The following is a 57746-nucleotide window of genomic DNA, read 5'->3' on the forward strand; positions in this document are numbered from 1 at the left end:
AGCTGATCCGTGTGCTTTTCCTTTTCATCTAATCAAGTGCCTCAGTACTGAAAGTGTTCCAGAGTTATTGCTGCACCTGCCGACTCCTGGAAACAAGTCAGTTTCAAAAATACCCACAGAATGTGCTCGATGAAGCGGCTAAAACTCCTTGCCTAAGATAATCTATGCTAATCTATGGTAATTATTACACCCAGGTGATATCAACAGTGGCTCAGGCGTAGTTTTTACGGTTAATGCGAGATGAAATTTGCTTTGCATGTGAATAATAGATAAAGTTGTTAATTTAAAGCCAGTGTGAGATATGGGAGGAGAGGACATCTTGCTGCTCCTCTACTTTCTCCTGTCTCTGAGTCTGTGATACTTCAGCGAGAAGCTCCTGCTGGGAGTGACAGCTTGATGATAAGTGTTGGGCCTGCTCATATATGCAAAGCTGATTGGACATATCTTGTCCTGCTATCTCTTCAGAGACACACAAGAACTTATAGTAGTCTCCTGTTATACTGATTGCTAGCCTGATCAAAGGCTGTACATCACCATCTTTATAATGCTTCACATTAACATGCCTGGAGCGGCAAAGCCAGACAATATAATAGAGGCAGTCTGTAACAGTGTGTAGGCTTGTCTTTGATTAAAATGTGTAAAGGATGATCATAACGCTGGATTTCTCAGAGTCTTCAGCAGCCTCACACGTGGCTTCAGTTCATTCATCAAGACAAATGGAAGCAGAAATTAAAACACAAACACAGCCAGTGTCATGGTAGAATAATTGAGCGTCCTGATTTGACATTAATGCCACTCTGATGGGCCTATGATTAAACCCATCCATCCATCTTCCAACCGCTTATCCGGGTCGCGGGGGGCAGCAGCCCAAGCAGGGAAGCCCAGACTTCCCTCTCCCCGGCCATTAAACCTCATTTTGGTATTATCACTGGGCTGCCTAATGAGAGGAGTGCAATCTCATCATCATGACTCCATAACTCTAAGCATGACTTCATAATGATTCTATGCCCACATCAAAGTGTGATTAGATGATGCTTGTTGGCTGATACCAACAATGTATATATGCAACAATTACATTATATATGACGTGTTATATTTTGTCAAACAACTACTTGTTTTTGGCCTCTTAACAAATGTAGACAGATGCTGATGGGATAAAAAAATGTTTTTAATAACTAAAGCAATTCAGCTCTGAATGTCTTCTATAATTACTTTATCTCTGTTGAAAACAGTTGTTGTTGTTGTTGTTGTAACCCTAATTGTTAGCCGTGCACTTGCAATTCTATTATACTTTGTTGTCTGCCAACCAACCAGAGACTGCTGTAATTATGAGCCTTCATTAGGCAATGCAATATTGCCCACCACTGGATTTGCAATGGACTTCATTAAACCAAATTTTTTGCCTTGTTGTTCTTGTTATTTTTAGTGGTCAAGGTGATACAAAAAGTACAGTTAGTAATCCATTACTCTACATAGATAACATATGATTTTCAAAAATATAATGCCCCTGACAGTCTGTGCTCACCAATCAGTATGATACACAATGAGCTGTAGCAATGGTGTGTTTTAAAATGTATCTGTTAGTATTGTCATTAGAAATATTTGTTTTGCTTTGAGGCCAAATATGAATCTGTTGACTGTGCTTTTACTTACCAGTAATTGAATGTGTTGTTGGGGGGAGTGAGACTGCCACAAGGCATTTTCTACATTTTGAGCAGGTGTTTAGTTAGCATTTCAGCCCTTGTCTGCACATCATGGTGTTGATATTTTTCCCCTACGGTGGGTTTTCCGGAGTCTGACATCAAGCACTGTCTCTGTGAACCATTTTAAAATGTCACTACAGTTTATATAAATGCCACATAAGGAGGAGGGGGTAAAAACAAAGCTTCCTCTGCAGACAATCACATGAATGCTACAACAAAATTTGGATTGCTTTGAAAGGTCAGACGTAGCTCAGGGCCTTTCATCAGGATTTGATCAGGGTCGCACAATACAGTTGTTCTTTAAAGTGTTGCTGGAGTTTTGTCCAATCCAAAGTAATTTATCTTTTCCCTGCAAGCTGTGTGCATGGCATCAATAGAGGGACGATAATCGAGATTGTGCTGGAGAGTTGATTGTTCAGTTTTCTGGTTTATAGAATTAGGTTGTTATCAGAATTAATAATGAGCTGTTCAATCACAGTGTTTCCTGCAACTAGAAGAAAAAGCTTGTTCTCATCAGATGAGGGATCCTGCTGGCCCACCACTGCCACAGGGAATTACGCTGCATGCATTGTCTGCAATCGGCTCTGACATTGTTTTTGATGCCAAGTGTTCAGCGCACAAGCAGAATAGAGTCTTATTCTCTAATTCAATGCATAAATGAGTGACTGTGAATTTCTGGGACGTGGTTTTTCCCATCACATGCAAACACACCTGCTAATGCTAATGATGCTGCTCATTATAGTTGCTTTTCTATCCAGTTTATGTCTTCGAAAGAGGAGCCCAAAGCAACGCCTACAGCTCAGACCAATTAGAACAATTAAAAAATAAACATTATCCACGTAAGAGGACTCCATCAGGATGAGTGTTAGCCGTGGGAAGAACTTAAATAACAATGTGGTACCTTATATAATGTTCCAATAATGAATTCCCTTTCAAAATTAACCATAATTGAAAGCTGATTACTTTCATAGAAACACCATTTGTTACGGCACAAGAAGAAGGCAGAAGTCGCATGTAATCCATTTCTGCATTAGCCCTTGCTTTCACCTAAGAGTCCCATTGTGGTGGTAAATAGAATGCCAATTGTGACAAGGAACACAGTGTCCTTAATGCAGTCCTGTGGGCTCCACCACCCCCTGGTGCTGCAGCAGTCTCAGAGTAAAATGCTTCATTACTGTTACTCCATGATGGGAGCTCAGCATCGCCTGTCATCCAAAAGGCAAGAGCCCTATTCTTTTGATTTAGTATTCCTGCAGAGTGGATGGCTGGGTCTGTCTTTCCCTTCTATTAGGCAGTAGGACAGACGAAGTATCTGTCTCTGCCTGTCATCTCGTGTAGAAAACATCCTCAGAAAGAGAGGGGGAATTTATGAGAGAGCTGCCCTTTGGACAAGACGGATGCCCACCTGTGCCCTGAGCGAAAGCGCCAACATATTGAGCTTGTTATTATTTTTCAGTTGAAACTACGGTAACTTTCTTATTATCGAGTGAGTTGTTGGAACAGATTTGCAGTAATTGAACTCTTCACATTGCAGTACTGGTCAAAACAAGAGTAGTCTATATGCTAGCAGCTCTGTTACATTATACTGAGGGGGGCGCCACTGTAATATAATTAAACCCAACAGCATCGTCAAGGTCTTTTCAAGAAACATCTCACTGATCATTGGTGGACTCCTGAGGATAAGACTCCCATCCTTCAACAGGACACAGCTCTGACACCAAGCCTGGATATTAGAATGCAGAACATACAGCTTGTCACCATGGAGACTGACATGCATCGCTCTGGTTGCCTGACGTGCCCATTCGCAGACAGAGCAGACATTTGCAGTGTCACTTACACAGTTGATGGCCGGAATTAAAGTGGGAACTGCTCCCGGGGGCTGATACGGGAACCGTGGAACTGGTAGCAAGAGCTGAGTAAAGAAACACAAAGACAGATTCACAGGCCAACAGAAGATGACAGGGTGATTAAAAAGACCGAAAACACAGGAGAATGTGGGGGAAGAGGTTCGGGATTAACAGTGTCCATTTCACTGTGTGGTGATGAATGTCTGGCAGGTGCTACTGATCTCTAGGTCAGTCTGAAACATGAACCAAAGGTGCGTTTCAATATGTCTTTCCTCGTTTTATCGTGTCTTATGACTGCAGTGCTATTTAGGATTCATGACAAGCCTTGAGATAATTTCTGTATGCTCATATTTACAGTCAAAGTTATGTACTTGAATAAGTTTCCACTCCACTTCTATGGCATTTCCAGGTTCTATATCTGGGACTGGAGCGTATCCTATGCTGGGTGAGAAGACAGGTCATCTGTTCTTTACAGTGCAGACACATACACTGACTATAGAGACAAACAACCATTGATTCACATTAAAACCTCCAGGCAGTATCCATTGCATGCCAATGTGATGTGTTTTATTATAAACGTAAATAAAGTAAAATAATAGCAAGATAAATCTAATAAATTAATTCTATAAATGCTCTTTCGAAAGAGAACTGTCTGTCCGTACTCCTTCTGCAGTTCAATTTATGAGGCTTAAGGCAGTTTACATTTAATGCACTAGAGGGCACTACAGCAAATGGATGATGGCAGTAACTTTATATGCGTAAGTATAGATTCAAATATAGATTCAGTCCTCCCTGTAGAAGTGGGCTGCAGAGGCTTTGTAGGCAGGACTGCTACTAGTCTCCTCAGGGGCATGGGAATCCGGGGCCAGGCCCAACGGCAAATCATCAAAGCCCTGTCCAGTGCTGCTGAACAAGCAAGCCAGTGGCTCTGGATCAGGAGAAGAGACAACAGCTGGGCTCCAAAATGACAGAGACAACATCAGGGGGTATAGAAGGGGGTAAGGCAGAGGGCGGCACACCCGGGACGCCAGGTGTTGCTGCTGAACCCTCTTGAGGTGTCGTGGGCCTATTCAGTGAAACACCTATGATGGAGGGTGCCCACCTGATGACCCCAATGAAACCCTTAGCCCCTTCTATCCTGCCCTGTGATGACTATAATCCCTACCCATTTATCAAGGTAAAAAAGGATTGTAACATCCAGTCCCATTCCGGTATGCAGTCAGACAAGTTTGGCTCAGGGATGAGGATGCCCCTGCCGTGCAGAGTCCAGTGCACTTTGGGTAATAACACCATATCCTGTGTTTGTAAAACAAACTCATCCTCATTGGAAAATAATATATACTTTATCGATCTGAGCCTTGAATTAAGGCTGAAAATGTTTGCACCTATATTATTGTTTCCTCTTGTTTTTTTTGAGACAGGATTTTTTTCTGAAGGGTTCCCTTTTTAGAAAGGAAAAAAGTTTTTTTTGGAAAGAGAGGAGATGAGTCAGTGATGTGATGCAGGAATCCCTTCTGCTTGTTTTACTGACTGCCTTTGACAGTGCGGTGATTCTTACAGTCGTTGCCCAAGTCCCCGAGGCCAACGTTTGCAATGTAGTCTGTCAGTCAGCATCAGAGTGAAAGAGACAAAATATTCAAGCATCTACAACAAGACACGAGTCTGTTTATCTTAGATTGCATCTAGTTTAGAATTTTTTCAAGAACATTTGCGGAGGTTGTGTGACGAAGCAGATACTTCTGTGGAAATAAAAGATTAATATTTGCCTGACCACATTAACCAATAGAACCAAATGATAAAGTGACATGTATTTTCCCCGAATAGTTTCCATCTCACTCAGTTCTTCTTTTGAAACTGCAGCCAGATATGTAAGAGTTCAGCTTAGTCATTGCACAGACACAGTCAGTTCACCATAAATGGCAGATTTCCTGTTTTTTGTTTTTTTTTCTGTTCAAATTGTGCAGAAAAACTAAATTAGTCTTTAAACATATTTGGACTGCGGCTGAACACCAGTGCGTGACTGACTGTATTTTATAGTCTTGTGATGACTGGCACAATCCCACAAAAAGGGGATGTGAAAATAAATCCTATTTTTATTACCTCCTGTTTGATTTGCTTAATATCAGTTGCCTTTTTTTTTGAGACGTCAGGCATAGAAACTAAAGAACAAAAACATAAAAGGGAAGATCCAGATTGCTGTCCAAAACCTTATACTCTGCTATGCAAACACAACTAATTTTGTGAGCTGCGCAGCATTAAGAGCAGTGGTTGAACATCTCTTCAGTTTCTGATGAAATGGGTGTTTTCCACTGCAGTGAGAAAGTCGCATTAGTGGTTTGAGACAAATGCTGGGACGTCTCCCGGCGTCAGAGCCTGGGGATGGTTTGATTTCGTCTGTCTGCCACTCACCTCTCAACCGCCCTGATTCTGCCAGACAACAGACAAAGCAAAGCGTAAACTACACGAGTGGAAATGTGTTGGCTCAAAGCTGTGGGGAGTTATGAGTGGGATCAGTAGTAGAGCTCAAAACCTGGAAAATCCTTAAGAGCGGAGTTGAAGGAGACAGGAAATGAGCTGAATATTTTGCATTAGGAGTTGGAGTCTTGTCGCCCACTTGTCTCGACATTTAAAAAAAAATATTTAGCTCTTCACACACTGAGACATAACAGCAGTGTTTTAGTCTGGGGTTTTTTAATTGCTCATTCCTTTTAGTTTGCTGTGATCAATCTACTTTATAGAATATCTATCAACTTGAAGGACGATCAGAGTGTCAAGGCTGTTAATACAATAAAAGCTTATTGGATCAGGCATATTGTTTTGAAGGATCATATTAGAACTTTTCTTTTACCTATCCCACAGCCATCAGATATTATTTGCTATGTTTTGAGAGTTCTTAAAGACTCTGGCATGAATGCCACCCCCCCCTTTTTTTTAAACGATTTCCATTCACAATTAGTAAGAACATTCTTCTTAAACCATATGGACAACCATCGGCATAAAGACAATACAGAAATAGACCTGAGAGACAATGATGAGAAAACCAGAGCTCACTGTCAAACCAGAAGACCAGAGCTGGAGGCTGGACCCAGAGAATGGTTCTTTTAAATGTTATGAAGACAGAAGAGAGAGCAACTGAAAGGCAGTCCAATGTGAAAATATTAAGAGTTGAAGCAGCCCAGATCCCAAACTAAGATAAATAGAATTTGATTGCAACATTTTTATACTTCAGTTGTTTGTGATATATTTCCCAGCTACTTTGTTGGCTTTGTTATTTTTTGGGTTTCCAGTTTCCCTTGTATTGTATTTGGTCCAAGGAAATATCTTGGGAAAGTGCTGCGGTACCGTGAATAAAATCATCAATCAAATAACAGTGATTTTGCCTCTTATCGCATCAGGAAACAAGGAAAGGGTGGATGAGGAAAGGAGGAAATCGCTCCATTACAGCATCAGGAAGTTTCATTAGGTTGCTGCTATTAGATTAACTACATGCTATCTGCTTCACCGTAGATACAGGGATCCCACCTGTTGGAGGTCACTTTGAGGTCAGTGCTCAGATTTCGCAGCTTTATGTAAAAACACCTCTGAGGCTTACATTTACAGAAAATCACGCAGTTCTTTATTTCACTGTTACACGACTTCAAGGAAGCTCACATTACGTTCACATACCCAAAGCGCCATATTTATACGAATATATTTGATTTAAAGCGCATTCTCATGAGGTTGCATCTCGCAAACACTCTTTCCTCAGATAAGACCTGATGTTCAGAGGCTTGAGCCAACTGAAATGGACACACAGGTCAACTTCAGCACAGTACACAAAATCGAATTACGACATTTGCCTATAAATCATAATTTGGCAGATGAGGAGCAGATTGGAGAGTCAGCGTCGACTGGGAACGATCTGAGTCACACAATGCAAGACTGCCAACAATCAGCTATTTCAGAATTCACCATTTCTTACGCATAAAATAAACCAAGAGAAGTACAAACACAAAGAATTCTTCTCTCACCAATGTCCACATGTGAAGAAGTCCTGTCTGGTGATTTTGGCACTGAAGAAGGAATAGGAACAATTGTGGAAGGTAGGCCATGTTTTCAATGCCTCTTGGTGGCTGACTGTATTACCTTGGATATCCTTTTGCTTTTAGGCTGTATATAGCAGCATTAACTTGCATAAATATTTTGCTTTAGTTTAACCGTGACAAAGTTGATCACTGTCCTTCTGATGCCTTAGTGCGACGTAACAGTAACAGTGAGCCTGAACAAAAGTTGCTTGTGTGATGCAACAGCTATCGTAGTGATCACCAGACAAATGGTAGAAACACACAAATGGCATTACAAAATCTGATCAGATGAGCAGAAAGAGTTCTGGATAACACGCTGAGAGTGTGTTTGTATCACACAGCCTGGTGTGATACAAACTGTGCTCTTTAGATGTTTAAATAAGATCTAGTTAGTCTAGTTGTATAGTTTAGTGTGCTTTTTTTTTAAATCATCTGAAGTTTCATCCTGCAAAGCAACCAATTGCTTTGCAGAAAATAGTTTCTTTAGTATTCAGGTTAATTCAGAAAATATTTAACATTTTCAATAAAAAAGAAAAAGTATCCAAAAGTCTCCAGCGAGCAAAATAATACCTCAGAATATTTTACATAACATTAAATGAAAAGCTGCATTTAAAACATACTTTTTCAAAACACAGACTTGAGTGACTGTATGCATGTGTAACACATCTACAATCCCAGAGTGGTCATTATCTGAATTAAAAAAATACTCAAAGACCTGCTCAGCAGGATTTTATTTCAAAGTGTGAAGAAGAGGAAAAAAGGGACAAACAGGAGAGAGAGAAAAAAGAAAAGCATGTCGACTGAAGAATGACGTTTTGGCTGTTTAATTGCAGTTTCCTTTAAGAGTGCGAGTCACAGACAGACTAGAGTAGAGTAAGGGAGGGAACAGGAGCAGTGCAACCAGACATCTGGACACATCACATCTGGACACAGTCACGAGAGATGACTCCTCAACCTACAAGGTATGGTATAAAACAGTTTCTTTATATATTTTTGTGTAGTACAAATTATCTGAGAAATAATCATATATGTACATAAGATGTGTGACCTTTTATAAATGCCAAGTATATATTATATATATAATATTTTACACATTCATTTTTCCCCTTATAATATAGATGGTATATTCTATCTGCAGTAGCATTAACAAACTTCTCTGACACGTTTCAGGTCACCATCTTAACTTCCATCTCTATTGATTGTTGTTGATTATAAATGCGTTAAACGTGTCCTCATATAAGCAGAGCTTAGAAATGCAGTTGACTTTAAGGTGATTGTTCAGCGCAAAACTGATTACTGGAAAGTTAAGATGGTATCAGACAACTCCAGGGAAATTAAGTTTAATAGAGCTCTGCTGCAATGGATGGCATCATGGCAAAACCTCCACCGCGTGCTTTCGAAACAGTTTTAAAGAAAATACTTTTATGATTGATGGGTGAAGATAAGGCTGTACATGAAAAAAAAGAAATTCAGGAAATAGTGATTGCAACAGCAATCTGATTTACAGGAAGGAGACGGGCACTTAAATACACCGCTGTGTTTTATGATTGGGTTTGGAGTTGGCCTGCAAAGCACTCAGCTATTGTAATGATCAGCTGATTGCAGGGGCTCAAATGCCACTGTAAATTGTTAGGTAATTTTGTTATAGTAGTACTATATGTTTTTTGCTGTTGTTCCCACTGCCTGAAAGGAATGGTGCAAGCAGAAAATATGTTCAACAAAAAAAGAAAAAAATAAGGCCATCTTGTAGCATGACCCTGTAATCAGCATTTCTGCAGTGGGCAAAGGCATGGCCAGTGTCGACAACAAATTACACAGCAGAACCACTTTTCCAAAAAATCACATCGAAATAGAAAGGAGTTACATCAATAAACAAAGGAAGGTCAATAGTTGAATATTGAAAAACTTAAATATCACTGGTTTTGTCGCCTGGAATATGGAAGCACACAGTGTATTTACTTCTTCACCATGCTGTTATTTAGCTTTTCTGCCAATTACGTGAACAAAAAAGTACTTGTTCAAATATTAAGAGGATCAGTATGATGCACCTGGCGTAACCTGTGGCAAAAATTGGGGACCTGGGTCCAGATCGAGATAGAGAGGAGACAAAAGAGTTAGATTGCATGAATTATAAATTATGATAAACCTCATTATGTGTTATGAGGTTCAATTAGCAGGCCACAGGTATATTTCTTTGCAAGGGAGCAGAAACATTTTTGCTTTTGCATAAAACGTGAAAGGCCTTTTAATGTCAATTAATGTTTCATTTTCCCACAGCATTCCGAGTTTCGACACCACAGCTTTATACGCCGACCTCAACAGCACAAATGGCACTGAATGCCCTCGACCAGATGCCTGGAAGTGGCTCAATTCCAGTCAGCCAGTGTTCATCCTGCTCATCACCGTACTTGGAGTCATATTGAATGTGTTTGTCTTAATGGTTTTCTGCCTCCATAAGAAGGCCTGCACTGTTGCTGAGATCTACTTGGGCAACCTGGCTGCCGCCGACCTTGTTCTGGTGTCCTGTTTGCCTTTCTGGGCTGTCAACATATTCAATGATTTCAACTGGCCTTTTGGCCTGTTCCTATGCAAAGTCGTCAACCTGGGCATTAAGATGAACGCCCACTGCAGTGTCTATTTCCTGGTTATGGTTAGCATAGACCGTTATGTGGCACTAGTGTATACAATGTCTTATGGCAGGATGCGCAGGCCAAAATATGCCAAAATAAGCTGTCTGCTGATGTGGGGTTTTGGTATAATTCTGGGTATCCCCACGCTCATCTTTAGGAACATACAATATTTCCATCAGTATGGAATACATGCGTGTTTTCTGGATTACCAAAACCACACCATAGAGCTGCTTTGTGACGTGCTACTGATTGCTTTTAGCTTCATTATTCCCATTTCCGTCATCTCCTTTTGCACACTGAAAATTGTTCAGGCTTTGAAGATGCAGGCAATAGAGAGGATGAATGCTGAGAAGACCGAGCAAAGAGCCACGACCCTGGTCCTGGTGGTCCTTCTGGCATTCTTAATTTGCTGGGTGCCGTTCCACATAGTCACCGCACTGGACGTGCTGCTACGAAGCAAAGTCCTGGAAGGGTGTCACCTGAAGAACGTTCTAGAAATCTGCAACCAGATATTCACCTACTTGGCCTTCTCTAACTGCGTCCTCAACCCCATCCTCTACGTCATCGTGGGAAAGAACTTCCGGAAAAAGATTGCAGAAGTTTTTAAGCAGTTTGGCGATAAGAAAACTGGCTCTTCTGAATCCACTCGTTCAAATCAGTCATCCACAATGAGGATGACCGGCAATTAAACTATGACTTTCAAAAGCACTGTTCCCACCAACAAAAGAAAGGTGACTGTGGTGGATTCAATGATTTGTCTTGTGAGAATGTGTGCAATTCAAATGACAATATAAAGACACTAAATCATTCTTCCTCAAATGAAATATTGAGATTTTGGCTTGAGCAAATGTTCTCTCTTTTAAAAGGTGTTTAAAATTGTTAATACATTTGTTATTGTATTTAAAATATATTAAGTTATTATAAGTGACAAATCATAACCTGCATAACCTGGAGTTCTAACTTTATAACAGTTCCATCAGATATTTTGGTATTTTTAATGACCTGAATTTATGTAAATACTATTTTAATGTTCTGGCCTTTTGTATCTGAAAACTCAGATTATACGCAGTACCAGTATTTGTACATAACTATCAAATAAAACATGCATATGAGTAAATTATTATGAATATTGATTAATTTTAAACATTTTCTTTATTTCTGTTTACACCAGCACAAAAACCTAAAAGGGAGAGCGCCCAACAAACTGCTTGCAAAGTGTTTTTTGAGTGTTTCTGACTCATTGTCTGCTGAATTTAAAAACAGGAATCAGTCTAAGTGTTTCCACTGGTGACACACGACTTACAAGCGTGCTCCATTTTGTTGGCTGTATGAAAATAAGTTGGGCTAGTATACGTTTCTACCCACACCATTTAATGGCCTGATGTTGACTCAGTGTGGGCTGTGGGCAAGGTTACGCCCCTAGTTGTCTGCAAAACGAAGGCATGGCAGGCCAAACAGGAAACCTGTGTTAGGAGTGAGGCTTTACTGCCACTGCCAGGGCTGAAAATTGCTGTGAAACAAAAAACATGTAGGCAGACGGAGTTACTTCAAAATGTATTTGTTTCTATCTTTCAGGATTACGCAAAAACTAAATTTCCCATAATCTTTTTTCTTTTTTTTGCTGTCTGTCCTTTGTGTTACTTGAAAAACAAATTATTTCGACAGGTCCAGCAGCACAGCCTTCAAATCTTGGAAAATGAACTGTATCCATTATTTCTTAAAATCTAATCTGCACTATACACCCTGATCCTCATCAAAATGTATGTGTTTATGCATGTGTGAACTTGTGGCCTGGGTCAAACACAAACATGCCTCTTAGAGCATCTGTTGCCCAGACGCACCTCAGACAGCAGTGACACACCGGCATGTGTCTGCGCTGTCCAATAAAACATCATTATTCACACGCCATTAAATATATTATTCTTTCACACTTTCACACTGGAGCTCGGCTCGTGATGAAGGAACACATGCATTAAAAACATGTTTGCACAGCTAAAAGGTTTGCCTGATGTGCATCTGTTTGTTGAACACGCCCTTCTTTTTTTTACCTCTAAAAGGGATGTTACTGTCCTACAGCTTTCACAGTGATCAGTAGGGTTGTTATGGAGAAACCTGCAGGAGCTGAGACCGCCTGCAACCAAACAGATGCTTGGGATTGGGTTTACACCATGCAGCCTGCCTATATGTCCATCATCTGCGTTCTTGGAGTGATCGGCAACTCCTTCGTTCTCTGTGTGTTCTGCCTCCAGAAGTGGCAACGCTGCGTTGCTGAGATCTACCTCAGCAACTTGGCAATAGCCGATCTCCTCATGGTTTCATGCCTGCCGTTCTGGGTCGCAACCATTATCAACAAGTTCAACTGGACGTTTGGGGAGCGTATGTGCCAGCTGATCAACGTTGTCATTGGGATGAATTATTACTGCAGTGTGCTGTTCCTCACCCTTGTAAGCGTGGACCGATACTTGGCTCTAACCAGACCCCTGACCCAGAGGCGTACCTTCTGGGCACACAGGATTTGCCTTATTATCTGGATTGCTGGAATATTGCTCAGCTTCCCTGCTATCCTGTTCCGCTCTGTCAAGTTCTTCCCACAGTATGGAGTTCGCGCATGCTACATGGCATACCCCCATGAAGGTTGGAGGCTGCGCTACAACATGACTGTCAGCGTAGTGGGCTTTCTTATCCCTGTCCTGATTGTATCCTTCTGTAGTTTCCACATCATTAAAGCCCTTTGGGGAAGCCAGAAGTTAAGAAAAAGCAACAGAAGCAACGTGGAAGGCAAGGCTGCCCGCCTGGTTCTGGCCGCTCTTGCTGTGTTCATCCTCTGCTGGCTGCCGTACCAGATCCTGATCTTCTTGGATACCTTGGAGTATTATGAGCTCATCTCAGGTTGTACATGGGGGACTGTGTTGGACATTGGCACCCAATTGTCAACTTATCTGGGCTATGGTAACAGCTCGTTGAATCCTTTCCTGTATGTGATTGTGGGGAAGCACTTTAAAGAAAGGGCAAAGGAAGTGTTCGGACGCGTGTTCTGCAGGGGGAAATGGCAAGGGGGGAAGTCCGGTCATTCCAACCTCAGCTCAACTAAAAAAACTGAGAACACCCAAATCTAAGCCAAATCTACATATACACAGAAAGGATTCAGCATGTCAAGTATATATATATCGTTCCTGTTGTTTTCTTAGTTAGCTTTCTTGAACTTCTTCACATCTTGAAATGGAATCTGATTATTTTTCCAACAAATTGTACCGAATGGAAAAAGCATTCAAGCGTTAGATCTATTATTGTTTATCACTTTGAAGCTGCAGTACTAAATTTAGAGCATCTAAGGTCGTCTTCAATAAAGCATCATCTGCAACTATTAGATGGATGGAGCCTTTTTTTTCAGAAGAAAGCTGTTTATACAGGATGACATTTCCTTTACAAAAGTTCTCAATGTATCCCATGATCCACGTAAGCTGTGATCACTTTCACCATAAAAGGCATTGGCTGCCTGCACCAACCCCAAGCATTTAAGATACTACCTCTTATTTAACACATAAAAGAAATACTACATATTTTGTTTGTTTGAATGCCATTTGATTTCAGCCACATGTGTTACTTGATACGGCTTGAGGTTGAGATCGGATTACACTTTTAAAGGCATGTGCATGAATCTGATTCCACTGCTTATTCAATTACACATTTAGAAATGATTGACTGTATAATTTTAATAAAGATTAATTAAAAGCTGTTTAAACAATAACCCTTTTAGCCTTGGATGGGTGCTGCATTAAGTATTGCACACAAATGTATCTCTGTACTCCTTTTGAGCTTTAGGAATGTTAACATTCTCAAGACTACACTTGCTGGTTCGGTGTCAGACAAATGCTTTTCGAGCTAATAAATTATACTTCATTTAAAACAAATCATTAGAAATTAAATTAAATGATATTTCTTGCACTTTTCTACTTTCAATCTCTTCATCTTTTCACCACCAGATTTAGCACACTGCATTCACAGTTTGTCTGTAATCTCATCTTGGAACAAATCTTGACTCTTTGATAAACACGTTGATATAGTGAAGTTCTTAGCCATGAGTGTGGAAGAATGCAGTTCTGTATACAAAAACGCCTGAAGCAGATCTTTCCTCCGACTTGCTGTGTACTCTGCCCGGGAGCCGAGTGTACACAGATTAGCGCCGTTCCAGACTTGTCCTTTTCTCTAGCGTTTTGACCAGAGGAGGAACATTTCCAAGAAGCATACAGTAAGATCTTTTACCTTTTGTTTTGTTTCTTTTTTGTCCAGGAAAAACACAGCGATGTTTTGATGATATCACTATTTATCATTTTGTAGATAGACGATTCGCCGTTCTGTTTCTATGAGTCTTGCTCACCGGACATTCATGAACTTTTTCATACGCCGCTGTTAGCTAACATGTTTATGTATTTTATTGCATGTAAAGACATTCTGAACAAATTACGTCTTTTAATCTCCTTTTCAATAGCTGCTACTCAGCACTTTGTGTTTGGATTTGAATATTGTAAATTGCATTCCACTGATACATTTTCGATTTGTATTTTCTTTCCTAGCCAATGGAGGTAATGAAGCCAATGAAGCTTTTATCTGTGATGAAACTGTCGTCTGAAAACACCAATGCTTCTCTTGCACCGAGTCCGTCAGAGGTACCACTTCCTGCAGAATGGGAGATGGTCTACACCATCATCCCCCCATACATCTTTACCTTATCCCTGTTGGGCCTCCTCTTCAACAGCTTCGTCCTGGGGGTTTACGTTGTCCACAAGGATCGACTGACTGTTGCAGAGATCTACCTGAGCAACCTGGCGCTGGCTGACTTTATTCTCCTGTGTGGCCTCCCCTTCTGGGCGATGAACATCCTCAACAACTTTAACTGGCCTTATGGGGAGCCCTTATGCAAACTGGTCAACTCTATCATCACCATCAACTACTACACCAGCAGCTACACCCTGGTCATGATTAGCGTTGACCGCTACCTTGCACTTGTGAAGACCATGAAAGCCAGATGGCTGAGAAGGACACTTTATGCCAAGGTGATCTGCTTCATCCTCTGGATATTTGGGCTCTTCTTGAGCGCAGCAACGTTGGTTCATAGAAAGGTGAAGTTCATCACGGCGTTTGGGACGATGTCCTGTATACTGGATTATAGTCATGGCAGCTCTTGGAAGTTTGGCCATCAGATTGTGATGAACATGGTGGGCTTTGTAATCCCTCTTCTGGTCATCGTTTTCAGCAGTGGGAACATCATCAAGGCTTTAGCTCGGAGGAAAGTGGGTGGAGGAGGATTCCACGATACCAACGACACTAAGGCGGTGATACTGGTGTACGCTGTCACACTAGTATTCTTCCTTTGTTGGGGTCCCTACCAGGTTTTCACCTTCCTCGACACTCTGTGTGATGCCAAATTGTTGGACGAGGAGGCGTGGGATAACACTCTCAATACAGGGGGTCAAGTTTCTGTCTATTTGGCCTTTCTTAACAGTGCCCTGAACCCGTTGCTGTATGTCTTCTCAGGGCAGTACTTTAGGAGGAAACTTTGCTCTATCTACAGGAGGAAAAGGCGTCAGCGCAGAGGTTCAGATATGACAACATACCAACGCTCTATGCTGTCAACTTACGTTAACAGAACAGATCAAATCAAGAATGTGGTCATTGTAAATCAGCAGATGTGACTCTTGATGATGTTCTGAAATTCCACCGCTGCTCAGATATACTGTACAGAATTTAAGTCTCAAATTCCTAATTGCTAGGTCGATAATGCTGTTAAGCAGCATGATCGGGGCACTTGACACGTCTGTGGTGGAAGTAACAGCAGGAATTATAGCTAATGCACATACTATTTAGAGGAAATGGAAGCAGCTTGAGTATTTTCGGCCTTTATAAACACACTTCCGGACTCACATTATACAAATCTGCTGTTCTGTGGTCTTTCTATTTTATTGTTAAATTAAGAAAACAAAACCAGGCATTTGTGGAATGCTCTCTATTGCTTTTTCCTCCTATTTACCAAAAATGTCTGAATGACATTCTTTCTATTGTCAGTGTAATATTTAGCAGTTTAAAAATATCTATTATTATATGTATATATAAGGTAGGCATGTGCGACCGTTCATACGCCAGTGTATGAGTCTGTTGTACATGTATTCCTACAAGACATCTGTTTCCAGGGGTCTGTTATCTAAATCTAATAAGAAAAACAATCTTATTTGAGTCTAATTATAGTGAGGCTTTTTTTGGTCCTGTTTTAATCCCCGTGTCTAATCATGATCTGCCGTGATCAAACCAGTTCCCCAGTTTGCTAAACTTTTCAATCCATGGAATATTCTCGAGGTAGGGAAAATTAAAAATGTTATCGGCAAAAATATTTTCTCCAGCTCAAGAAAATCCACAGAGGGTTCTCTGAATTTTGACAGTTATTCAATTTAAGTTAATTTCCTTGGATGATCCAATGCTTCTTCTTGGAGTCAGTGGTAAAAAGGAGTCAGAGGAACAAAAGGGGAGCCACCAAACATAAGAATTCTACAAACTGTAAAGGATTAAATGCTCTGTCCTGCACCCCCAAGCCTTCTGTTTGCCGTCTATCCTTGCTTGCTTCGTCATTTGCTTGGTTGTTTCATCAATAACCCTGCAAGCCCTCCCAACCTTCTAACCCTGCCACCATGGCATGATTTGTGAAAGCGTTGCTGATACATGCGGGTTTGATGAACATTAAATATCTAGTTGACATTTTTTCTAACGTAGTTAAGCAACACTTCAAAATAAAGTTGTGAGATGTACAGTATACCCTATCATTATACATGTTATAATGTTTCATCGGGAGAGTTCAAAGACACTAGGAGTGTTCTTTGAAACGAATATGTATACAGGGATATTATATATTATGTGTGTGTGTTTTGGTGGAGTAGGCTCAATCATAACATAACTAGATTATGCAAACAATCACTCACACAGTGTTCCTTCTTCAACCAATAATCAGCATCTCATGTACCTGCTTGATGTTGACATACCAAACAAAGGGACAATCAGTCTCGCATAGACAGTTTGTAAATTAAAATCTGCCGCATCATCCACCAACACAAGTAGTTTGTTCTGCTGTGTCCTATAAAACAGTAAACGACACGAGGTAGCCAAGGACAACAATCAGGTGGCTGCTGACTCTTCCTGTTCCCTCCTGATTCAGCACAGAATGAAAACTACATCACTCCTCTGCCTCTGTTTTCATGTGTTCACATTACTTAGAATGGATGTGGAGCAGAGTCACGCCTGAATTAAGCGTAAGTAGACTTTCAGATGAATTAGATTTTCTGTAGCTTGAGTAGATTGATGCTTAAAGACTCGCTGTCTCGTGGAAAGGCTTTTGCCAGTAGCATGCAAAAAAATATTTGTTTGTGTACTTAAAAAAAACATGGTGTTGCATCATGTATCTAAAATGTAAAATAAAGCTGATTATCAGAATGCTGCATTACCAATATGGATTCTTTCGTGAGTTAATCTGCTACAAACTTATTTCCAAGTTGTACTAAAATGTACTACCTCTTGTTTTAAAGTAGTAACGTACTGTTGTCTTTGTTGTTTCTTTACAAGGTGTGAGCCTATGAACGCCACTTCTCCGATGGAAAATTTGTCGCTGGCCACCAATCTGTCAGAGTGTTACATGGTGGACAGCTCTTCCAGGAAGAAGCTGTTTCTGTTTTTCTATGTGGCTGTCATCATCCTGGCCATTCCACTCAACACCTTCTCACTCTACGTGGCCTGGCAGCACATCCGGCTGAAGAACGAGCTCGGCGTGTATCTATTCAACCTGGCCATAAGCGACCTGACCTATGCTATTGGACTCTCTCTGTGGCTCGACTTCCTCTGGAGAGGACTTTGGGCCCATGGAGGCTACGTTTGTATGCTGTCTATCAATATTCTTTTCACTAACTTTTACACCAGCGAAGCTCTCCTTTGCTGCATTGCTGTTAACCGCTACCTGGCAGTGGTTCATCCATTCAAGTTCTCTTTCTTAAGGAGAACTGGCACAACGACAGCAGTCAGCATTCTCATTTGGGTGGTGGTGATATGTTTCAATGCCACCACCATCACGTGGGAGGACACGTACTATGACAATGACAAGTTTTCATTGTGCTTTGAAATCCTACCAGTGTCAGAGAACTTAGCTCGGGTTAATGTAGCACGCTTCTTCATGGGCTTTATTGTTCCAGTTTTCCTGGTGGTTTTCTCCACCTGGAGGATCTTTGAGGGGGTGAAATCAAACCAGGCCACAGAAAGGCAGGAGCGTAAAAGGATCTCAAAGCTACTGGTGGCTGTTCTGCTCTGTCTGTTGCTCTGTTTCGGACCCATTCACGTTGCCATGCTTCTGCAATCTGTAGTAGAAGGTTGCAAGAATGCTACATGGCTCTTGCATTTAAACAAGATCGGCGGAGCTATCTCGAGCCTCAACTGCCTTGCAGACCCGCTGTTTTACTGCTTCATTACTAGAACAGGGAAGGCAAATGTCAATCAGGTTGTTCTCTTCTTCCAGGACAAGAAACGAAGCACTGATGAAAGTGTGTAAATTTAACACCGTGCAGGAATAAATAATGTTTAACCTTTGTGCTCAACTTATTCTTGGACATAAGTTAAGAATGAATTCCAGCACAGATGTTGCTTCAAATGTAACACAGCTGCCAAATGTCAGAAAGGATAAAGCTGATGGGTTCTCTATTTCTCTTATTGTGAAACCAAAAATGCATTTGTCGCTCAAATATTTTCATTTCCTTGCCCAGATTATATTCCTAATGAACATAAAGTTCCTTCAAAATTAAACATGCTTCAACTGATTGTCACATGAATATCTGACTCCCTCTAGTGGACAGGAATATAAGTACAGCACTCTACACTGCAGACACAACAGAAATATTTCAAGTCTCTCCAATGAAGCCTTGTAGAGTTTGTGAGTTTTGATATAAGCCATAAACGGTGTCTCTTATTTGTATTTTGACAGCATTATCTATATTAATCTGAATCAGCAAGTGTAAGTATATGCAGACAAGCATGTGTTCCTGCACCTTAAACACAGGTGCATGAGAGACCATAAAAACATGGACATACAGGCCTTTAAAATGGATCTTAAAAGAATGCAGCACTGACCTTATAAAGAATAGTTACATACACAGAGGAGAGTTGCATTTTACGAGTGAGTATTTTTGGAGCAGAACAGATTATTATATTTCATCCCTTAGGTTATACCAATGACCACATTTTATATTTCTTTTGTCATGTTTATTATCTGGGAAAAGGCACTCACTACATTTAACTTTGTCTGCTCATAAAGTAAACTGTACACAACAAATGTTTGCTCAGAGGCCAAGATCAAGGAGCAGTTAATCATATTCATATTAGATCAATTAGATAAACTGCATACAAATACGACCTGTGTGTGTGATTTAGCTTTCATGGAAATTCATGGTAAGCATGCTCGTGATACATTTTTTTATTGTAATTGTGTAAAATTTAAAATGGGCATTAGGTGGTATTGTTTCTGAAATGCAGAGGAATTACAAAATGAAAAGTGATTGGTTGGTATAAAAAGAAGTTAATGGAATCATGCTTAAATACAAAATCAACAGCATCAAATGTATTAATTAAAAAGACCTTTAAGTAATCACAAGACATTTGTGATGAAGTGTAAAAGAGCATTTTGAAATTGTTTTCAACATTGCAAAGGATTTAATGGCCAAAGGTGATTAAATGCACCGGTATAAATGGCAAGTCAATTCCAGTGTTGATCTACAACTGAAAAAAACTTTGTCAGTCATTACTGAAATTCATGTATCCTTTCAAATAATGAAAATGCTATATTTCTTTTTCCTTGAAACAAAAAGAAGCATTATTATTATTATAGTAATGTCAATTTTTCATGTTAGTAACTTCTATGTTCACGTTGTAATTACCATGCACAGTCAGGGCGACTAGTTTAATTCAAGAGCTTTTAGTGTGCAGTAATTGATGCCCTTGGGCTTCATTTTCAAAGTCACGCACCATGTAGGAATAATTGTTGTCATCAAGATAAATGCTCGTATTGTCTCTTGATCCAGGAGAAACACAACCTCGCCCTCTCCATTCATTTATTATGGACGTCCTTTCGTAGCAGATCGGTGCTAAAAATAGCCACCAAAGCTATAGATAATGTTAATGCTTCTGAAGATGGATGATATGAAGCGTGCTCTCGGGAAGCTCTGCCAGGTTAAAAAAGAGATTCAACCTTAGCAGATAGTCGCTGACCCAGTATCTCCTCAGTGTGACTGCGCTGAAAGACAAAGAAACCGATCACGTTCTCACATAGCCTATTCTACAGTACCATCTGATATGAGGTATTTCTTTACTGCCTCTTCTGTCCATTCATTTTTGGCAACAATTTTCTTCCCATGGCTATGGCACAGCTATAGAATTTCCTCATAGCAGTTCCAATCTAAGGTTATGAAACAAAAAAGGCACATTTCTTGCCATCTCAAAGGACTCATCTTGCCCATGTCTCCTTTACTCTATTTGTCTCTCAAGTCCTCTTCCATTCAGGAACTAGTCATTCTCTCCATCCTTGACCTCATCTGGTACGAACCCATTCAACTTGCTGCGCTCCTTTGCGTACTGTGACAGGTTTGTCAGGCTGATGTTTCCTTCTTTTCTTTCTCCTCTCTCCTCATCCGGCTGCCCATCTTCTTCCTCAGCCCTCTCCTCACCCAGCATGGCACCGGAGTTGTTCATGCACACGCTTGACCGACGTGCATCTTCAGGAATGTTCCTCCGCAGGTCACGATTCTTGTTGCGTCTGGCCAGCTTGGTGAGGGAACCAAAGCGCATATTGAAGAGATTCTCCTCTGAAGAAGACGCTGTCTGCTGAGATTGCTCATTGCTCTGATGGTCATAAGGCTCACATGCCCCCTTCAGCCTCAGGTTATTGAGCTTGGTGTCAATGCTCTCCTGGGAGGACGTCTTGAAGCGACCAGCATCCAGGCTGGCAAACAAAGCCCGCTTCTCTGGAGACAGCATGTCCAGAGAGTGAGCTCGCTGCTCCAGGCCAAGCTGACGGCGTTCCATGCTGCGGATGGTGGCGGCCCGCTGGAGTTTGTCATGGATCTCGACACTCAGGCGTCTGCGTGTTTCACGCAACTCTGCACGAACGTTTGCTTTCCATTCAACTGCATGAGCTTTAAACTCACCGACCTGTGATGACAGAGCAGTAAGAGAAAGACCAGGAACAAATAAGAAAAACATAAAAGTTATAAAACATGTCATTATAGAAAAAGCCCTGAAAATCAATGTATTAATCAACTATCAACAATGCTAAGGTCCTGCAAAAAGTATACTGGGGCAGTTATTTTCATGCGAGTAAGAAAACATTTCTGTTTTCAGAAAACTTAAATATTTCCATTTTAGCCCACCTGAGGTATTACTACACTGCAGTAGTAAATAAATTGTCAGTCAATCGGTCATGCTTCTGTCTGGATTTCTGAAAAGGATTGTCTAGAAAAACTTACACAATATCATCCTGCTTTTCAGATTTTTTATCACAAGGCCTAATCAATAATGAGAGGAAGCAGCAGGAGAGTGACCTTTCATTTCCCAGCTCTCTAATGCAATAAGGAGTTGTGTAATTGAATAAACCCCACCTCCTCTTTGGTCTTTTTGGACAGAACTCGAAGCCAGTCTCCAATCATACTGAGGATGGCAGCAAAGTACGCCAAACCCACCAAGATCCAGAACCACACCAGAGGCTTGTACCAACTTTTGTATTCAATCCTACTGTTTCCACCTGAAAGGGAAGGACAAATAAAAACATGGTCAAAACTAAGGCACACTAATAAAACTATTATTCTACACAATGTCTGGAAAAAAAGAAATCCCATTACCTGCCACATAGTCTCCTATCCCCACAGTGGTGAGAGTGATCACGACAAAGTAGATGGCCTCGAGTGTGGTCCAACCCTCAATGTATTTAAAGATGATGGCGGGGATGCTGACGAAAACGATGCAGCCAGCCAGGATGAACAGAATGGTGGACGTTACTCTGATCTTAGTCTGGCTGATCTGTTTGTGTTTTTGCTAAAAAAAAAAAAAAATACAAATAGGAGACAAAGTTAGAAGTAAGACAATCAATTTATCTGTAGACACACAACTTTGATTGATGACATCAGCACCATTACGAACCACCACTTTCTTTACTTTCTGATGCCACTGCTCTCTCTCTCTCTCTCTCTCTCTCTCTCTGTCATCGTCACAGAAAATATGTTTTTCTAATTGATGTGATTTCTTCATCAAATAATCACTCTTAAATATTCTGTATCAACTTCTGCTGTTTGTTTGTTTGATCTAAAACAACGCTTTCACTCAGTAAACATTAATGAAACAATTGATCAGTTTGACCTGGAATAAGACCACATGTGTTTGGTTGGATCAAAGACTGTGTTCAAGGAGAGGTTTCTTTCTTACAATTTTAGTCTAGATTAAAATGATAAGTCCAAAAGTCCTAACTAAAGACAGTGTGAAACATTCTGTTTAAAAAAAAGAAGGGAAAAAAATACCTTTTTTATTTTTTCAGTTACAGTTTAGTTAGGATTGGATTTTTTGGTATCCTATAATTTTAGTAAATATAAAATGTTGTTGCCATTAGTGGCATGAAAACAAAAACAACAAAGTAGAAAAAGAAGAAAGAAAGCTAGCTTGATGCTAACTTAAATCTTGAAATAATGCTTTGCTTAATGATGTTTTATACTATTGTCTTGTTCATATTTATTATCCTTAAGAACGGAAAGGTACTACTACAAATAAATATAAAAATAAATAACAAATTATTGTGATAATTTCATCTCACCCTGAATATTTTCTCTACTCTCAAGATGCTTTTCACAAAGATCGTCCCCAGCTGGTCTCCAATGCCCGCCAACAAAAAGCCAAAGAGAGGGATGCCAAATATAGCATAAAGGATGCAGAAGATTTTCCCGCCTTGTGTGCTTGGAGCTATATTTCCATAACCTGTGGAAAGCAAAACATGAGAAAGGGAACAGAAACCAAAAGAAGCCATAAGAACCATGAGATTCAGGAAAAATTAAAACAATGATTGTGAAAGAAGGCTGATAGAAGATGCTGAGGATGAGGCACAGGTGGTGAAGATGAAAAAAAGATGTTGTTATGCAATATAATCAATTACAACCCTTATATAATGTCTCCTAGTTCCTGTAGCAGGGGTCTTTAAGCTTAAAGACCAACAATAATTAGGTTCCCTTTGGTGGTAATTACATTTATTATGGTGATACAATGACAAGAGTTACAATGAAGATGCCAAGGAGACAGGGAAGGACAGCCTATTTGAACTAAGGCCTTCCATCTCAGTCTGTTATACACAGAATACTGACAAACAAATTTCCAATACTTTGTTTCTGCTGCAAAAGTTTCTGTGTTTTTCTCATTGTCTCACATCAAGAACAGTTTTATTGTTAATATTTTGCACATAATTTTATTTAAACTGATTTAAGCCTGTTATGTACCATATTTTATGATAATATATTGGACCAGCGATGCAACTAAAGTGAATGAACGTCACCGCTCAGTGACATATTAGCAAAGGACATATCCAGGATGATGATAATGGCCTGTATGCTGATGATGACAAATATTCACAGAGAAAGACAAAAACTGAAAATATGCAACTAAATTTAAGACTCTCATATTCAAAAGCCCTACAAAAAATACATGCGGCATGTATTGAAATAAAACAATTTGATATATAAGAAATTATTTTAAAACCAAACTTTTTTGGTTTTAAAAATCCCACTTGGCGCATCCAAGCCTTTCAAAAATTAAAGATTATTTATTGAATTTCCATTTATAAACTCGCTCTAAAATTAGTTATAACACATTTAATATTGTCAGTCGTCTTGACTGTGAACAGAAGCAGATTAAAATGAAATATGGATGGCTATGGGTGGACTATTTTAAACTTTACCTATGGTGGTGATGACAGTTCCTGCAAAGAAGAAGGCACTGCCCACGTCCCAGTAACTGGAGTTGTATGATGTGTTTCCAACAGGACTCACTCCCGCACTCACTGCATCTATAGCATGCTGGAGAGAGCATAGCATACAAGAATAATCATCAGGATTCTCATGCACAGTAGAAAGCAGGTCATGATTGCGTAAACTCCTTCAGATCTCCTGCCACTGACTGCATAACACTTATAAGGTACCTCATGAGGATTAATTGAGTCTGGCTTACCCCAGATCTACCTGGAAGGTCATGCTACCTGATAAAAGAGAATGAGAGAGGGCAGAAAAGAGTGCTAGAAAGATGCTCAACACCGTGTTGAAAAACACTTCAATCACGTCTCTCGTGATTGAACATTTTGCTGCTGAAAGGTGTTTTTCTGTGGCCCTTTGAGTTGTATTTGGGAGCCCACTGTCTCCGCAGCATGGGCTTCTGTGTTTATAATAAAAGTTATGCTTCACTATAAAATAGTCTCCTTTTTTAATAGGCATAGAAAAGAAATGATCGCTGAAAAACCGTACACCGGGGGGAGGAGAGCAAGTGAAGGTGACAACTGGATAAATATGCTGGTGCCAGCTGACCTTCTACCTCGGGGACTATGAATAACATTTGCGGTCCTACACAACTCAAATTTATTGTTGCACCATCCGCCCAAAGAAATATATAAGGAGGTAAAGAACAGTCTGATCTTTTTCAATCAAGACAGGAAAAAAAAACAATTTGCTGTTTGGTCTGCACACAAACACACAAATAGTTGATGGCAAAGCTGTTGCCTTTGTGGACATGCATCCACATAAAGAGCCCAATCTGTTTAAGTTATTCATGTTTTTACAGTTCACAGTGACTACATTTAAACAGAATTTCATTTGCAGCAGAGATACTTGAATCTGTATTTCTTTGGTAACCCAGCTGTTATCCCTGTTCTCTTTGGTATGAAAACATTAAGATACCACAATATTCTGCATTTTCTGCATCATTATTGTTGTTATTCTCCCTCTGTGCTCCATTATGTAGCGGGCAATAAGAAGTTAATGTACTTGCATCTTTTTTTCCAATTTCCTCGTTTAATGCCTCTTCCTAAGATAGAGGCATTTATTTCTTGTCTCTGTGGGATTGCATGGTTTGAATCCTGTCTCTGGGTTCAAATACACACTGCTTATTTTTGCATGACTATCAGTGGGGGGGGGGGGGGGGGGCACTTTAGGTGCAAGCAGTTTGTGAAGAGATGCACATTCATTTCATAAAATATTTATCCATACTGATGACATACATTTCAAAGGATTTAGAGTGGAGGACAACGCCTATACACATCGCTGCACATGCCTACTCATAAGATTACCTCAGCTCCAGTCAGTGCAGCCCCTGCACTGGAACTGATTTTTGTATCTAAGAAGAACCAATCAGAGCAATTCCATTTACCGGTAATAGGTTTTAGCTGACACAGCTAATTCAACATGGGCCAAATCAAAGGGGTAATTATAAAATGAACCCCAAGTAACCCATTTCTGGAGTCGAGGGAGGGCTATAAATAGCCTCATAATGTTCCTAAATATTTAATGAGGCAATCTATTTTTGTCTCTTTCCTTTTCCACAGCCAAACCCACGCTGCGTTACACTGCAGATGGGAATAATACCGTTTCTCCACATTTACTTTTGAGGCTTTGATATGAGTTGCTGCATATTTATTAAAAGGTCAGATGGCGCTTTTGTTTCACACAGGCACTCCATTATGAGACTCAGCACAAGCCGACATAAGCACAATCATGACTCTTTTTGCTCAAATGTCTTGTCATTGACTCCACTGCAGAATCATTAGAGAGAAGGTTAACTCAATGCAGGCCTTTATCCTCTCAATGCCTTTCTACCTCCACGGCAGGTGACCGCAGATCCAGCCAGCGGTGCACTTCAGCCTCTCCTTCACCCACCCTCACTGTGAATTCTTGCCAAGCACTCGCCTCTGCAGCATTTTTCTCAACACTACACTAATAGCCTTATCCTCACCACCTTAAAGCACTGCAGCTGTAGGAATATAACAGAATCTGTCTTTTCAAGGGTCCGTTGAGCTTCGCCTGTTTTCACGTGTCATGTGCTTTTATTTTAGGTACAGTAGCTCAATGTTTAAAAAGTTTACTTGTAGGTGACTCATCAATAAATGAGTCTCAGCCAGGGGGGGGGGGATAACAGTTACCTCATATCGTACCACATTGTGAGTCATCCCCATGATGCTGCGAAAGCCAATACCGTCTGCTCTCTTCATGGACACCCAGTGGGTAGGTGGAGAGCACAGATACCGAAGCAGACATGAGGTCAATACACTAGTATGAACACACACTCACACACATTAAGTCGACACCTCCTTCTGTCTCACAGACACACACGCTATGCATATGGTACGCAGATACTTCTCTATGTCGCCATTTTTCTGTCAACTCGTCCATCAAACAGTGAGTCACCGTTGCTGCGTCGCCACAGTGGGTCTCTGTCTGAGTGACAGGCTTTATACCGCCCAAACACACCAGTAATAGAACCCATTAGAAGCCTAGACAGACTCTTTGTTGGGGGACTTGTTGAGCAGCATGTCCTGAGGGTCTTTTCTTGAGACCGGCAGGAAAACAAATATGTTATTCTTCAGTTTGATCTTCACACTTTACATAGAATATTTGTTATTGTATTGCTTATGGCTGATGTGCCACCATTCCAGAATGTATTTTTATTATATATATACATTCTTCTGATTATTTACGTTTTGTACTTTTTGTCAAAATTTTGCAGGGTAGATTGATTCCACTCTCACAATGCAATAATGAAGCAGACGGCTGTCATCTTATTTTTAGCTTAATGACTCATGTCATCTACCTCCAAAGCCCCATATCTTAGTTAATATGAACAAAAACAGAATTGTGAATACTTTACCACCCAAAACAATAATCCAGCCCATAAACCACATTTTTTTTATTTAATATAGATATACAGTAATATAATTTGTTCATTTTACCGGTATACAGTATATATAATTCATTTTATTTGACTACCTCTGAATGCAGCCACACTTGCTGTTTCTTTGTGTTTCCAGGCTTTGTATTTACTGGATAGCCATGAGAGCGTTGATCTTCTCCTTTCCCTCCCTGGAGAAGAGCTACTCTCTCAGCATTCATAATTCTTTTAAAATGTTCAATTTGTCAGGTGTAATTGTTTCAAGGAGTTCTCATAAATTATATGCCGCCAAACAAGCTATTAGGTTTCAGCTTGCAGGTGAAAAATACCATCATATTTTCCAGCAGTCTTCCAGCTGCTGCTTCAAGTGCTGCAGGAGGTCAGTGACTGCTGCCCTGTGCAATTAATAAATGATTACCTGCAGACTCCAGGAACACCGTGATAAATGTTTTTATGTCACGCTTCTCCTTTGGAAATTCTGTAATTTATTTGCTTCCTCTAACTCACAGCGGTTTTGTGGCTCAAATGTTGGATGCAGCAGAAAAAGAAACAGATGCTTTTGAGACAAACAGTAAAAGTAAAAAAATAGGTGGAAGTGAAGAGGGAAATATAGACCGATAGGCAGTTCAATATTCGCTGGAGCACTGCTGCAAAATTCAAATGGAGCCATTCTAGAGTAGTAGAGCACACCAAATGCCACACGATTGGCTTGTTATGTTCTGAGGCACTCCTTGTAGCAATAATGTGAATTTTGAATGTACCTTTCTCTGATTTCGTGAAAAGAACATGGAAACCACATCATTATTACAAAGACGGTTCACTTTGCTCTTCGTACATATGTATTGTATTCAGTGTGTTTGACTAAGCTTAGTCCTGGTCTCTTCTATTTCCACCCTTCTACACAAATCACACTTTCCACTCAGCCAGCCACAATCTGACGTACCTCAAATCATTTTCCAATTCCGCTTCCAGTTGTATACGTCAGTATGATAAAGTGACCTAAAGTGTAAGCGTTTAACTCTTGATGTGCTATTGGAGAGCACCTCTAGCCAGTGTTCTAAAGAGTTAACACAGATTGTAAAATACACTTTGAAGTCACAATGTGATAGAAAACTCGAGATTTTGGGTTACGTGAAATTGTTCTTCAAAAACAAAAGTATCACAATTAAAATAAGGAGTGTTGTTTTTAACAACAGACCATTTTAATAGCTTCATAGAAAACATTTGTTTGAGTCGGTCACTCAGTACATAATATTTTCTGTTAAACCCATGCATCTCCTACTTCATGTAGAACACATAATGTATCACGCAGTAAATTCAACAGCGCTGTTTGGCCATGAGCTAGTTTCCTTATTTAAAATGTGTGGGTGTTGTTGCAGCCTCACTCTGCAATTCCATACTGCACTAATATAGATATTATTGAGGGTATCCAGATACAATTTGCTAGAATATATTTCTGAAAACAACCTGTTATCCTGCAGGAATTTAATAATTTAGGTCTTGTTCATTATTACTTTCTGTTCTATTTTATTATGAATAGAAAACACAACAGCAAAATCAATGAAGGCTTTGAATTTCATGTGGTTAGGAAACATAAAACTGTTTAGCCTGTGCGGGGAATTTGCCAATATATAAGTGTCACTGAGAATTATGGGTACCTGTGGCTGACCCTGAAAGTGTTATTGTGCTTCTTGCAAGATGATAGCCCTGCCTCTTTTCTGCTTATGATATTTACCCTCCGAGGATCAACAACACAGAGGTGAGAGATGGTTGGATAATCTTATGATTGTGCTTTGATACGAAGTTAATTGTTTCATCAACACTGTGGGGAAAAATATATTGAGATTGCAACTAAAAAATATTCATAAAGGCAGATTATAGGTGCAACCGCATCAACATTATTATTATATTGGAAATGTTGTGACTGGATTCAATGAAAAACTGAATCTCTACTGGGTGCCATTTATTTATTTAGCATATTTATCCAATCCACCCACATGAATATCTATCTAGGTGCTAAGAGTGTGTAAATAAAGCAGAACAATAACAACAATCCAGTGTATAAAATGGGGGTGTTTAACAATAGTGGCTGAGTCATTGTGTTGAATTATATATGGCTGAACTGAAGAAACAACATGCCTAAAATTATAGAAAATGGATGCTTTAAGCATCCGTAATCAGAATCAAAGATCAGCATCATTTCTGAGGGGAGGTTTTGTAGTGATTCTGTAGTAATTGAGATAACATTTTAAAATTACACATTTCAGTTTATTTTACAGGTACATCAGGTGGTATTCTTAATATAAGAAATACATGCCAATCAAATGGATGAAGAATTTTTGATTCCTTTGCTGTACTGGAAAAACTCACAAAATCTGTGAATGTGTTACATAAGATTGTAAATACTATGGGTCACTGGGGTTGGTGTATTAAATAGCATCCATTCACAAAGTACCAGTGAAGTTGCCCTTGCAGTAAATTCTCCCCTAGATGTGGAAACACTAGTGTGACGTCTAAATCTACTAAACACCCTTTTGGTGCCATGATCTGAACCTGAACCTGTCAACTAACTGCAGCGTGGCTTGATGTGTGTAGTGGTGAGCAGGCCTTCATGCAGCTTTCATTTTAATTTAATTTCTCTTTTTATCATGTCCGCTTTAGACAAGTTTGTTAAAGAGCAGGTTCACAAAGGCATTGTTCTATTCAAAAGCAGCTGGAATGAAATAACAATGAAAGAGTCCCTTTAAACTCCGAAATCCAATCTCCACATTCAGACACTTACCTTGATGAGTGCCTCCAGCTCATCAGGAGTAACACAGGGGTGCTTCTCCAGGAATGAAGCCTTCTCCAGAGTGATGCTGTTCTTCTGGTCGCTCTCAAATGGCTGCTCCAGTGCATTGAAAGCCAAACCGCCACACACCAGGTACAGCAGGACCACGATAAACACTGCCAGCACCGTCTTCCACTTCATCACTGAGTGGAGGGCAGCGGCGAAAGAGTCACAACTGGCGTCCATGCTGGCAACCACGCTGGCAGAGCGGGAGGAGATGGACAACCGTGGCAGGGGACAGTGCCCATTAGCCTTAGGTTCACAGCCCATGGGGTTCTGCATGGTGGCCACACTAGCCTGGACTAGGCTGGATTTCGCCATGCCGGGCTGGATCTTTTTAGGAGTGACCAGGTTGGTCTGGACCGCCACTAATAGGGAGAGGATATACATTAATTAATTAATTAATATAATGAATGTCGTGAAGATGGTGGATAAGAAGACAAAAAAAGAGACATCTGCTGTGTTTGATTATTTTCAATGCTCATAAGAAATGAACAGACTGTTCTTTTGCTGAGGGCCCTGATCCAGACTGGAAAATGTACAGGCAGATTTAGTGATCATTTTAAAGGGAGCATTACAGTGTTGCAAATATCACCACATTGAATCTGGGCTCATCACCTGAACACCACTTAAGGAAATAAACACAAGCGCATTACAGCCATTAAAGATCTGTAACAACCCCTATGAAGCTTTAAGAGGTGACTTTCTTCCATTACTCTTGCTATTAAAGGGCTCATCTCAAAGTCTATACACAAATCTATCAGTACAAATGTCTATTATCTGGTTCTGCAGCTGTTTGAAAGGGATCCATCAGCAAGAAACCATTCTTTTATCATTTGATCAAGCTAAACATTTGTTTCGGGTTCCACACATTAAAGCCAGTACTCCAGTGCAACTGCCTGAATCACTAATGCAAACAACCTTGAAATTATATGAACGTAATGAAAAGAAAAACTCGGAGAAACATTCGTAATTAGAGGCAATCATTAAATTAAGTGACACAAATGTTTAAAATACTGAACACCACTTTGAAAACAAACACATACAGGTTTGATAACTGGAGGTGAAAATGAGTTACTCTATGTGGAATTTTAAATAAATAAAAGTCTGTTGAAACAGGTCAGGAGAGTGGCAAGAACCTTGGAGGCAGAAAAATCGAGTCTCCATTAAAGCATGGTATAAGCTATTTAAAGCTCCAGGCTTCACCCCAATTCCCCCCATCTCTCTCAGATTGGATGTCATGCCTAAGAGCCATGGGCGGAGCCTGTCATTAACCATGGTGCGTCTCTAGAAAGTAGGAATATGGTATTGATTTGTTTGAGGCTGGCCCTGCTTTGTCTAATGGCATACTTATGAGGGATGCTGAGTAAAATGTGTGCACTCAAATATGCACACACCCAACCCTGAAGAGTCAAGGACGCCCAGGATGCATCTCATTATTTGGACCAGGGACTACAAATCATGTAAATTCATCCCTATGTCATGATCTAATCAATAACAAAGTGGTGTCCTGAGCTTAGAGGGTGTAAAACTGCAGCTTTCAATTTACAGTATAAGCCTTTAGAGCAACGACCACAGCTATTTTTGGAAGATGCTCGAAACAATTATAAAATAAAGGACAAAATGTGAAGCAGTAGAAAGACAACGTACCTTCTACTGTTTGTGATGTAGCCATTTTGTAAGGTAAAGTTAGAAAGATCTATTTGAATGAGTATTTATATTGATTCTTACTGATCAAATAAGTCACATTGAACAAGGTGCCTTCTTTTCTTTTAAGTTGTTGTTATCTGACCTCTCTCTCTCTCTCTCTCTCTCAGTCTCCAGCATGTCTGGCCAAAGCACAAGAAATGTTTATTGGAGACTCAGGTCCATCCAAGTGATGCTCCTAAATTCAGCCTCCAAAAGAGCATTAAAAACATTATGAATAATCATGTGGTTTTGATTATGGCAGCCATTTAGTAATAACAGTTTAGCAGGGCAGTTGTATTGGGATTTCAGTTTGTTAATATTTCAGAAATGTATCATTTATAAGGTATATTGATTGTACTTAGATAGAGATTTTTGTCTGCCAAATCGCTTTACAACTCAAGCCATCATTCACCCATTCACACTAATAAACAAAAGAAATCTAAGTCTAGTAGTAAACACGGGCGTGAACATTGGGCTGCCTCAAGCGGGCCTTGCTTTAGTTATTCCCCCGTGTACAAGACAGGTCGGCGGTTCCATCGCCAGCTGAGTCTCCCAAATTAAGAGTCGTCTCTTTGACTAAAACACGATAACTTCCGGGAGTAACTACTTCATATACAGAGACTGTTATTTACAAACGTGGCTTGGCTCATTTATTGATTGTTGATATATAAACAACAATGGTTATGAGGGTGTAAATAAGCCAATCCAAGTTTGTAAATAATGGTCTTGCGCAGATAGCTTTGTGCCAAAAAGTTCCGCATTTGCTTTTATTTTTATGTTTTTCCGGTCTAGCAGTAGTCTTTCCAGCGAGCTTGTCACATTGTAGCCATGCCCCCCCCCCCCCCCCCCAGCAGCGCACCCATCCACAGAGGAGCACAAGGAGGATGGGAAATAAAGACATACACAAGGATTTTTTTTATGTTGTTGACGCTCCTTTTTGTAGAACAGAGACGTGATTAAGAGAAAAGTGAAATGAGCAAAGTAGAAAATAATTTAAAGAAAAAGAAAAACCTCAGAGAATGATGTTGCCTGCAGGTGTAATTCTCAAACGCTGATAAAAGGTGTAACCTTTGATGAATGATAAATATCTCAACCTGTCAGACAACGTAAGAAAACAATAGTTACCAACCTTGTTCGGGATCCCAGTTAACTTGTTTCCGCGGGTTTTCAATTGGAAATTTCATTGCTGTCTTTGTTTTTAGGCACAATGAAGTAGAAATGTGTTCACTGCGGCGATAAAAAACGCAGGGGAAATAACCAGATCACGAGGAATGGCCCTGCCTGTTCTTCTTGGCATCATGTTTTGGTGAAAGTAGGTGTAAATTGTGAGAGATAAACGCATTGCAAATCCGCATTGTCTGCTTTCACTGCTCCCCCCCCCCCCTCCTTCCTTTTTCGTCCACCTCGCCTGGACGCCTGGTGTTCTCCTGACAGACAGGGAGACTTGTGAGACCATCACTGCGCTGTCGCGATCTCCTGTCTCACACTCGAACACACAGACACACACACAGACACACACACACACACACCAAGTGGTCCCGTCCGGAAACGAAGCCGTAGCGTGTCCAAATTACCAACTTTACACACGCGTAAAACCGGCAGAAAAAACAACGGGAAAGATGCTCTTCACCCATTCATTACCGAAACGCGCACGTCCACCTGCCGTTCACATCTCTAGAGATAATTAGCTCCTATAGCTCCGCATCGGCTATTTTCTGTTTCAATTATTTTAAAATCCAGTAATGGATAGTACTCACTCGTGCGTTTATATTCCCAAAACAGGATTATCCGCTCATTGTTTCGCACGGAGACACATGGCGCAGGGCGGCAAAGAGGAGATGTGCGCCAAATCAGCTGCCGGCTCGAACCATTACATCATTCTCATGTATGCGAAAGAGTGTATATTATTTATGAATATATCGCCTCCTCGATCCCTTAAAACGCCCGCTGCAGGGTGAAGATGCTGGAAATTACAGGGAGCGATTTGTAAACGGCCATGAATGCAGATCCAAACATTCTCATGGAATATGTAGCAGAATGAATGTCTTGTGTGACTTCACACTCCTTTTCCTATCATTCTTTTTCCAAAACGGTCTACAGGTGTTTTCAAATTGGGCAAATCACTGATTCCCATGGATTTCAAATATATGAGATTGAGATACCTGCTTGTCAAGAGCTTTTATTTCTGTCAAATTTAAATAATGTGAAGTAACAGGATATAAAAATGTAGGAGTTTGGCAAGTCTAAGTGAGAGCAGCAGCAGAAAAGACCTATTTTAGGCAATTTAAAGTTCATGATTCTTTCTCATCGCACTCTGTTTTCTGGAATACAATTTATCTACCATATCCCAGTTGACCAGCGTCAACATGGGATATTTCTTCTTTTTCCGCAGGTGTCTTAATTTAATGGTAAAATGTACATTATTTAACATTGACTAACTTCCGGTACTAGACCAACATTGTTTTTTTTGTTGTCAGTCACACTGCTTTTAGGCAATTCACAAGCATTTGCTGGTAAATGATGTGAAGGGTTACAAAGTCAATTACACAATAAAAGGAATTTGGCCAAATTAACAAAGCGATACTGACAGAATGTTCTCATGACCACTGGGTGCTCAATTGAAAGATAATTTATGTTTTTTCCACTTTATGTTTTCACAGTACATGAGTAACATCTTCATTTATAGCTGACTTGAACTTCCAAACAAAATAATACAGATACAATGTTTTCATCAGTAAGCAGTAATTCTCCCTTTTTTTGCACCATATTCTCACATGTGCAAGGATTTTAAGTTTGATATGACAGTAATAAAAAAAGACAATAATAATACAAATATATCATATTAATTAATATTAATATTAATATTAAATATAGAATATATATTTTTAATATGTATTATTATTATTATTATTATTATTATTATTATTATCCTTATTTTTATTATTATTATCCTTATTTTAAATAATAATAATAAATAATAATAATATCCCAATTCTGAGCATTCTAATTACGTTAAGTATTTATGTCAAAAATGTAACAACGTTGACAGGGCGGACGGAATGTAGGTCAAAAATGCAACAATTTATCAAAGCGTTGACCGGATGTGCGGAATGTAGGTCAAAAATGCAACAATGTATCAAAGCGTCGCGGCTCAGCGGCAGATGATGACGTGTCGGATTTACGCTTAAACGTGATGACGTGTCACGGGAACCGGCATGGCGACAGGGACGCTTTGCCTCTCGTCTGTTTATGAGTTACGGAATATTTCGTAAATGTCTCCTGCTAGTTAAAGTGTAGTTTCAGAATATATTTAAACTATGTCGAAGCTGCTGCAGAATAATTCTGGGGGAAATGGGCTTTATTGATCGTAACGTGGAATCGAGAGTAGGTAAATAAATAGCCTTACTGTTAGCTTGGCTAAAGTCAGCATTGCTAATTATTCTGTAAAAAGAAGAAAATACAAGTTTCACTTAAATATGAACTCCTGCTGAAAGCGTATACACACTATTATATACTTATTATGTCATGGGAATTGTCTCATTTTGCGTCGCTTGCTCTCTATTGCATCTGAAATGTATAACAACACAGTTACGTTAGCTAGTTCATAAGATTGGGTGATTATGGTCTTCATTTTATGAAAATATTAGAATTAAAATAAGCAGTCTGAGAAGCTGTCTGCATCATATACTTGCACGGGCTTTGGAATTGATGTCAACTTTAAATGTTCCTTAAAACCTTTGCTCTTTTTAGGGAGCATATCACCTGGACTGAGGTGCAGCCCAAATATGACACAGCAGACATGGAAAAGGAGCTGTACGTATTAAAGTGTTGAAGAATTATAATTAGAAAAGAGTCAAATAAGTACTCTGTCTTCTTTCCTGTAGCCTTCTCTCCTAGCTCCTCCAGCAAGTTGGCGCAGTCCATCATTAAAGACCATATGATGTCTCACTACAAAAAGGTTTACTCTGCTAAAGGTGAGACGACAAGAACTCATTCCGATCCTTTAATCCTTGCATTCATGTCATTGCTTCTATTTTAAGAGTAACAATAATTTATTTAAACATAATGATAATGGTGTTTTTTTTTTTCCCAACAGCTGCCATCGATGCCTCAACACCTAAAAGCTTGACACATAGTGTAAAGTGTAAGTACTTCCTATGTGTAACTTAGGAGCAATATTATTCCAAGTAGTTTTTATTTAGCACTTATTTTTTTCATATTAAATTATACCCCCCCCCCCCCCCCCTCTCTCTCCTTCTCTAACCAGATAATTTTCAGTTGAAATTGTTTTCCTCTATTGTCAACCCCTGTGCATGCCCGGTCAAAGAGATGTGAAATGACATGACACTGTATTTTATTGAGGAATAATTCTGTTAAAATATGCAAAAGGATCTTGCTCTGCTGCTGGTGTGATAGTATAATGGTCCAAAGTATGTAGACTATTTTTTTCATCATTTGTTTGCAGACAATGACCAGAAAAGGCAGGCACACTCGAGGAACTCTGGTCGATCACAATCAGCCCACACGTTCTCACAGAGGAATAGCAGAACCTCCTGTTCCTCAGCCCAGGTAAGAAATCAGGTTGAGTTGTTGATGTGATTTTTATAGTTTCATGTGATACCAAACCTTACCCAGTAGTCCTAGCATTGCTTGACAAGAAAGCATTAAGATCTCAAGCATTATTTGTCAGCCAAAACTCCTCAGTGTGTCTGATTTGTAATTCAATATAAAATGTGTGCTTTTTAAGGGTCGATTTTACGATGACAGCCCCTACTTCGGCTCAAGGAGTTCCGCAGTCTCCAGCCCGAGGTTCGGAACCTCCTTTCACATTAAGGACATTGTTTATCCATTGAGTCAAGTCAGCTCACAGAACCCGATTCATCGCTCCCGCCCGGGATCAGAAATAAAGTACCTGAGCCCAGGTACGACTTCACAGAGAAAGCAGTCAGCCGGTTCGCTGGCGATATCAAGATCTCAGACTTGCTACAAGGCTTTCGAGGATCCTTTTCAGAAGACATACAACGGAGACTTGCTAAAGAAACATTCACACAACTTCACCCAAGAAAAACCTTTCACCCCTCAGACCCTGAAATCAGATAAGAGTTCCTTTCTGTCAAAATATCGCTACTACAGAGCACCACGGAAGAAATCACCTCAGGTTTGCCCTCAGCCAAGAGTAATACACCAAGAAACATCTGAGTAAGTCTCAAAGAGAAGAAATGTGTTTTTTTTGAACCATTCCACGTAACACGTCTAAAATGTGTTATAATTAATTGGAAATAACGCGTTCTTTTCTGTGCAGCACTAAAGACAAGGAAGACGCACAAGAATGTTATGATTCATCTCAGGTAAAACATGTCAATATTTGTTTGGATTTGAATAATGGAGTAGATCCAGTTAATATTTCTATTTTTGTTAAACATTGCGAAATAAAAAGGTGACTTAGCCTTGGCAGTAATATATGTTTCTCCTCATTCACAGTCATTTCTTTTTTTTTTTTAAATAGGGATTGAACACAGAACATGAGTGGTCTGGTGATGAGTTCAGTGACACTTACTTAGAATCGAGGCAGCAGAGTCTAGCGAACAGCAGACATTTTCATTTCAGTGGCCCATCATCCAGGTAAAATTATAAATTTGAATTGTGTTCTTGCATTTGAAGAATACCTTCATACATTTATAGTTTTTGTGTACATTCCCAAAATGATTAAAGTCTCATTTTAGAGTCCCACCAGAAGGTGGAAAATCTTCGACTAGGAAGGATGTATCTGCCGAGTAAGTTCTTTTTTATCATTTATACAGATTCTAGTGAGGAATTACTGCCATATTTGCACGTTGAGTAGACACAGAGATGCTTCATGACTCTTCTAAACTAATTAATGTCCATCTGCTATTCCACAGGGAGGAAGAATTAATGTACCTTGAATTGATTTCTGCTGTAACAGAGGATGTCTTATCCAGACAGTACATCTCTGAAAGGTTTGTCATCTTTTTCAACAGCTGCTTTCTTTCTATACACGACTTGAGATGAGTGATTACTGTAGTGTAACTATCTATGTACTCTCCAAGGGTCATCGACCGGGTGATAAAGCGTCATATTGACAGGAATCGAGATCAGCTTGATGAGGTAAGTCTATAACTTCAAGCAGAATAAATATTACCTTTAGCCAGTCCATTAACGGCGAGGGTATCGGCTGGCCTCACCTTTGCTCTACATGCTTTTTGTTTGGGATGTACATCGGCCATTACTGCTAGACGAGGGCGAGCCTGTTTGTTGTAATTAAAATGTTTGGTTTATAATTAAACAAAATAACAAAAAAGCCTTTTTAACTTCTAAATCCGATTCCACTGTTTGCTTTAGGGTAAAATGCTCCACCTTCTGGAAGTACTGCGTAAAGATTTCCAAGAGCCGAACAACGCCTTCCATGCAGAGTTTGAGAGGAAGGATAATACTCTGCTTGACGCATTCCTGCCACACCTGAAATCAGGGAAGAGACAAATGGAGACGCCCTGTCCTTCGCCGCAGCGTGATTCTGCACATCGTGTTGATCCTTTATTGGTGTCTACACCCAAGCCGTCTTTTGAAAGGACTGCTTCACCTCCGACAACAAATGAAAACGAAGGAGAAGATGACAATCCGGGAAAGGTTATTAGTTCTCCTTGGCACAGTAAGCATCGTTTCTACGATGAAAGAATCAGCAAAGATGACTCACAACTAATTCAAAGAGAAGCAACTGCAACAAACAGCAACGAAGGCCACGAATATGCCTGTAAAAGCGACGACAAAGGATTTCATCAAGATCAAATTGAGGTTAGTTGTGATGAACAGTCCAAAGAGCTTGAGGATCTTGGGACATATTTGTCTACAACACTTCATGTGTCCGGCAGTCCACACCACAACAATTTGGAGGCCACTCAGGAATACACAAAGGAAGTCCCCTCGAGCAGTGATGATGAATTCTGAGCTTTACTGTATTCAGGGATTGATTATCATTCATTCATTCATTCATTCAAGGAATTTCTTTTCTTGTTTTTCAACTGAAGAATTTAATTTGTTAAGGTATAGTTTTGTAAATGTGACTTAACACTGGCTGAGTATCCATTGTTTTACCCATTCCCCTAATATAGTGTTTTAGTCCCACTCTGCATTTTATCTTTTAACAAAAGCACAATGAAACGTTCAAATAAGCGAATAAGATTTTGCATGTAATACTTGAATGTCTAACTTGTTATATCCTACTTAAACTTGAGATCTTATAGCGTCACTGATTTAAAAAAAAAAACATTTTACATGGTCTGAAGCACTGCACATTAGGATTAGTAAACGCTAATCTTTAGTTTGAGTTGATTGTAGTGTGCCCAGTAAATTTAAGCATGATGTAGAGGCAGTTTACATTTTCTTTGTAATAGAAAAACTATTATTTTATTCTTTCATACAGAGACTTGTTTGATGTGTTTTACTTCAGATATGCTTCTGACACATAGCTGCAAAGTTACCAGAAAATGTCTTTGTATTTAACAGCAATAAATGTTCTATTTTCCTCCACTTGGATGCGTGCATCTTTAAAAAATCGGGGTGAGCAGCTGTTCCAGACAGCTGTCCCATTTTCAGCGTTTTCGCTGCTCGACATTCCAGCTGTCTTACGTCATGGCTCTGGGAACTTTCATGTGTTCCTCCGCGACGGAGGCACTAGAGTGGATTTGGAGCGTTTTACTTTCCGACGGACGTATGCCACATATTTTGTATAAAGTTAAGGAAGCGAGGGAGTATATTCCAATGAGGTTTCGAGGTATATCTGACGCAGATGTATCCGCTATTGGAGTTTTATAGAGCCGCGGATGAATACGGAATACGCGTGTTGCTCTTGCAATCCCAGGAAGCAAAACCCGCTTGGAACTAAAGTGAAGCGCTGGACGCGGAGGCGTGGGGCTACGGTAGCGTCGGACCGTAAACAAACTACAGCTAAATCAAATTGTCTTTAATTCCGATAATAGGATTTAAATAATCAATCAACCTTAATGGCCGAATTTCCCCGGAGCGACCCTCGTTGGACTGCTAAATCGCATCTGGCGGCTAACGGTAACATGAACATTTTGGCAAAAATATTCACGTCGGCTTCCCGTGGGTTCCGTCTAGTTGCTGGAAAACGATACAAGTTGACAGAATGTCATAACTGCTGATTAAAAGTTGCTGATTTATGTGCAGAAAGTAGGAAACGTTTAGGACGAACTTCTCTTAGCTCCGTTCTGCTGCGTCGGTAGCATTAAAACGAATGCGTAAAGTGCAACGCAGCAGGGATTTAGGTGCTGTTGTCGGTGTTTGGATCAGACTATTCACCGGTGCGGGGTTTGGGTTAGGGCTTATTATAGACAACAATAATTACAGATATCAAGTTGTCTGCTGTCTGCATTGCTTAAATGAGTCAAAACAAAACATTGCATGTAAGAAAATATCACTTTAGTCGAATCCCATTGATGCAAATCCTAGGTTGCCAGTTTGACGTAAACTCCCTCGTTTAAGAGGATTACATCTTTGAGGTTTGGTTGACTGCTCGAGGATCTGCTATTGAGTTCCAGACTGCTTGAAGAAGAGCACAAGAGTATTTTGAAGATGTTTTGAGCACCATCATGTCTTATTTTTCCAGGTTGACGATGAACCTGCCGACGCCGACGCAGTTTTGGAGGGCACAGAAGTAATTTCTCTGAACTAAGTGAAGACCTCCCTCCGTGAAGAAGTGTGAAACATGCCCTTGCCATTTGGCTTAAAACTCAAAAGGACTCGGCGGTACACCGTTTCAAGCAAGAGCTGCCTCGTCACTCGGATCCAGCTGCTCAATGGAGAGTTTGTTGAGTTTACGCTTTCGGTGGAGAGTACCGGGCAGGAATGTCTGGAAGCGGTTGCTCAGAGACTTGAATTGAGAGAGGTATGTATGTGTTTTCATTCACAACAAGTGCTTATTGTTCTCCTATAGACTTTAGTGAGGCTCCGTCATTTTGTTCATGTTTGTCACATTCTCTCTCGGAATCCGCAACCCGGCCCACGGAACCGAGATAACCAGTTTGTGTTTGCACATATGGCATTTTCTCTCGTAACCCTTCTCCTGCTGATGACACCTTGGGAATTTGTCAAATGCAGTCTCCGCGTCCACGAAGGGTCACGTAACTTGATTCACGAAAATTGGTTCTTGAGTCAGGACTGAGCGATGCGACGAGCTGCGTGTCTACATTTGGTCTCAGTGGTCGCGCTGGGACGCCGCTCGTCAATCACGACCTGAATAGGTGTGAGCCCGAATGCCATTCCTCACATCGTTGCGATCCGTCATAAGAATGTGCATTGTGTGACGATATCTGTGTTTGGTTTGAAGCGGTGCCGTTTGTAGGCCTCCGCCCTCGCTAAGAGTTTTTCTCGTGCGCGTTGAGTAAGGCTGAATTATTTACTTTTGGTGTCACTGGGGTTTTTTTTTCTTTTTCAATCTTACCCATTGATATAAGGGATAAACAGTTTCTCAGTGTAATCGACTGAGGAAATTCATTATTTTTTGTTTTCACTAAAAGAACAGCCAAAGTTCACAAAGCCCTGCTACTTGCATAACATGCGTCTGAAAAGCTGTCATTTTAGCTTCACACTTAGATTAGTGACATGAAACTAGGGATAAGATTGTATCTATTGGACTGCGTGCACTATGCTTAAATCAAAGACCTCACATGTTGAGTTGGTGAAGAAGTTTTTGTAGCAGTAATAGTAGTCATTATGTCTGACCATATTGGTATTTGTCCTCAAGGACAAGTTCTTGTTGGCTGTCCAAAGTGGTCCCATGTTCAAAGTCTAGTTCAGGCATAATGTTTGTGCTTGCTTTTTTTTTTTTTTTTTTTTTTTTTGCCTGTTAGATAACGTACTTCAGCCTGTGGTACTTCAACAAGCAGAATCAGCAGAGATGGATCGACTTGGAGAAGCCGCTGAAGAAGCAGCTGGACAAGTACGGGCTGGAACCCACCGTTTACTCTGGAGTCGTGTTTTACATCCCGAGTATAACTCAACTGCAACAGGAGATAACGAGGTAATGTTCTGCCTTTTAACCTTTATTATTATTAGCGTGATATTTTATTTTCAAGAATCGCATTTCAAACAACCTGAAAATGTTTGCCTTTGTTTGGTTTTCTTCACAGATATCAGTATTATTTGCAGCTGAAGAAGGACGTCTTAGAGGGCAGGATCTCATGCTCGCTAGAACAAGCTATTCGCTTAGCTAGCCTCGCAGTACAAGGTAAAATGGATTTATCATACTAGTTATGCAACTACTCTAGCTTGGCTAGTGTAGTGTGTCTTTGCTTTAATATTTACAGCAGGTTGCATAATTAATTCTTACCCACCATGCTGTGTTTTTCTAATACCTCACGTTATTGACATTATTGAAACATTTGAGTACACAGCACTAAACAAGCCCCATTAAACCTAAACTTGGACTGTTAAATTTGTGTGTGTGTACGTGTGTGTACGTGTGTGTTTGTGTGTGCGTGTACTTGTGAACACTAAAATGTCCTCCAACTTTTGCCCAGCCAGAAGAATCTCAAACTCTGCTGGTAAAGTTATATTAGGCACCGCATCTCACTTACTGTTGCAGCCGTGTCCAAGTGACACAAAGAAAAGACTTCTTGAATTCCCCTCTCAAGATTGACTCTCTGCTCAGGTTGTCATGCAAACCGGGTTTTTTGTGCTGTAAATAACGCTGTTAAGTTTCCATGCTATGTCCTGGGTAAGAATATCTTTGAGTGAGGAGCATGTTTGGAGCAGCGCTGATGCCTGGGATACCCAACATTGTTGTGAATGCTGCCAGCAGGCAGGCTGCGGCTTGTGCCATTTTGGATCTCTGCGTTGTCATATCCTGAAACAGTTCCCTCTCATAGCAAATGCCCCCCATATAAAATTATCCTCCTGTTTTAGCTCTAAGGTCCAGTTCTCCAGCAGAAAATACATATGCTTACAAAATACTGTGGGAGTGAGTGACCTGACTGTTTCGTTGATGCATAAAAGTCTGGAATACGTAAATGTTACCTCCTGATTAAAAGTGGCATCTCATTTCCTCGATTAAGATTTAATCTGCTAAATTGTGCACAAAAATGTTGGGCCTGAGTGTGTCTGTTTTCTGTCCACAGCTGACTTTGGAGACTTCAATCGGTTTGATTCCCAGGAGTTCCTCCAGAAGTTCGCCCTGTTCCCCATTGTAAGTGTTTATTATCATCTGTCGGGAGCAAAAGGGGGATAGGGTGGGATTGATTGATCGGATTGATTCAGTCATTCCTGCAGTCTAAGTTTGGTTTCTGTCGCGCAACTCAAAACTGTATTTCTAGAAACCCTCTGTACAAAACCGCAAAGCTCTGAAGTGATGCTTTTCCTATTTAGGAACTCTTGTAATTTGTTTTTTCCTTTGTTGTTGTTTCCATGGTTACAAAGACTCATTTTGAATGGGATTTAATTCAGTTGATGACTACCAGTATCTAAGTCAAAAAGTGTTTTATATTTTTTCATAAACCTTTTACTTACACATCTGTCTTGTGGTAACGAGGGTACTTTATTTTGGTCATTTTTAGCACTTGATCTATTTAATTTTGTCAGATATGGAACAATTGCAGTTACCGTGAACAACCTCAGTCAGTTCTTTATGTCTTTCTTTAACGAAAGCCGCTTGTGGGCAGGTTTGTTCCATGCTTGTCTTTCTGAGTCAACATTTGAAAATAAAATAAAATGTTTTTGTGTTTGATACCAGCAGTATATTCATACGGGATGTGTTTTTGCAGGACTGGATTCAAGATGAGCGAGTGCTTGAAGAAGCCACACAGAAAGTGGCTTTTCATTACCAGTCCTTCAGGTGAGGTCTTATCCCATTCATTGATGTATATCTTTGCCTGTATATATTTCTCTCCATTTTCTGTTTAACTGCTGTTTCTTCATTTTCTTGTGGCCCTTTTTCCTTTTCTAGGGGGCTGTCGGCTCCGGAGGCAGAGATGTTATACATGCAGGAGGTGGAGAAAATGGAAGGTTATGGGCAGGAAAGCTATCAAGCCAAGGTAAGTTTGAGAAGTCCAGCCTTTGATCTCGTAATATCCCAGTCGTAGAATTATTCTGATGTTGACTCGCTGGAATCTGAACTCATAAGCTTTATACGATTGCCATGTCTGGACAGCTTGATTGAAAACAACTCCCTAGAAATGATCTGTGTTGTTCAACCTAAAATACTGACTGGCTTTATCCTAACAGGACAGCACGGGCGCAGACGTGACACTGGGCTCCTGTCTGGACGGCATCTTTGCCAAGCATAAAAATGGCAGGCCACTTCTTTTATTTAGGTGAGTCCAGAAATACGTAGCGAAATGTCCTGAAATATGATCGCCTGCTCCTCAATGGGAAGCCATGAATTAAGGCTTTGCATAGCAGATTGTGACTTGGGTGATTTGAGGACTCTGCCATTATAGATTGCGAAGACTCCCTTAATGTTGTGTAGATGTGAATATGATCCAAGAGGAAATGAGCGAGGCAGACTGTGATATCTGATGAAGATTGTTAGACCATTATCTGTCAGGGTGATAAGGGAGCAAGTGAACATTCTTGCCCTCAGCTGAGCCCTGTATCTCTAGATATTATTTTTACTAGATTTGTCTGTGATTCACTCCTATGAGATGTATATATATATATTTTATGCGCTGTTTCAGCAGCGCCACAGTTTCTTTATGACCGCTGTGACATCATTTGGTTTCCCCCCCCCCCCCTTCTCTCTTCGCTGCTTTCCTTAAATTGGCTGTGTAGGTGGAATGAAATTAACAACATGAGTCACAACAGATCCTTCTTTGCTCTGGAGCTGGCAAACAGAGAGGAGAGTGTTCAGTTCCAGACTGTAAGTCTCTGCTGCCATTACACCGTCTCTTCTCTGCACACACCCTGCGACATGCCAGCCTCTTATTGGGTTTCAAAAAAATGTGAATTTGGTCATGAAGCTAAACAACGCAGTTGTGTTTGTGTGGGGGTTAAAACGTTCACTCGGGCCGTCCTGGTATGTCATTTAAGTGTCAGCAGCTGAAACATAGAAGAATTTAAGAGCCTTACGAGATGAATTCTTCAAATAATTGAGCAGATAACACCTCTCTCTTTTTTTTTTTTTGTCACAGGACGACATGGAAACTTCCAAATATGTGTGCCGGATGTATCTGGCAAGACTCAAGTTTTATAAGATTAACAGGAACAGCCTGTGAGTTTTTCCTTTTGAACATGTCGGGCCTCCTTCCCTTCACACACATGTGTCTCATCTCTCTGGTGTAATAGCCTCACTTCTACCCTCCTCTTCTCTCTTCAGAGAGGAGTGTGACCCCCCGCCTTCTGAGGGTTCCCAGAAGTCACTTCTCACTCTGTCCTTTCCTCGCTTTCCAATGCTCTCTCGTCTCTCTTTCCCTTCTAATAAGGGGTGAGCAACACTGTCAGCCACCACCTTCAGTGTTCCAGTTCCTCCCAATCGCCTTGTGCAATAATGGCGCAGCAGTCGAGCTCCGTGTCTGAAAAGAGCCTCTGATTTAAACAAACATCTAAACTTGGTTTATTTGTTGCTTACCTAAAAGTCCCTCAATATTTTTTTCAGGAAAATTGACTAAAACATCAAACAAGAACTGCTTTGAGAATGATTTGAAACTTCTCTTTAGTATGATTATTGCTGTTTATTGGAAATGGACAGAAGAACTGAGCTGCATTATACCAATACAAGGGGGGGGGGCTCCGTCTTCATCTTCTCCTGGGCGCTCATCTGTCGTTACTCGTCTTCGACGTCTTCCTGCCAGTAGGGCTGGATATCAGGAACAATCATTCTAATTTATTGGACTCTAAATGTTCTTTGGATATGTTTGTGCTGTATTTAAATAAACCAATGAACGGGAGAAGAGTTGAACAGCGTCTTTGATGGACTTCACATGATGACTATTTTTGCATTGTTACTTTTTAACTGATGTCTTTCTTCCCCAACAGCCAAACCCCGCCCACTGTTGTCAACCCAGTCAGACGGAGATCCTCTACCAGGATATCTCTGGTAATGTCTGCTCTCACTGCTTTTCTGGCAGCACATGATTAATATTTAAATCATTATAATTAGGCACGTGGCCACACTGATGCATTTAATATTTGATATTGGACACTTGTCAGATCTCAGGAGCTTCAACATAATCCCCGTCTTGTTTATTTCCAGCCAAAGCCTCAGGCCTACATGATGCCGCCTCCGCAAATGCACTACAACGGCCATTTCACGGAGCCTTACACGTCCTCACAAGGTAACTAACTACCATACGGAAAACAGCATGCAACTCGGAACCTGAAAATACAAGCTCTAAATGGCATTTGAAGTTGTTAAATTGTGCTAATATTTGTTGCATCTGTTTAAACGTCACGTTGTGTTCCCCTCTGACAGACAACCTGTACATGAACAGTCAGAATGGTTATTACTACCACTCTCAGACCAGTCTGGACCGCTCTCCTCTGGAGTACGGCAGCGGGGGGCGGTTACGTAACGGCAGCGTGTACAGCGCCCACAGCACCAGCTCCCTGACCAATCCCCAGCACTACCTGCAACCTTCGCCAATGTCCTCCAATCCCTCCATCACCAGCGACGTCGCCAGGCCGGACTACGTCCCCTCAAACCGCCACAGTGCTCTCATCCCGCCTTCCTACCGCTCCACCCCTGATTATGAGACAGTGATGCGCCAGAAGACTCGAGGAGCGGGAGGAGGAATGGTTTCGTCTCAAGAGCACAGGCAGAGCCACTCCATGCGAAACCTGAACATCGGAAACTCTTACGTCTACAGCAGACCTGATCCTCTAGTTTATAGCCAACCGGAAATCAGAGGGGAGCATGGCGGGGCGGCTCAACACCACCATTATCCCTTCCAGCTGGGTTCCAGCTTTCATAGCCCCTCTCCATACCCCTACCCCACGGAGAGGAGGCCTGTGGTGGGGGCAGTGAGTGTCCCCGAGCTCACAAATGTCCAGCTCCAGCAGGCACAGGAGTACCCAGCCCCTAATATCATGAGAACACAGGTCTACCGCCCACCCCCCCCCTACCCGTACGCCCATCCACGCCCTGCCAACAGCACGCCTGATCTGTCACGGCACCTGTACGTCAGCAGCAGCAACCCAGACCTGATCATCACGAGGCGTGTGCACCACTCGGTACAGACCTTCCAGGAGGACAGCTTGCCCGTTGCCCACTCTTTGCAGGAGGTGTCCGAGCCCCTTTTCAGTGGACCCCCGCAGAGGCGTCCCTACAGTGCCCAGAAGCGGAACTCCATTGAGATAGCCGGATTAACCCAAGGTCTTGAAGGGATGAGGGTCAGAGAGCGGGCCGTGTCTTCTTCGGCAGCTGAAACGGCCACGCCCCCTCCTGTCCTGCGCGGGGGCCCCTCTCAGGACTCTGAGCTCAACGTGTTTCTGGAGTGCACAAAGACGGACATTAAGGAGGGCGTACACTACGGACACAAAAAGTCCCTTTCAGATGCCACCATGCTGGTTCACAGTAGCGGCGAAGAAGAGGAGTTTGAGGATGACGGCGGACGTCGCACCCCCCTTTCTCAGGATGCGTTTGCAGCTATTGCTCACGACCAACCCTCACACCCCCACCACAGTCTGACATCGCTGTCATCTCTGACGCATCAACAGCAGACTCCCATCGAGCTGCCTCCGGCGTACCCCATAGGTTCCTCCCTGGACCCCTCCATAACTTACAAGGTTCACCCCCTGATCCAGGAGGACGAGCCTCGATACCGAATGCACGATTTACGGCAGCCCAGGATTATGCCCTCGGTCTCCGAGGGCGACGTGAGCGGCCAGGCCAAGCAGAAGGCCAAGAAAGACTTCAAGAAGAGACCCGTTTCCGATTTGCCTCCTGGGAAGAAAATGATCGAGGGCTTGCCTCCTCCGGTGAGTCATGTCCCCAGTCCACCCAGTGTCAGGACATATACTGCTAGTTTCTGTGACCGGCTACAAATGACACGTACAATCTCATCTTGGCGCACACAAAAAGAATGTCGTCGGACTACCTTGTAAAACTGGACGGGTAGCATTCTCCCAGAAGCAGCCACGGAGGCTGCGCAATCCGTCCCCTCCAGCATTCCTACACCCTTTCTGTGAAACTCCTTCGCAGTCATCCCGACTTATTCGCTGTTCTCTTCTCTATCATACCAGGGTATGAAGAAAGGAGCCAGATCAGAGGTGAAGAAGATGGGTCCTCTGAAGGTGGCTCATCTCAACGGCCTGTCGGCGTCCAGGCAGCTATTGCACGACGACGTCAAGAACGAGCCTGAGAGAGCTTCGAATGACGAGCGGGTAGGGCACGGTGGAGTTTCTCATTTGTTTAGATGTCGTTCCAGCAATGAATGTAAACGATGTGAGTTGTAAAGATCAGATTAGCTGTTGATTCCTGGATATCTTAAATACGAATTGCTAACATTTATTTGCATCTCACTGTAATGTTTCAATAAAGATGTTTAAAGTGATTTTAGTTATTATTACTACGTCCTAGAAGGCAGCAATAATATCTAAAACAGCAGTAGCAGAAAGTAAAGCTTAAATTAAATGAGCTGCTGATTATGTGCCATAATGTATGTTTTATCTGCTTCAGCACATTTGATTTAAAGTCTGATTTTCATCTGTTAATAATCAAAACACTTTCATTTCTTGCAAAGCAACACCGTGAACTCAGCCAAGAACGACGGCGTACCTTTCACCACGTCATTTATTTATTAAATGTAACTGATTGGCTGTGCTAATAACGCTGTCTTTTTCAGTGCAAGTTGCTGGAGCAGCACGTTGAGCGAGGAGAGCTTTTAAAAGAGTACGAGAGCGTCCCGAGGCGCCATCCGGCAGCGGAATGTACCGTCGCGCAAATGCCCGAGAGCGGAGACAAGAACCGCTTCCAGGACGTCCTGCCGTATGATAACACCCGCGTGGAGCTGGTGCCCACTAAAGAGAACAACACGGGATACATCAATGCATCGCATATCAGAGTGAGTTGTGGAGTGGTTTATCTCAAGGAGGAATTGGAAATGACTGGAAAACCAATCCATTGGCAAAAGATTGAAATCTACACAGTAAATCGTCCTTTTGGCCAACGCTGATAAGTAGAAGCCAAATGCCTCTGCGGATTCTATCAGGCATGTTCCTCCTACTCCTCTGTCTAATATCATTACTCCCACAGAATCATTTCCACTTCCCTCTCGTCCAGCACTCGTCTTTTACAGGAATTGCAGGCGAGATTCTGTGACTCTTCACTTGTTTCCTGTCTCATCAGTTAACTGCAGGTGGACACGAGTGGAGCTACGTCGCTACACAGGGTCCCCTGACCAACACGTGTCAGGACTTCTGGCAGATGGTGTGGGAACAGGGCATCTCCATCGTCGCCATGGTGACAGCAGAAGAGGTTTGTTGATTTTATATTAAAAGCTCCTACTTAAAAAAAAAAAAAAATCTTATTCCTCAATGCTGCCTGAACTGAGCTCTCGTCCGTCGCTGCTTCCTTCAGGAGCATGGCCGAGAAAAGAGCTTCCGTTACTGGCCTCGACTCGGCTCGCGACACAACACCGTCACGTACGGTCGCTTCAAGATCACGACGCGGTTCCGAACGGAGTCCGGCTGCTACGCCACCACGGGGTTAAAGATCAAACACCTGCTGTCGGGCCAAGAGAGGACTATCTGGCATCTCCAGTACACAGACTGGCCCGACCACGGCTGTCCCGACGACTTCAAAGGCTTCCTCAGTGAGTGGATCGGTTTTCTTCATTTTATAGTAATGAGGCTTGGATGAAAATTATTTATGGCGTTTGGCGTTCCATGAACAAATAATTATAATTTTTCCAGCCTATCTGGAGGAGATCCAATCAGTGAGGAGACACACCAACAGCATCAGCGACCCAAAGAACACCAACCAGTCTGTGCTGGTCCACTGCAGCGCTGGGGTGGGACGGACTGGGGTGGTTATGCTGTCTGAGTTCCTGATAGCCTGCATCGAGCACAACGAGGTCGGTTCCTCGCAATCACCGAAGCGGGATCGATGTCTCCGTTTCCTTAGTTTCCGCCTCTCTCTGTTTCAGATGTTGGATATACCAAAGGCCCTGTTGATGATCCGTTCTCAGAGGATGATGATGGTTCAGACATTTGCTCAATACAGCTTCATCTACAAGGTTCTCATCCAGTACCTCCGCAACTCCAGGCTCATATGAGCTCCGGCGGCACAGACGATTGTAGCGTGGAGTTTCCTCCAGGCGTACGCCAAAGGGCCCTGGGATTCAGCAGTGGTGTAGAAGCCAGTATTTGATGCTATCTATTCCGGTAACGCTGAAGGAAGGATGTGTGACGCAACATGATGAACACAAAGACTTGTGACCTGCCTCGAAACAGTATTAATGAAATATATATATTATTTTTTTTACGTACATTATAGCTCAATGAAGTCTAGCACTTTTACTGAAAATTGTACAGTATAAATTAAGATGCAGATTAAGTTTTTTTGTTATTAAAACTGTTGTAATTTCAATTGACTACGGTCACTTTTTAAATGTGTTGACTTGATTCTATTAACGAAGGAATTTTTCTGGATAAATCTGAGAATGCAAGTTTGGTCTCCAGTTTGAACTCAATCACGTGACCTCAGCCATTCAGAGGGGGGGGGGGGGGGCGCCTCTTTATTTAACTTGACAGAGAGCAGTCGGTCGCTTGTACGCCGCCATCCAGCTGTGCTGCTCGGGGTAGCAGCGGCTGAAAACACACGATCACATCCTCTCATTGCACGGAGTGGATTGTCCTTTCAGGCGTGGGAGGTGATGGACTGTCGTTTTTTTTTAAAGACACTGGATTTATTGGACGTAGTGACGTGTTGCAGTTTCTAGAAGTATGAAGTGAAGTCAAAGAATGAGTGGAAGAATACAACTGGAATATTTTGGTAATTCTGTTTTCACCTGTTTGCTCTCATGAGTGCTGCATTGTATTTTTTTTTAACAGTCAGTATATAAAAATGCTTTTGTAAAGACAAAGTGCCTAAATATCTGCTTTCTGAAGTTGAAAGGGCTGCAATATTTTTGGATTAAATGGAGAGTTTACTCTGTCATTTATCGCTTTGATTGATTGCAGTGATTTCTTCAGTGAATGCCAATCGGAATAAAAAAAATAAAAATCAAATCATTCTTGCTTTGCGCTTCGATTCCTGTAGAGGTGTGTGGCTTTGTTATAGCGTGAAGCAGGAAGACCGAGGGACACGTGATCGCTGGTATCAGTATTATGCCTGCTGGGCTTGTTCTCACTGCTGCGAGAAATCTTCCGGATGAAGGATAAGCACCTGACCGGCATACGGATCGAGTCACTTCCTGTCACACCTAGGGACGCCTTTCAAATCACAGCTATGAAGATCACCTCTGACACATGACTTGCAGGCAATGCAAAGTTTACACGAAGTATCCTTTTAAGATTTAAAAATATTTATCCTATGTTGTCGATTTGAAGTCACTGATTCAAGTGAAGCCATTTCTTACCCTGATTTTGTTGCTGGTGCTTTTGTCCATAATGTACACAATGTAAAATTAAGCTTTAGAGATATTGGTTATTGTATTGATTCAATGAAATTGGTATATTATTGGAAGGAACTGTGTAGAACATATTTAAGGAATAAATATTTGCAGGAAATAAGCAGCTTCTTTTTCAGTCGTGCCCCCTTGTGGCTTGACTTTGTAACCCTTCTGGCTGCACCATTTCTTTGAGTCATATGGAAATAATGTTCGCAGTATTCTTTAAGCATTTTAAAACTACATCGACTGAAAAGTGAACACAGATACAGCCGGTACAGAATCATCAAAGAAATTAGGTGAGAGCCAAACTGGTTCCGTGAAGGATGGCACACGAAAAGCTTCTGTATTTCAGTCAAATTCTAAAGTTTAAATGTAAAGCGTTGAGTAAATTATGTCATTGTCACCCTTCTGTTAAACATTCAGCTACTAGGAACTACTTCATAGCTCCGTCATACGATTTTAATAGTACATTTAGTTCTCTCAGATGATCCTCAGTATTCCAGTTGTGGCCTCACATCATTTCCAATCTGCAGTGCCTTCCTGGAGAACCAGTTCCATCATCAACTCAATCACAGTACAAATACTGACACTTTCAAGTACAATATATATTTAAAAAAGTACCACCCAAACCTCCTTCGTACCATTATGCTCAAGCATTTCTTTCCGTTCAACCATTGTGATGTTGGTGCAGCAATAACGGTGTTTTTCACTTACAAAAAGACAATACAGTATAATCAAACCAAGTAAAAATGAGAGCATCATCAATATTTAAATTTAAATATTTAAATGGTTCATCGCTAAAACTGTTCATGTGAAAAAACTTCATACGGATCAATTAAAAACAGATCAGTACATATCAATACTGATAACGCCCTCTCTTTCCGCCGTATCTGCCATGTCTGCCTTGGTTCCGCCCACCTCCCCTCCAACTCCCTCCTCCTCTCCCCCAATTGCCACCCCTCCCTTTCCAGCCGCTACCATCTTGTCTTTTTTGCCAGGGAGGCATCTCTGGGGGTGGAGGGTGGATCTCTGAAGGACGTCCTCCTCTGTCTGGGACCCTCCCCATCAGGATCTGTGGGCAGATGAGGCATGGTTGCATCAATAGAGAAAACCAGACTAAAAGGTGTTCATATGCAAAGGGAGGGGGGGGGGGGGGTTCTTGTGTACCTTGTTGACAGCACAAACAGTCTTCTCCCTCATGGAGCCGCTGCTGGTCTTCACCACGTTGCAGAGGTCTTCTCTGGCAGCCAGCAGCTCAGCCATGTCCACTGTGGACTGCGGCCTGAGAGAGTGTCTCCGAGGCTGATAGGCCATCGCCATGCTGTCCACCTTCTCCTAAAAAAAAAACCCCCCACGGGCACAGAAATAATAAAATCAGCCTCTAATGACAACATGATTGAGAGTTAGTGTCCGTATATTCACATCATATAATACTCTTGTAAAAGTATTTTTTTTTACAGGGTTAATAATCAAATTATTTATGCAGAGTGAACGATATTGAAACCGTGAGAGGAGTTTATCAAAATGCGGTTTGATGAGTCGTAACAGGAACCTGCCTTGGCCCGGTCCGACCAACCGAACGACTGGACTGTGACGTCCAGCCGTTTGATCAACATCCTGCGACGACACTCGTACTCTGAAGACAGATCATTGTTTATGCCGTGCAACTTCCTCTACGGGGGGGGGAAAAAATAAATAAATGATATATTCCCGGTCATTTCATGCAGAGCGATTTATTTTGACGCTACTTACCCATTGTTCACTGGAAAGAGATTTATTTAGCACCGGGTTTCCAGCGGAACCATTTGGAAGACATTCGACTATCTTTTCGACCTGCAGTCACAGACATTTTCATGCATCAGGACAATACAAACAAAAGGAAATGAGAGCTACCGGCAATTGTTCCTTCATTAATACAATAAAGTGAATTTCATTGTCTCACCTTTTCTTGGACTTGAAAGAAAACCCCTGCAGCCTCCTGTCCCCCGGGCTCCGGTAAGCTCAGTGTTTCACAGATCGACCGGAGGTCCCGAAACACCGCATTCTCATTTTGGGATTTATCAGAGAGTCGCATGCTCCTCAGAATCTGAGCCGCCTGGAGCTCGGAGCTTAAAAACACTTGATCAGAGACACAAAATGACGTTATTTGCCTAGTTCGTAGCGCAAGGGCAGGAATAAGAAGAACGTCAACAACATACGGGCGAACTTGAGGCAGTCTTTGGACTTTAACATGCCGCCCTTTAGAATCCTGGAAACAGCTTCTTCATGAGGACAGTGCAACTCCTTCAGCAAACCACTCATCTCCACCCGAAGGCCGTCCATGTCGCCTAGCGGGAGGGGAGAGGCAAAACAGGATGTGATCTCAGACGCACTGTAAACACGTAGCATTTGAACCGGTCAGAGGAATTTTGCTGGTTGGCTGGATTTTGATCCGCATTCGCCTAATGGATGTTGCTCACCTGGCCCTGAAGTGATGCTCTCTTCCAGACCGCACAGCGGGTTTAACCGGGACACCAGCCACCTGCACAGGTCTACATACTCGGGAGAGGACAGGCCTCCCTCAGCAGCTGTGAGCAGCGCCTTCTCCTCCAGCAGAGGGCCGTCATAGCTAAGGACCGACCGACAAAGTTACGTTAGCATTCAACACGAAAACGGTAACGGTATTGCAGCCACCAAAATATGTATAGTTACTTGTACAAATATTTATATAGACATATATACACAGACACATGTACACAACTACCGATAACCTAACTCAACATATACCCCATGCTAACAGTGAATTAGCTTACCCAAGCTGCTCTAATGAGTCCAAAATGTCACACTCCATCATTTAATCGGTGAGATTTCCACGTATTTGTCCAGTTAAGCATTTACAGGTCGTGTACCCATTCATTCCGGTACTCGTCGGTACTCGTCCCGGCCCTTCTATTACTGGCACACTCTCAGGCGCCATGTTTCCGCGACGTTCCGTTGACGGACATGAGCCGTGATGAAACCATGGACTCCCAAACTATAGTTCCGCTGCATTTGTTCCGCACCTTGCTCGCACGTTGTGTACACACACACACACTCCATCATTTAATCGGTGAGATCTTCACGTCTTTGTCCAGTTAAGCATTTACAGGTCGTGTACCCATTCGTTTCGGTACTCGTCCCGGCCCTTCTACTCCTGGAACACTCTCAGGCACCATGTTTCCGCGACATTCCGTTGACGGACATGAGCCGTGACGAAACCGTGGACTTTCAAACTATAGTTCCGCTGCATGGGCAATTTAGTGTAACCCATTCGCCTAATTTGCATGGTTTTTTTTATGTGGGGGGAGGAACCCGGAGAACCCGGAGAGAAACCACGCAGACACGGGGAGAACATGCAAACTCCTCACAGAAAGGGCGCAAGTCGGATTCGAACCTGTGACCTTCTTGCTGTGAAGCAACAGCGCTTACCCATGTGTGCAATATATACGTGCAATGTATAATTAATATATGTATTATGATAAAATACAAGAGAAAACTATTTTAATCATCTACAACTAGGTCTACCAGTGCCAATATAAAATTATTGTTGCAGTAATAAAGAATTTCTTAAAATGTGTTTGCTTCCAAAGAAGCAGAGGGATTACACATGCATTAAAAAAGTAAATATGTAAAAGTTCAAGCAAGACTTGGGGGATTTTAAGGAACACTACCCAAGGCTATTTTATGACACGATCTCATGTTAAATTTAAGATATACATGTCCTTGTAATTAATGTTTGTTCACCTCAGTCTTTTGCTAAACATGGGGGTTGATAAGAAACACAAAGAAGCTTGAACAGCAAGATTAAAACTCACCATTTTATTATGATGTTATTTGATATGTCAAATTACAAGTGTATGATGCAACATAAAAACAGTTACAAACAATATGTATGCATATTTACATTATATATTTATGAAAAGTAACGAGCTACATCTGTATAAAGAAAATACAACTATGACTTGTTATTGGGACTATACATTTTACATCATATACTTGGTATATCATTATATACCATAAGAAATTCCTAGACGTGAAAAATCCAATAGAACCAGGAGAGATGTTAAATCATATGATGGAGACTAGAATGGACGTGAGGCACTTTTTGAGGTTGTCAGGATGTAAAAGCCAATGGCACGACTAAAACAAAAGGATGCACAGGAAAGAAATATGCACACAGAGTGGAAAAAAGAAAACAGGCCGTTTTTACAGAAGTTAAGAAGTACCATTTATACCGTTTTCAAAACACATATGTCTTCCACTATTTAGAACTAATCACATAAGTGTTACATCAAGCGCAGTAAGATGAAAAAAAGCATACATATAGTATCGTCAGTGCACCAAAGCATCAGAGAATCAAAAGATAGCCACTCAATTGATGTGGAAAGTAACCTTAAAAAGAAAAGAAAACAAATACACTGAAGAGAAACAGGTTTATATAGATTTTTCTTCTTTTAATCTACACAATGTCAAGAATGTACACTTGTATGCATTCTCAAAGATATGCACGATTTCCAAGAGTGAAACAGGATAAAAGACTAGCAGCAAAGTGGTTAAAACTGAAGTCTTATATAATGGAGGTCAAATCTATTATATGTATATATATATATGTATATATATATATATATAAATAATAAAAGCAGACAGACACATGTTGCATATATATATATTACAGTACATGACAGGAAGTTGCACTGTGCTGGTTAATGCAGAATGAGAAGTGTTATTTCGGCATATTCTCTACACTTGGTATAAATGCACATCCTACATTTTGCTTCTCAGCCAGCAAGTTTTAATCAGGTTGTATCAAAACTTGGTTCAGCCCGCAAATGATGCTCGGGCGGTCCGATCACAACGGGAGAACACGACAACCGACGACACGTTTGGTTACACACCACCTTGAGCGTACGTTACTTCCAACACGCACAGCACACACACACACTCATAGGCGTACAAAGACGCAAGCATATAGGTATAGTAGCACTCGTGCACCCACACGCGTCACACAAGTATCCGCTTCAACACACGCACACATTTCCAAACACTCCGCCGTGGATATATGGTGTTGAGAATTAGAGTTTAACAGTCATTCCTTGCTGATTTTCTCTGTCAACAACAAAATTAGTGATTGTATCTAGCAGCTTTATATGTACGCCTGTATGCAAGTGTGTGTGTGTATATATATATATATTTATCAAACATTTGAAACAAGTGGACTGCCACTACTGTACTGTATTAACACTATTCTTTCTTCTACCATACAAACCAGAGAGAAACTCCATTAGAATCTCAATAGTCATTTCCATCATGTACCCCTTTCAACTTTTCAATGTGAAATAATACTAAAATGTGACCTATGTACAAAATGCTGTCAATTGTAGCTACAGTATAATGCCGACAGCAACGATAAATACAGCTCCATCTTTAAACTTTAAAAGACAAAACAGCTGGGATTATTATCAAAACTTAAATATAGCATTAAGTATTTACAAGTGTTCGGCGGTGGCACCGGGGGAAAGGTCGTCTATCTGTAATTGCATTAAAGTGTCCTGTCCCATCACTGACTCAGTCTGCAGAGAGGTCAATGCGTTTTGCACGTTAGAATATTTGCATAGAAAGTAAAAGGTTGGTTGGTTCAGGAGGAGTTAGTCAAATCAAAGTGGTTTCCACTATGAGTAACAGGAGGTGAGAAGAGATTAAACCAAACCTGCTGTTAAATAGACAGGAATTACAATTAGAACTATTTAAAACATGCCAAATGAATTTAAGATTATTGCAGCTGGACGACTAAAACTGTATTTTTATTATTTTGGGGGGGGGGGGGAAATTTCGATGCGAGGGCTCCCGCTTGGTCATCTTAAAGGAGAAGGGCTGGAAACGGGGCAGACAGCTGGCCTCGCTGTGTCCAGAGGTGAAACCCCCCCACGCCCTTTCCCCTTCCACGAATCCTAAAGCTCAACAACGAACATGTGGTGTCCGGTTTGTTTAATCTACCGTTCAGCTACAGGTGGGGAGGCAGTCTTTTTTTCACCTTATTCTTTGGATGTAGTAGAGCAGGTTAACTAATTCTCCTTATTCTCTGCAAGGTTAGTTTACCTTTAGTGCCATCCATCCATCCATCTTAGAGTTATTAAATAATTACCTCCGCCATGGAGGTTATGTTTTTGCTGACATTTGTCTATCTGTTAGCAACATAACTCAAAAAGTTACAAACAGATCTTGATGACATTTTCATCTGTTCCTGGGAATGTAACCAGGAACAGATGAAAAGATTTTGGTGATGATCCAGAAGAGATCCTGGATTCTGGATCACTTTGACATTTTTGTTAACATTGCAGTAAATTGAGCTTCAAAATGTGTTCCTCAATGTCAATTTGAAAAATGGAGGTGCACTTGGGTTTCAGTCTA

At 41.2% G+C, this 57746-nt stretch overlaps 8 protein-coding genes across 8 annotated transcripts; 6 read left to right on the forward strand and 2 right to left on the reverse strand.

Annotated features, from left to right (window-relative positions):
• Nucleotides 1-8556: 8556 nt before the first annotated feature.
• Nucleotides 8557-10933, forward strand: LOC137914794 (B2 bradykinin receptor-like). Its single transcript, XM_068758290.1, has 2 exons — nucleotides 8557-8576; nucleotides 9892-10933. The coding sequence occupies exons 1-2, from the start codon at nucleotides 8557-8559 to the stop codon at nucleotides 10931-10933; spliced, it is 1062 nt and encodes a 353-aa protein (XP_068614391.1).
• Nucleotides 10934-12346: 1413 nt separating this feature from the next.
• Nucleotides 12347-13360, forward strand: LOC137914802 (B2 bradykinin receptor-like). Its single transcript, XM_068758298.1, has one exon. It carries the CDS (start codon nucleotides 12347-12349, stop codon nucleotides 13358-13360), a length of 1014 nt encoding a protein of 337 aa, XP_068614399.1.
• A 1461-nt stretch (nucleotides 13361-14821) lies between these two features.
• Nucleotides 14822-15937, forward strand: LOC137914804 (B1 bradykinin receptor-like). The gene has a single exon (XM_068758299.1). It carries the CDS (start codon nucleotides 14822-14824, stop codon nucleotides 15935-15937), a length of 1116 nt encoding a protein of 371 aa, XP_068614400.1.
• Nucleotides 15938-17859: 1922 nt separating this feature from the next.
• Nucleotides 17860-18822, forward strand: LOC137914798 (psychosine receptor-like). Its single transcript, XM_068758293.1, has one exon. The coding sequence runs from the start codon at nucleotides 17860-17862 to the stop codon at nucleotides 18820-18822; it is 963 nt and encodes a 320-aa protein (XP_068614394.1).
• A 2003-nt stretch (nucleotides 18823-20825) lies between these two features.
• Nucleotides 20826-32924, reverse strand: kcnk10b (potassium channel, subfamily K, member 10b). Its single transcript, XM_068758292.1, has 7 exons — nucleotides 32870-32924; nucleotides 30004-30419; nucleotides 24250-24367; nucleotides 23119-23279; nucleotides 22157-22349; nucleotides 21917-22059; nucleotides 20826-21470 (listed from the first exon to the last, which is right to left on the reverse strand). Exons 1-7 carry the CDS (start codon nucleotides 32922-32924, stop codon nucleotides 20826-20828), a joined length of 1731 nt encoding a protein of 576 aa, XP_068614393.1.
• A 2167-nt stretch (nucleotides 32925-35091) lies between these two features.
• On the forward strand, nucleotides 35092-39233 carry LOC137914805 (spermatogenesis-associated protein 7 homolog). Its single transcript, XM_068758300.1, has 12 exons — nucleotides 35092-35128; nucleotides 35491-35553; nucleotides 35625-35714; nucleotides 35837-35884; nucleotides 36206-36309; nucleotides 36488-36939; nucleotides 37043-37088; nucleotides 37247-37362; nucleotides 37464-37514; nucleotides 37641-37718; nucleotides 37809-37866; nucleotides 38101-39233. Exons 1-12 carry the CDS (start codon nucleotides 35092-35094, stop codon nucleotides 38701-38703), a joined length of 1746 nt encoding a protein of 581 aa, XP_068614401.1. The 3' UTR covers nucleotides 38704-39233.
• A 1250-nt stretch (nucleotides 39234-40483) lies between these two features.
• LOC137914796 (tyrosine-protein phosphatase non-receptor type 21-like) lies at nucleotides 40484-50912 on the forward strand. Its single transcript, XM_068758291.1, has 19 exons — nucleotides 40484-40663; nucleotides 41628-41797; nucleotides 41907-42004; nucleotides 42894-42961; nucleotides 43536-43606; nucleotides 43718-43805; nucleotides 43996-44084; nucleotides 44542-44629; nucleotides 44901-44980; nucleotides 45086-45193; nucleotides 45745-45805; nucleotides 45962-46043; nucleotides 46181-47685; nucleotides 47950-48090; nucleotides 48552-48770; nucleotides 49055-49183; nucleotides 49286-49520; nucleotides 49621-49781; nucleotides 49854-50912. The coding sequence occupies exons 1-19, from the start codon at nucleotides 40484-40486 to the stop codon at nucleotides 49980-49982; spliced, it is 3702 nt and encodes a 1233-aa protein (XP_068614392.1). The 3' UTR covers nucleotides 49983-50912.
• Nucleotides 50913-51624: 712 nt separating this feature from the next.
• Nucleotides 51625-54241, reverse strand: LOC137914801 (protein FAM98B-like). Its single transcript, XM_068758297.1, has 8 exons — nucleotides 54113-54241; nucleotides 53780-53928; nucleotides 53519-53647; nucleotides 53263-53438; nucleotides 53073-53153; nucleotides 52877-52993; nucleotides 52488-52655; nucleotides 51625-52392 (listed from the first exon to the last, which is right to left on the reverse strand). Exons 1-8 carry the CDS (start codon nucleotides 54151-54153, stop codon nucleotides 52177-52179), a joined length of 1077 nt encoding a protein of 358 aa, XP_068614398.1. The 5' UTR covers nucleotides 54154-54241; the 3' UTR covers nucleotides 51625-52176.
• Nucleotides 54242-57746: the final 3505 nt, after the last annotated feature.

This window comes from Brachionichthys hirsutus, unplaced genomic scaffold, assembly GCF_040956055.1.
Source record: "Brachionichthys hirsutus isolate HB-005 unplaced genomic scaffold, CSIRO-AGI_Bhir_v1 contig_611, whole genome shotgun sequence".
NCBI lineage: Eukaryota > Metazoa > Chordata > Actinopteri > Lophiiformes > Brachionichthyidae > Brachionichthys > Brachionichthys hirsutus.

Coding starts and splice junctions, on each gene's coding strand:
- LOC137914794 (XM_068758290.1), top strand. CDS start 8,557: ATGACTCCTCAACCTACAAG. Junction 8,577..9,891: donor ATGACTCCTCAACCTACAAG/GTATGGTATAAA, acceptor ATTTTCCCACAG/CATTCCGAGTTTCGACACCA.
- LOC137914802 (XM_068758298.1), top strand. CDS start 12,347: ATGGAGAAACCTGCAGGAGCTGAGACCGCCTGCAACCAAACAGATGCT.
- LOC137914804 (XM_068758299.1), top strand. CDS start 14,822: ATGGAGGTAATGAAGCCAATGAAGCTTTTATCTGTGATGAAACTGTCG.
- LOC137914798 (XM_068758293.1), top strand. CDS start 17,860: ATGAACGCCACTTCTCCGATGGAAAATTTGTCGCTGGCCACCAATCTG.
- kcnk10b (XM_068758292.1), bottom strand. CDS start 32,924: ATGAAATTTCCAATTGAAAACCCGCGGAAACAAGTTAACTGGGATCCC. Junction 24,368..30,003: donor AGCTGGAGGCACTCATCAAG/GTAAGTGTCTGA, acceptor TGCTCTCTCCAG/CATGCTATAGATGCAGTGAG. Junction 23,280..24,249: donor AACTGTCATCACCACCATAG/GTAAAGTTTAAA, acceptor TGCTTTCCACAG/GTTATGGAAATATAGCTCCA.
- LOC137914805 (XM_068758300.1), top strand. CDS start 35,092: ATGGGCTTTATTGATCGTAACGTGGAATCGAGAGTAG. Junction 36,940..37,042: donor ATACACCAAGAAACATCTGA/GTAAGTCTCAAA, acceptor TTTTCTGTGCAG/CACTAAAGACAAGGAAGACG. Junction 37,089..37,246: donor AATGTTATGATTCATCTCAG/GTAAAACATGTC, acceptor TTTTTTAAATAG/GGATTGAACACAGAACATGA.
- LOC137914796 (XM_068758291.1), top strand. CDS start 40,484: ATGCCCTTGCCATTTGGCTTAAAACTCAAAAGGACTCGGCGGTACACC. Junction 44,630..44,900: donor AGAGTGTTCAGTTCCAGACT/GTAAGTCTCTGC, acceptor TTTTTGTCACAG/GACGACATGGAAACTTCCAA. Junction 48,091..48,551: donor GAGCTTCGAATGACGAGCGG/GTAGGGCACGGT, acceptor TGTCTTTTTCAG/TGCAAGTTGCTGGAGCAGCA.
- LOC137914801 (XM_068758297.1), bottom strand. CDS start 54,153: ATGATGGAGTGTGACATTTTGGACTCATTAGAGCAGCTTGG. Junction 53,929..54,112: donor GACTCATTAGAGCAGCTTGG/GTAAGCTAATTC, acceptor GTCGGTCCTTAG/CTATGACGGCCCTCTGCTGG. Junction 52,656..52,876: donor GTTGGTCGGACCGGGCCAAG/GCAGGTTCCTGT, acceptor TTTTTTTTTTAG/GAGAAGGTGGACAGCATGGC.